Source organism: Pelmatolapia mariae, linkage group LG12, assembly GCF_036321145.2.
Source record: "Pelmatolapia mariae isolate MD_Pm_ZW linkage group LG12, Pm_UMD_F_2, whole genome shotgun sequence".
NCBI classification, from domain to species: Eukaryota; Metazoa; Chordata; class Actinopteri; order Cichliformes; family Cichlidae; genus Pelmatolapia; species Pelmatolapia mariae.
In genome coordinates, this window is record NC_086237.1 from 24,513,888 (window position 1) to 24,585,976 (window position 72,089).

Genomic DNA, 72,089 nt, shown 5'->3' on the forward strand with positions numbered 1-72,089 from the left:
GACAAACTCAGTAATGTGATCATCCTCTCCAGACCCGCCATCATTGAGCTCATCTGTCAGCTCGCCGAGGTATGGTCCTAAAGGGGGTACCCACTCCCCGGGATGAGAGGTGAAGATAACTGAATCTGTGTCACAGTAAAGAATGCGTTCCTGCAGCTTGTCTAACAAGTCATACAGAGTGAGCCTCGCATAGGCCCTAGTCATAGCACCGACAAAGACATTCACATCCTTCACCCGCGACCCTCTACCATCAGCATGACACCACTGAACCATTGCAACATCATCAGAGATGAAACAAAACTGGCGTACGTCATAATGGTCACTGAACATCAGCTGTGTGAATCTGGCAGGGTCTGTAATTAGCTCACAAGATGGCATATTTGTTCGCATGCAGAATCGCCCCCACAGAGAGTTCAGAAGCAGTTTATTGCAACTTCTGATTGCTTTGTTTACACAAATCTTATCAGGGTCTAGTCTGATGCCTTCTCTCTCATAATAGTCTTGAACAAACTTCTGCTGCTCCTCAGCTGTTTTGACATTTTTTGGGTAACCAGATGCCTGCTGCTTGAATTTCAAAAATGTTTTGACATACGGCTTAAACAGTGTGTCAGTCTTATTAGGGAAGTGCCAAACTTCAGTGATGCACACAATCTGATACCCTTTTTCAATAGCCTTTTCAAGCTCAAAGGAAACCCAAGTACCTGACAGATGCCTCTCACTCTCAGCATGCACACAATCACTGTGCTGGCGCTGCTCTTCAGCACATGTTCTACAGAGAGGAAACATCAGCTTATTGTGGCACTTGTAGGGCAGAACAGGATGAAATAGACCTCTTGGAGGAAGCACTGTGCACTTAACAAACCCGAAATAATTTTCAACTCTGTCAAAATTATTGTATATGATCTGAGGGTGACCTATTGGATAATTTTTTGTGCACTGAACAGTGGGGTAAAGACTTGTAAAATCATAGTATCTGATCTTTTCACCTCCACCATCGTCGACCTTGTGGTACAGTTTCATCGCATTAGTCCTCCCCCCAAACAACGCATCTCTAGGGTCCAGAGGCTCAGGCTTTTTGTATTTGCGCATAAAGTCCTTGATTGCCTGATCAGTCGACTTTAATGATGACCAATCACACCCCCACATGACCACAACATTAAGACCATAATGCATTCTTAGAGCATTCACCTTCTCACAACTCGCATGATACAACTCGCCATATGACAGTTTGGCTGCAGGGTTAACATCACTCTCCGGGTGGCAGCGGAGACACCCGTGATAGAAGCACCCAAAGAATTCATATGCAGTTCTGTTGGAAGCATCAAATCCATCCAAAAAATAAGGTCCTACTTTTTGTTCGCCGCCTCTGAGAGCATGCTTGATAACAATGTTTTGTCTGTGGGCTTCATATTGAAGCCATTCAAGAGACACATCTGAAAATGTCTTATTCTGATCAATATACGCGCCCTGATGAGTCTATGCCAGGGTGTCTTTTGGAAGAAACAAGGTTTTGAAAATCCCCATGCAGTATGATGCCAGTGTGGCGTGTGAAAATGGATCAATCTGTGTGCACCCCATCAAGGTCTCGCGGTATATTTTACAAGCCATTCTCAACACTTCGACATCATTAATGCAGTACTTACGCATTTCAGCCTGCAAATCAAATGGTTTCTCGCAGACAGAGTTGTACCATGTCATAAATTTCTCCTTTTCACATTCAGACATTTTATCATACCCGTAAAAAGACGGGGCAGGATAAGGACCTACATAGAATTTGTTAGCCCTTGTGTTAAATGTGTGTGGGAAGAAGCCTTTTTCAAGGTCCTCGAATCCTAAGGCAGACGGTGTTTTGGACAAACGCATGGGCAGAAAGCTAAATGAGCCTATCCATCTCTGATCATAGGATTTGTCATACATTAGAACGACGCGACTCCCTCTCATTGTTACACCCGGAGCAATACCCTGTTTAACGAGGTATTCCAAGAGAATATAGCTGTCAAAACCCGAAGAATTAAGGGCTATAAATGTATAGCCACGGAATTTAGGCCTTCTGTAGTGGGCAACAAATGCAGACACACAATTTAATGTGTTGAAACAGAATTTCTTCCCATGCATATCCATTGCGCACACAAAAACGGCCTCATGCTTTCCGTCATGATATCGGGTCTCAAAATCATATATTATGTATTTTTCATGAGGTTTTTTCATTTCAGCAGGTTGAGTAAAACACTCGTGATTCATGCTACTGTCTACCAAGCGTTCTCCACAGAGTGTACATGCACTTGGGGCACATTTGTGTTCTGTTTTGTCTGACTTCCTGTATACCTTACCGCATGTTTCACAGTATTTTACACTGTCGCATGGTATTAGTTTATGTTGCGGTTCTACTAGTTTATGTTGTTGGTAGCAATGTTGCGACTTACAGACACGTTTACAGTCTGCACATTTTACCGTCTGTGACGGGTAGTTTTGACACAGTGTAAAGCATACATTGCATCTGAATTTACACACGTGACGCAGTGGGGTCTGGAATGGGCTGTAACAATAATTACAAAAATAGCTAGCCCCAAAAAACCCTGTTGTGCTTTCAATGACATAATAATGACCGTCGTGTAAATACATATATATGGTTTGAGGGTGCGGTGTGTCATGTGTTTTGAAACACTGTAGCTGTTTTTGCCCTGCAGTGTGATGGAATATAACAATTTTAACATTTAGCTGTTTTTCAAAACTGCTGACATTGGTGAAAGAAACCTGTTGCCTGGGGTCGAGCCCTGCATCAATGTGTAGCTGCTTTGCACAGAGTAGTTTCTCATCCTCAGACACCTCAGCGTTGAGAACATGCGCCAAGCACAGACAAAAACACAGCTTGTTATTGCTATTTTGAGGATTATACAGATGTCTCCCTTTTTTTAGCAAGATGTCATCATAAGTCACTTTCCCTAATCTCAAACGAACACCACCGCTCCTGTTATGAGCAACTGTGGCGATAAATTCAAGTTCGTCTGATGCTATAGACTCGTCATTGCTTTGAAGCACTTGCATGATTTCCTCAAGGAATAAATCTGTATTATAATCATCATCTGATTGTAACACACACTGCACATCACTGGCTAGGGATGGTCCTCGTAACACAACATTCAACATGCTCCCTGATGGGGCATCTTTTAGGGCTTGGCCAATTAAATTACCTAAACTCTCTCGCACCCTGCCGGGAACCTGTTGCAGATTATCAAGACCGATCTCTCTAAAATCAACACACTGACGCAGTTCTCTGGAATTAAAATGAGGCATGTCCCTACTCCTAACCCCACGGTTAGCATCACCGCTGCCACCGCCAATCTGCACAGTGTCACTTTCATTCATATTATCTAATACATCAACAGCTACATCAAAATCATCGCTAGGAGAAGACGGATGCTCATGAGTGTCAAAATGGTCAACAGAGGACACAACATCAAGACTACCAATTGCATCAGAATGCGCAGTAGGCAGCGATAGGAGGTCATCAAATGTCAAAATTTCAATTTGGCCAACAGAAGCCAGAGCAATAAGACTTTCACATGCATCAGAATGCACTGACGCCAAATAGGTGATCTCTGTGTTTTATAATAATAATAATAATAATTTCATATTTAACTGATATGTCACGTTGCTCCTTTAGTTTTGACTATTTGTTAAATTAAAGTGTTTGTTTAAACAGTTCCAGCCAAAACATTTTACAAAGAGAACTCAATTCTTTACATTCTTTTTCTTTTCTAGGTTCACAGCTTTGAGCGACTACTGCGAGCTATCTATGCACCTCAAAATATTTATTGTGTCCATGTGGACAAAAAATCACGACCTCAGTCTATGCTGCCATCAAGGCCATTATTTCCTGTTTCCCAAATGTGTTCATGGTCAGTGAGGCTGTGAATGTGGTCTACGCTGGATGGACACGTGTACAGGCTGATCTTAACTGTATGGCTGATCTCTATAACACCAGTACGACATGGAAATACTTCATCAACCTCTGTGGTCAGTAGGGATGGGTATCGAAAACCAGTTCTTGTTGAGAACCGGTTCCCACAGTTTCAATTCCTTGTTTGCCATTTTTACAAACGATTCCCTTCCCAAATCCTATGATCAGTCGCCTTGAATGACGTCATCACGTTGCGTAGCGTCTTTTACCCAGTAGGAAACATGGCGCCTAAGTGGCACAAACGCTCAAAAGTTTGGTTACACTTTATGAGAAAGGATGACAACAGGGCAACGTGCAATACTTGCAAAGTAGAGATTTCATCAAAGGGAGGAAACACTACGAATATGCAAAAGCATTTGCTCAAAAAACACGCGATTGCTTTAAATGAATGTCGTGTTTTTGATCCGCTCCGGACTAGCGAAGCTCAACCCAGCAGCAGCGGTAGCGTACTTTGCACATCCTCTCCCGTTAATACTGCAGGTGACTAATCAACTAGCATTGCATAATATGTTAGTGCGATTTGCCTTATTACAAAACCTGCTATTACTGTGCGTTGCATTTAGATAACCATAACGAGAGAGACAGACAGAGTCTGTCTGGCTCAGATGCTGGCAGTTCTCGCTGCAGTCTACGGGTGGCTTCTCCTTTCACAGAGGCAGGGAAAAGTAAAATGACACAGGCCAGGATAGACGAATGTCACCGAGCAGTGACTAAGTTTGTTGTAAAAGGCTTGCATCCTTTTGCCACAGTAGATGCCCCCGAGTTTCAGTAAGTGAATGTTTAATTGTAGGCTAAGTCAGGGAATGTCAAAGTTGCATGTTCTCCTCTTACCAGATGTTTCATCCGTTTGCATTTCTATATCTTTTAGACTGTGAAGGTTCTCAGTCATCCAGGTCATCGTAGTCTAAGGAGCTTGGAAAGAAAAGCGTCTGGACTTCTTTAAGTTGCTTGAAGACGTTTCACCTCTCATCCGAGAAGCTTCTTCAGTTCTAAGGTCAAATGGCCGAGAGTCCCAGATTTAAACCCAGTGGGAGTATCCCCCAAAGAGGGACAAAGGACCCCCTGGTGATCCTCTAATCACATGCGCCAAGGTGTGAAAGCGGGTGTGGGACCTAATCAGCCAGGGTTTCGGGTGAGCTCATTGTTAAACCTGGCCCCACCCTATCATGTGAATTCCTGAGGTCAGATGGCCCAGAATGTGAGTGGGCGTTAAGGCGTCTGGGAAGGGATCTCAAAACTGGATTATAGATGGCAGACAATTGGTGTCGTAAACCACCGCCTCTGTTCAAAGATGGTCGCTCACAGTGGACATAGATGGCCTCTTTCACTCCTCTTTCAAACCATCTGTCCTCTCTGTCCAAAATGTGAACATTGGCATCCTCGAAGGAGTGACCTTTGTCCTTAAGATGCAGATGGACTGCTGAGTGCGTTGTTAAGTCTGTTGTTAAGTCACACAGACTTAACAACGTGGTGTATGCTGTACAGTGCAGCGAGGAATGCCCAGACCTCTACATTGGAGAGACCAAACAGCCACTTCACAAGCGCATGGCACAACATAGAAGAGCCACCTCCACAGGACAAGACTCAGCAGTCCATCTGCATCTTAAGGACAAAGGTCACTCCTTCGAGGATGCCAATGTTCACATTTTGGACAGAGAGGACAGATGGTTTGAAAGAGGAGTGAAAGAGGCCATCTATGTCCACTGTGAGCGACCATCTTTGAACAGAGGCGGTGGTTTACGACACCAATTGTCTGCCATCTATAATCCAGTTTTGAGATCCCTTCCCAGACGCCTTAACGCCCACTCACATTCTGGGCCATCTGACCTCAGGAATTCACATGATAGGGTGGGGCCAGGTTTAACAATGAGCTCACCCGAAACCCTGGCTGATTAGGTCCCACACCCGCTTTCACACCTTGGCGCATGTGATTAGAGGATCACCAGGGGGTCCTTTGTCCCTCTTTGGGGGATACTCCCACTGGGTTTAAATCTGGGACTCTCGGCCATTTGACCTTAGAACTGAAGAAGCTTCTCGGATGAGAGGTGAAACGTCTTCAAGCAACTTAAAGAAGTCCAGACGCTTTTCTTTCCAAGCTCCTTAGACTATATCTTTTAGAGAAATGATAAAGACTCTGAACCCTAAGTACAAAGCCCCAAACAGAGACAGTTTAACCAACCACTTGATCCCTGCTTGGTATGCAGTCGAAAAGACAAATCTGATTTCTCAGCTGAAACATGTGTTGAAGGCAGCCATCACTGCAGATGGATGGACAAGTTTTAGTCAAGATCATTACCTCACAGTAACGCTGCATTGTGTCAGGAATGGCCAAACTCATGAAAAAGTCCTCAAAACCAAACCAGTGTACCAGGCACAGACAGGGATAGCTGTAGCAGAGGAGATTGATGAGATCTTGGAGGAGTATGGTATCAAAGACAAGGTTGTGGCAGCCACTGTTGATAATGTGGCCAACATGGATGTAGCTGTCAAAAAGCTACAAATTCTCAAGTTCCCATGCTTTGCACACACCCTGAACCTTGGAGCTCAGAAGCTCTACAACTGTCCTGCCATTTCCAACTGGGCGGCAAGAATTCGCTCTGTGATTGTATGGATGAAGAGGTCCCACATGGCAAAAGTGGTCCTGAAGGAGAAGCAAGAGTTGCTCAGTAAGCATAGTAAATAGTTTTTTAAGATTGTGTATATTATAATCATTAGATCATGATCAAATTAAATTTATAAACTAAGATAAGGAATATTACATTAGCATTTAAGTTGTGAACGTGTTACCCCTCAGGGCTGCCCAAGCATATGCTGCTCCTAGATGTAAAGGCCAGATGGAACTCTTTGTATTTGATGATGGAGAGATTCTGCGAGCAGTTTCCTGCCATCCAGGCTGCAGCCATCGATCCACGGATAAGAAAGTCCATAGAAAAGGAAAGGTGAGTAGTATTGAAAAATAATGATAATATGGCTTAAATTGGACTCAGTTTTTATTTTTGTTTGTTTTATGCAACATATCTGTTTTATTTTTGTTTTGTTGATATTGCAGACTGGCTAAAATGGGCAATGATGACTTAAGAAAAGCAGAGGAGTTTGTGGTACTCATGCGGAAGCACTACACCTTCACACTAGCAGTGTCCAGTGACAAAAGTCCGACCTGTGGTGAGATTTTGCCCATCCTGCAAAAGCTACAGCAACACTACACCGTACAAGAAGATGACTCTGCCTTCACAAGGAGCATAAAGGAGAACATTTGGAAAGATCTTTCCAAACGATACCAGGTACAATTGATGATTTATTTATCATAAATAAAATAACAGTTATAAATACTGAAGGATAGTCATGATGTCACATTTTCCTCTGTCTTAAAAATTTAAGGACGCTGATATCAAGAGCTTCCTGGAGGAGGCCACCATCTTGGACCCCCGATTTAAATCCAAACTGAATAAGGATGAAGTCTGGCACAGGATCAGGGAAGCAGCAATTGCAGCAAAGACAGAGGCAGGAGCAGATGAGGTATTTCAATATGATGGTGTCTTTCACTGTAGCACATTTCCATTGTGAGAGTGAGACCTTTCATCTATGGATCTGTGGTACTTAGTTTGATTTGTTTGTTTATTTGCCACTTTCTACTCAAGCACCTGGAGCAAGGAGACACACAGGGAGAGTTGTTCGAAGATGAGGATGAAGAAGACTATGTAAGTTTAGTTCATTGTGATGATAATTTAAATGTCATGGATTGTTCATTTTTTTGCTTAATTTTTTATCATGTCCATTTAATTTCAGGCGCCACCAGTAAAGCAAAAAAAAAAAAAAAACGGCCTTGGAGGAACTCTTTGAAGAAGGGGACAACGAGCTGCAGTCATTCCAACAATGGCAGCCCATTCTTTCCCTGGCCCAGAGAGTGGATCAGGAGATCCAGCTGTATAGAAGCCTAACCCCCATCCCCTGCAAGGATAACGCCGCCCTATGGTGGTGGAGCAAGAGAGAGACTCTGCCCCTGCTGTCAGCACTGGCTGAAAGGTTTCTGTGTGTGCAGGCATCCTCCACCCAGTCTGAGAGGGTGTTCTCCACAGCTGGAGAGACCATAAGTCCAGAAAGATCACGTATCCTTCCTGAAAAAGCAGATATGCTTATATTTCTGCAAAAGAATTTTTAATTCTCCATAGTTGATGGATGCAGAATTGCACAGTGCACAGTTCCACTGGACTTGAGTTGATTGTATTTTTTGCTGGCTGATATAGTTTTATTTTTGAGTACCCAGCTCATATATACTTTTAAAAAGGAGAGTGTAAATGTTACTGGACATTCTTGTGTAATTGCCACTGAATAATTTATGTTATACTTTGTTATTGCTACAACAGAATATTTATATTATTATTATTTTACATTTACAACTTTTTTTTTTCTGGGGTCCTCGTGGCACCCCATCGAGGAGCAGTAGGCTGTGGATCTCTTAAGATCTCACTGTTGGGTTTGTAAGGTCATGCTACTCCTACATTTCTGTCTTGTTCAAAGATAAGATATAAAACAAAGTTCAAAGCTAATCGACCTGTGTGTTCTCCTCTTTTTAAAAATAAGAATCGATAAGAGAATCGATAAAGAATCGAATCGTTAAACAGAATCGAAAATGGAATCGGAATCGTGAAAATCTTATCAATACTCATCCCTAGTGGTCAGGCTTTCCCTCTAAAAACTATCTTGGAAATTGTGCAAGCTTTGCATTCACTAAAAGGAGGTAACAGTTTGGAGTCGGAGGAAATGCCTCAAGAAAAGAAGAAGAGAGTAACTAATGCTTACCAAGTAGTTGATGGAAAAGTCCAGGTACATATTTTGGATATTTTTTTATAATGTATCATCTAGCTATTATCAAGTCACTTTGCTATTGTAAAAAAAACAAAAAACTTTAAATCAAAAACTTTTCAATTGTCCCAGCCAATAGGAAAAACAAAGGATCCAACTCCCTTCAGTCTCCCTATACTATCAGGAAATGCCTACGTTGTTGTCAACCGAGGTTGCGTTCGCAGTGTGTTGGAAGACAAGCGAATACAGGTCCTCATTGAGTGGGCCAAAGACACCTACAGTCCTGATGAGTTTCTGTGGGCAACAATACAACGGATGCCTGGTGTTCCTGGCTCAACATGGCCCAACCGTAAATTTGACATAACAGACATCAATGCAATTGCACGGATTGTGAAGTGGCATTGGCACGAGGGGTCAGAGGGTTCTCTGCAATCAGTATACCCAGAATGTAAAGGCCATCATGTCAGATCAATATGTGTGTATGGTGCTGGAGACCTGCAGTGGTTGATTGAACAGCATCACCTTTTTGCTAATAAGTTTGATGCAGACAGAGATCCCATTGCTATCTACTGCTTGGAGAAATATCTGAGACACAAGGCACTGATAGAGTTAGTTTAGGTGGAGAGTTAATTAGCTATTATGAAAGATAATTCTAATAGAGACGAAAAATATAAACACATTCTTGGATAGGATTGGATCATAATTGTTATCTGGACATAGATGTGTTATATAAGTTGAGAATGTAGGTAAATGTTCAGATGAGTCACTGTTTGAATGGCTCATCTAATGCAAAGGCAAATTTTTGGTGTTTAAATTTATGTTGCACCTTAAGAATGAACAACTGGCATTATATTCCATACTAATAAAAAAAAAGTTTCTGAGTGCTTTTAGTTTACTTATGTTTAAAAAAAATTCATCCTAACTCTAAATTGCATTTGCCATGTGTAGCCCTAATGTTTGCATGTCTGACAAAACTTTGTAAAGTTGCATGGAGAACCCGGGTCTGAGCCACCCTGGGAACAGGAACACGGACAGGCAGAGGAGACGTCTCAGGAGTAGTCACAGGTAAAACAGTGGTCTCAGAACTGACTAGGAAGCAAAACAGTCCTTGGCAAGCACAGGTTCAGGTTTAGGGAACATTAACAGTTTTTGACATTGTCCTTTGTCCAGCGCAGCTAACAGTCTTTAGACCGATTGAGTCCTCAATACAGTGAGTGTGCTTAGTACTTGCTAACTCATGAACAGAAAATGCAACAAAACCTTCAAATTTGCAAAAGATTATTTGTGGAAGACACAACACCATTGTTTATGCTCCACTGAAAGCGACTCCATACAGAATAAACTGCGTAGCGTCTCAGAATAAAACAACCAACTGGAACAAACAGAAGCACGTTGTTCAGCTTCTTTGGAGCCCAGTCTGGGTTTAACAGAAACAGAAAAATCAGGGTCTTTTTTCCCCCCTTTTTCAGCCTTGTTTGATAAATTTAGTGAAGAAACAACAGGAAAGCAAGGGCAGAGAGATAAGGGGGAAGACATGCGGTAAAGGGCCGCGGGTCAGACTGGAACCCAGGCCGGCCACTATCAGCCATATGGGTGCCTGCTCAATGTGTTGAGCCAACCCGGTGTAACAACCCTTATTGTGTTATAGCACCACTGGGGGGGGGGGGGGGGGGGGGGGGGGGTTGCCCTACTATTGTAGTAGTTGGGGTTGCCCTACTATTGTAGTAGTTGGGGGAGTCTCCTGGTGGGTGTGTGAGTATAGCGGCAGTCATTACATGCAGCTCATGTTATGTTCTCAGGAGAAACCTTACCGTTGCAACGGGCTGGCGCCGGCGACTACCGATCCCCGCACATGTATGTACGGACAGAGTAGAGCCGTGGAGACCTGGCTTGTATGGTCTTATGTTGCTGACAACGAATAAAGGTCTGTTGTTTGATTTAACTGACTGGCTTCAAGTTATCCGGCTAACCTCCACACCACACGCTTGCTGGACCTAGTAGCCGCTCCTTCCTCGCCAGACTGCTGTTACACCGGCACCCAACTCAGGGTCTTAAGGTTTAGTATTAACATCAAAATCTTCAGACTTAGAACTAAGAAAAGCAGTCTTTAAATTTTCTAAGGTGAGGTTGTAAGTCTCAGCCTTATTTACTGTGGTTTCAGGAGGAGCATAAAAAAATTCACCCCAACCATTTGTGCCGAAAACCCAGCATTTGCCCCAAACAACGGAACTGCAGACTCCGGTGGTGGGGAGCACTAGTAATGACAGCGGCGCTTCCTCTTAGGAGAGGGCGCTGAGGAGGCCAGAGAAACTGAGGTGGGTGGTGTAGTGATTGGCCTCTCATCCTCGGACCACATCCCCAGCAGAAAGGAGGCTGGGGAGAGGTGGGCTGGCTGTGAAGGCTGAGAGAATGAGGAGGGGTTCACCCGCAGCTGCTGATGCTGTGACGGAGGCGACGTGGGCACAGAGGGCGTGATGACCTGACCCAGCTCCCAGCTTGAGTGCCTGTTTTGCCGTCATTCCACTGGAATTCAGCCATAACCCGGCGCGGACCATAACAACACGGAAGGTCACCTTTCGCGTTCCTCAGGAACGCCGCGGGACGTGACAAAACATGGGTATGCTACGAATCATAGTGAGAACGGGTTGTGTCTGGTCTCCCTTGATGGTCACTTCTCAACGCCATAAGCGGCTTCACTTCTTGCCTACCAGCGATTTAGCTTCACAATCGCTGCAGCACATGTTCAGCTAATTTGCTGGACATGCTCATAGGCAAGAAGTGAAGCAGCTCATGGCGATGAGAAGTATTGATGCGCGAATCATGAACGAATCGTTCAATACTCGAGAATCACTTTACTGACTCATGAATCATGATTCACAAGCCCAACTGACTCACTGACTCATCCCTGTTGCTGTTAGCAAACTAATTTCATTAGTAGAAATATATCTAGCTTATAATTAAAATTGTGGAGAAAAACACAACATCCAGTATCTTAACAAAAACATTTCTGCTCTGAACTGGAAGAAAAAACCCTGAGTAGAAAGCTCACATCAAGACAATAGCTCCACATTTCACAGTAGCGTCGCTCTGCTAACATGCTAACAGGACATTTGAGCTACTCACCCCCTTTCCTGCGCTGAATCGTAGCGTAAGTGAATCACTCAGGACTCGCTAACCCCCTCCCTCCTGTGCTGAATCATAGCACAAATGAATCACTCAGGACCAGTGTTGGGACTAACGCGTTATTAAGTAACGCGTTACAGTAACTACGTTATTATTGTGGTAACAAGCACGGTAACTAGTTATTATGCCAAAATCAGGAACGCGTTAGTCGTTACTGTGATTTAGATTGGGTCGTTACTCGTTACTTCGTGTGGTGGCTATCGCGGAGCTTCCACAGATTCAGTAACATTAGCAAGTGGTGGAGGCCAGCAGGTGGATGAGAGAAAGGGGACGCAGAAGGAAGAGAGACCCGAGGCGGCCGCCGGTCCGAGTGTGAACTGAACTTCAGGTAAGAAGTTATGACCTGCAGTCTATCTGGGTCAGATATAAACCAAGTTTAGGTGAAGTTTATTTTCGTTATTCTGACTTTTTCCGTACTGCGTACTAGCTAGCATGACAGAGTTTCTATACAGCTGGGTGGGTGCTATGATGTTAATGATGTTGAACTTTATTTTGTTCATAAGGTTAATTATTAGAGTTGCCAACCATCCCGTAAAAAACGGAGTCGTCTCGTATTCAGAGAAAATATCACGCGTTTCGTATTGAGATGAAAAGCTACAATGAAAAAGACATAAAGCTGGAGCTGCACAGCTGCCTCTTCTTCTCTCATTCTCTCCCCCTCACTCTCCTGTTTCTACTTCAATCATGAAAACTGATCAATGATCAGCTGATCGGCTTTTCTCTCTTGTTTGTTTATCGCCCACTTTGCACCAGAAAGAGGAAACCAGTGGATGTCGCGTTAAACAACAGCAGCACGTTTAAGCTTGATAAGCTGTTGTTAGAATTTATTTAATATTAATTTCTAGTATCAGCTGATGTTTGCTGGAGCCACAGCTGTAAAAGATGCTGGTCATGATATCAGTTTGGTTATCTGGTGAGAGGGAAACATGAAGATGAAACCAGGAGATGTCCTTACTGAATCATCAGAGCTGAACAGGTGATGGAGAAACAGGTTTACCTTTTACGTGACATGAATGAGTTGAAGGGAAGTTATGAACTGTTTCAGAGAGACAAATAACACCAGGATCCTTTTTTATGTAGCTGACAGCTGGTAACTGTGCAGGGGCAGATCTAGCAAAGTTTTGCCAGGGGGCCAGGTAGGGCATTAACAGGGAGAGGGGGGCACAAAGAAATACTTTTCTTTCTTATTCTCATTTAAAATATCTAGCTTTTAAAAAATAATTATCTGAATCTTACAACAAACGATTGATAGATTGATACATATATACCATCAAAACAGTGTACATCACTGTCACAACAGCGTTTGTTTTCATTCAAAGGCTTTATGATTTTTCCTATAATGGTGGGCCGGTCTCTAGTCAAAATGCCCGGGACGATTTTTTGTCCCAAACCAGCCCTGTATGCAGCTCATCTGCAGTTTGGTGTTGCCTACATCTTCCTATTCGGAAGGCAGAATTTCTGAGTACAATCGAAAGCACCACGACTGCAGTTTTTGTGTTGGATGTAAAAAGCTCACATGACGCTGTGACGTAGGCTAGAATCATGGCAGCAGTCAATGACGGTCCAGGCGTGGGATTTCTCTCGTGGAAATATGCACATTATTTTTTTCTTTCTATTGGTAGGTGGCACAGTGCACTTGTGGCAAGTAAGCAAGCTAGAAGACTGGCAAAGTTATGGAAGCAACACATTAACAAGAGAATTCTGAGTAAAACCAAAGTTACTTTCCCTAGTAACTAGTTACTTTGAAAGTAACGAGTAACTTGAAGTAACTGAGTTACTTTTGACAGAAGTAACTAGTAATGTAACTAAGTTACTAATTTAAAGTAACTTACCCAACACTGCTCAGGACTCGCTAACCCCCTCCCTCCTGTGCTGAATCATAGCATAAACTAATCACTCAGGACTCACTCACCCCCTCCCTTCCTGTGCTGAATCATAGCATAAACTAATTACTCACCCCCTCCCTCCTGGCTCACAGCTTCTTCTTCTTCTTCTTCTTGGTTGGCAACCAATGTTAAGGCGCATTACCGCCCCCTGGCTCACAGCTCAGTGGACATTTAGATGAGAAAATATATATTTGACACATTTAAGGGAAATACTAATAAAATAAAAATAAATGTTCCCTTTAGAATTTTATTTGCTCTATAAAATAGTTGTTTTCTTTTAGAATCACTCATCTTAGCAGTAGGATATACATGAAAAGAGAAACAATTTAAGTTTGAGTTAAAATGTACATTTTTTGCACTCTCTGGTCAACTGACTCAGTAACTCAAATGACTCAAAAAAACGGATTCACTTTGGTGAGTGACTCATTGAAACTCGATTCAGTAAAAAGAATCAAATTTACCATCACTAATGAGAAGTGAGGGGGAGAGCAGACACAATCTGACCACGACTGGCACACTTTTGCACCGGAGGTTTTCGTAAAGCTTTTATTTTGGTATTTCCGTTGATCCGTACAATACATTTGCATGTTAGCCTAAATATTTAGTTTCCTGTAACATTTAGATTTAACATTTAACATTTAGATTTAACATTTAGATTTAATATTTAAAATTTAACATTTAGATTTAATATTTAACATTTAGATTTAACATTTAAAATTGTGTTTTAATATGAAAATTTACAAATATTTTACTAAATGTTGTAAAAAATTACTCGAAAAAACATGTTTTTGTAAGGTCTTGAGCTAAATGTGGAAAAATGTTGCCTTTAATTTCAGCATGTTTCACTTTACAAACGGCGCCCCATACAGACGAGGGGAGAGTGAGATAAACTAACAAAACTAAACTGGGAAAAGCTAAACATAAAAACACAAGGTACATAACGAAAATACAAAAAATAAAATATTAAAACCTGGAACCAGGAACAAGAAACCTGAGACCTTAGACTGGGGAGATAGAAAGGAAACACAGAAAACAGACACAGGAGATAAATGAACATGAAGATGTGGTAGACTACACATGAAACATGGAACACAGGGGAGGCACAGTAAAAAACAAAACAACCTAAGACGAGAAAGTACAAATATAAAGAGCGAATAACTAAGAAGACTAGAAATACAAATGACTACACCACTAACACTAAATCAAAGATTATTCATAACCCAGAAACACATAAACACTGGGTCCCAAACCCAGGACCGTGCCTTGGAAAATCGGTACTTTCAGATAGACCTGGGCAGGTTTAGAAGCTAGCAGCATAGTTTGAGGATACACTATATCGGTCTTGTAAGATTAAGCAAGGACGCCTCACATTCCCACAATAGGTCTGGTTCAATAGGTCTGGTTCAGCTATTACAGATGAAATACTTCTCAAGAGTGTTGGCATCCTATTTGATTTGCACAAAACCTGCTGCATTTGCTGCTGTTTGTTTTTTAAATGTGGGGAAAGATGTCCTGGTATGAGATGGGTGTGTGGCATGTGGTCTATTACAGAAAGCCAAGCAGAGACGATGCCACACCCTGCTTCTTATCTACCTGCATGTCCAGTGATTTAGATGAAAACATTCCTTTTGTGGCTGCAGTCTCCACCACTCAATCGCTACAGCAATTGCAGAGTTTAGCATAACATGGTGGATGGGTGGATGTGGTAGCTAAACTAGCATTGCTAAGTTACTTAGCTGGCCATCAACATGCTTATACAGACAGCAGTTTTTTTTGTGCCGTCAACTGGCCAGACATTCCCATTTGAGTACAATTAGAGGATGCCAAAGGTCAATGAAACAAAATGTTTCTAGCTATTTTCTTTTAAGGTGGTAAAGAAGTTAGCTCGATTTGTACCACCACCTGCCTCTATGTCATCATCATCATCATCGTTTATTTATATAGCACTTTAAAAACACACCTGGTAGACCAAAGTGCTGAACAATACAACAATAAATACTAACACTATAGGAACTTAGCAAGACAACAAAATTAATAAAAATGTCAGTCACCCACAGAGTTAAAAGCCAGAGAATAAAAATAGGTCTTCAATCTGGACTTAAAAACCAGCACTGATGTAGCCTGTCTAATGTGAAGAGGAAGATTGTTCCAAAGCAACGGGGCCACAGCAGAGAACGTCCGGTCTCCTCTGAGTTTCAGCCGTGACTTAAGGACTGAAAGCAGGATTTGCTCAGCTGACCGGAGGGAATGAGTGGGAACATAAGGCTTCAACAAAACTGGCAAATAAACAGGTGCCAAACCATTTAAAGATTTAAAAACCAATAAAAGAACTTTAAAACGGATCCTAAATTCGATTGGAAGCCAATGTAGAGAGGCCAAAACCGGAGTGATGTGATCAATGTATATAATGACAGAAATACGCAAACCTTCACAGGTAATTGTTTTTTTTAATACTTTTTATTTAGAAACATTTTTATGCAGCAAAAAGAGAGAAAAAAGGTCTAAATCTACTGTCATGGGAGGTAGGTAAAAATTCAGGGTCGTATGCTGGCCACCTCAGAAGTTTTATCTCCTCCTGAAGTTGTGCCAGCTTAACCACTCCCCTCCATATTATTAATGTCAAATTAACCCATTGGCTGGTTGTCAAAATACTGTCCAACTCAGAAGCTCCGTGACCAAGCCTAGACTGGATCGGTGTGTCCGAGAGAGACATCTCAATTGCCTTCCAACTTGCACAATAAGATGGGTTACACCAACACACCAAAGATCTCAACTGAGCAGACAAGAAGTAATCCCTTAAAGAAGGTAGAGCCAAGCCCCCTTTTTCCCTCGGCAACTGCAAAGTATAAAGCTTTACCCTTGGTCTTTTGTCGAGCCAAATGAATCTCGAAGTCTGTTTATTTCATTCCCTGAGTTGCTTCTCAGGAATTGTTATAGGTAAAGCAAGAAAGAGATGGGGTGGCTGTAGCTCAGGTGGCAGAGCAGGTCAGCCACTAATCAGAAGGTCGGTGGTTCGATCCCAGGCTGCCTCCTGGCTGCATGCCAAATATCCTTGGGCAAGATACTAACCCCATGTTTGCCTACTGGTGGTGGTCAGAGGGCCCGGTGGCGCCAGTGTCCGGCAGCCTCGCCTCTGTCAGTGTGCCCCAGGGCAGCTGTGGCTACAACGTAGCTTGCCATTACCAGTGTGTGAATGTGTTGGTGAATGGGTGAATGACTGAATGTAGTGTAAAGCGCTTTGGGGTCCTTAGGGACTGAGTAAAGCGCTATACAAATGCAGGCTATTTACCATTTAGGTCCCGCCTCATAATATCTCTGTTGCTTCCTGGGGGTGCATAGACATTTAATAGTGTGACAACCTTTTGGTCTGTTTTGCCTTTTACTAGGATAAACCCACCTTCCTTATCGCTTATATTAGATATATATTCAAATTTTATTTTGTTTGAGATCAGGATAGCCACCCCTCGTTTTTTTTTGCCAACCCTATACGATGAATAAAATGTGTGTCTGAAACCCATTCTTTTTAATTTCCCTGGTTCTGTATTGCATAAATGGGTTTCTTGCCAATATGCTATATCTACCTTCTCCTTTTGCAGTTTGACAATTAGTTTGCTTCTTTTTATGGGACTATTCAGGCCATTTACATTTAGTGACAGCATTTGATAGAAATTATAAACCATCAATTAAACATGTGGAATACAACATAATCATCCCAGACCTCAAAACATTGCAACCAGATCTCACTGAACAGTGAACATACAAAACATTAACATGGGCTTCCAATATAAAGGATACGAGACTGTACTTTGATGTTAAGGGGACTGGCCACAAGGTGGGGTCCCTCATCATGACAAGAGGAAAATGAAAAAAATAAATAAAAGAAAAAAGCAGAACTAATTTCTTATCTCTACTAAAAGTAACTTGGTGGTTCTCTAACCATGTCCGTAGGCACCAACCTCAAGAAACATGAATTCCTAAAGGATACGAAAGTCATTGTTTACGTGGACGGATTATCCAAACTCTGCCATCAGCTGTCTCACCGCAGTACCGCCGCCGACTGCTCACTCATCTGCTGGTACTTTTTGATGTTCCTCCGGAATGCTTTAAGTTTTTCCTGGACGTACTGTTGGAAGTCGCCTCCGTGGTGTGTCTGCGTCTCCCATGGAAGTAACTATCTTATCGTGTCCTCGGTTATCCTGTTGGTTTGACCCCCACGGCTATTCCCCGCTTTCTTAGATCCTCAGCAGCTTGGGTTGTGGTGTTGTATAGGACACTGCCTGACGCATAAAACACCCTTGCTAAGTGGTGTCTGAAAGCGTATGTCTTTCAGAGCCTTCTTAACGGGGATATATTCCCGTCTCCTTTTCTGTACTTCCAGGGAGTAGTCATGGTCAAAATACACCCGTTTGTTTTGGATGTGTACCCCCTTGATCCATGCGGCACAGAGAATCTCTTCTTTAACAGAGAACTGGAGGAAGCGGACTATGATTGAGCATGGTGGGGCGTTTGGAGGTGGTTTTGGTCCTAGTGTGCGGTGGGCACGTTTGATGCCGAGGGCACGGTCCGGGCCGAAGTCTTCACCCAGCTGGTCCTTGATCAGATTTTCAATGAAAGCAGTCACAGACGAGCCCTCCGAGTTTTCCAGTACACCGTATATCCAGATCTTTTTGCGCTTAGCGCGGCCCTCCTTTTCTGTCACCTTTTCCTGAAGTGCCTGTTGATTTTCCAACAGCTGCACAAGTGTGCCCTTAACTCCAATCTCCCAGCGTTCTGAGTCAGCCATGTTGTCTTCAACTTGCTTTAACCGACCAGCCACCTCCTCTACCTGATCCACAGTCTCACGTAGTCTTTGGTTAATTTCTTTAGAGAGTTCGTCGATTTGCTTCTTAATATCCTCACGAAATTCTGTACAGAATTCTTTGAAGTCACCTTTCAGTTCGGCTCGCGGTGTAGCCATTTCAGCCATCAAAACACTACTCACAGCATCCTGAAGCCAGTCCAGGCCTGTGCATCGGTCGCCATCTTGTCCCGATGCGAGGCTTGCGTCATTAACCGTGGCTTCTTTCTCCATATCACAATCAGGGATATTTTGTAGTCCGTATCCTCCTTTCTTAGATTTATCCCCGCTCATTATTGTGTCGAAGTATAGCAGTTTAACCCTAATACAACTCGAGTCTGGGGAAATACATGGTCAGTGCCGGAGATCACTTTTTGTGCGGCCATACTGTGTTATTGTGCCACCAGGTCCACAGGTAATAGTTTTATATTGCAGTGCAGAGATATTATTGGACATCATTTATTGTCTAACAAGTGAATCTGTTCCTTTAATTATATTTTTCTTCATTAATATTGCCCTTTTACCAGTAAAGACAGTTTTTAGTACAGCCAAATACCTCTGTGTTATCAGTGATTTGGTGCAACTAGATTTGACTTTATATAGAACATTCCTTTTTTCCTCTGTTATGACTGCTGTCATAATGTTGTCTCATATGCAAATCTAAGTGTGCAGGTGCCTCTCCGTGATTGGTGGATCCAGGGGATGGACCATACGAATTGTCTAACCAGCTGGAGAAGACTTATATGATGACAACGCCATGGACGGCCAGTCATTCATCCTCGGCTCATCCCAACCAGCAGATCTTTTCTTACTTGTTCAGTGCTGTTTGCCTTATACAGGATTATTTAGGGGTGGACTGTCTTTTTGTTTGATTATCATTTTCTCATGTTTTTCTTAGTTAGGGAGGCAAGTTGCTGTCTTTTGGTTTAATTCTTTTAAGTAGGTAAGTTTGTTAAATCCTCGAGATAGGCTCCCCTTTTGTTTGTTGTTTGGTGTTAGGTCTACCCCGAAGTTATAATCCGCTCCTTCTTTTGTGTCAAATAACCTTACGAATCAACTCATTGTAAATAAATCATTATCAAACTTTGCCAGTTGTGTGATGTGGCTGCTTGGGGTCTGACGAGGATGGATCACCCACCTGTCAGGAGGAAATTTGCAAGTCCAGTTTGCCCTTGAAAAGACAAGGTACATCTGAAAAAATGGAAATGGAGAAAATGCTGAATGAAAAGTGTTATTAAGGTTGTAGGCTCAATGACCAGTTAAACTTTGTGACAGCAGTGAGTAAGAACATAATTCCTGGTTTTGTTTTTTGTTGTTTTTTCTTCTTTGTTTGTTTCACGAGGGCGTTAAGGTGTCAAACAGATCTGATTTCAGTGTTTGAGGTTTATCACAGGTGATCACAGCCAAGCATCAATATACTGTATGTCTAATTTTTACTGCAACCTTGTTTGAGTGGAATTGTGAAGATTTTTATTTCAGTATGGAAAATCTATTTGCAAAGTACAACAACCAAGAAATGGCCATAAATTAAACATTTAAAATAAAAAATTGAAGAGAAGAATACAAATTTCATGAAAGCAAAGAATGATCATACATCTTCAGGGCCACAGGAGCCTATTCCAGCTGTCTTAGGGTGAGAGGTGGGGTACACCCTGGACAAGGTGCCAGTCTATCACAGGACTAGCCCCACTAACCACATGTCTCTGGGTGGAATGAAACTGTGGACCTTCGTGCTGTGAGGCAACAGTGCTAACTACTGCTACCCCCCCCCCCCCCCCCCCCCCACACACACACACACCCCTTCTTCATATCCAACAAAAGTGTTTTCAATTGTTTGTGCTAGTTTGTGCTGCAATATTTTATGTTTATGCCACTATAATTTTAAAGATATTAATAAAGGTTTCTAGAGGTCATCCCTATTACCATCTCCATTAACAGCTATGGTAAGGAGGAGTTTTCTCACACAGGACAAGATCCCTGACTGGAGGTCAATGACCATTCCCATCTGGAAGGGTCATGAGGAGAACAAATCAGGGAGCGCAAAGTCAAAACCATGACTCTTCACCTGCGTCATTATTCAACTAATCAGATAGATGCACATTCTCGTATAAAACTTTGTGTAAAGCTAAGAAAGATTACTCTCTTTTTTGGGAAGTTGGCTGCAGCTAACTGCTTGCAGAGTGTGGCTGTCTAAACAGAAGAGATCCATGTAAATGCTCATTTTGGATCATCCAGTGCTTTAATAAATCCACCAAAAGATGAAGTGTTTCGACTGGTGATTTCTAAAGGTGGATAAATGATCATGCTAACACAAGCAAGGAGCTTTATGAGATCTCTCTGAGATAAAAGGAGAGAGATCGGTTTGTTTTGGTATGGCTGAGAAATTTGCAACCATGGTTGACATACTTGAAATGACAATCTGCACTGGTTGGTTTCGATATCTTGAAACAATGTTAGAAAAAAAAAGTCAAAATAAAGACAAATGATGCCAAGATATGCCTGTCAAACTGTGGAATCTGGCATTATTTTTAGGTTCAGCCAGAGAAATAGTAACAAATTATGTGTTTTCGCAAGAGTCTGTTACTTGGCACCCACATCCCTGCCAACTTCACCTGGACCCACAACACCATTGTTGTTTCTTTGTTATTTTTGGAAAGGACTTCAATTTTAAAGCTTTAGAATTCTTGCCAAATGAATCCTGCATTCTTGATCCTGCAAGAATGCTATATAACAAAAACAGGTTACTTATAAATTCACTTTCAATTTAATTTGGTTTCTTTTCAAAAAACAAACAAATAAATAAATGAAGTGCTGTGAGATGAATAAAAGCGAAGGCATCATGTTGGCTGGTTTTCTGGATTGGTTGGAAACATCCAACCAGTCCAACCAGTCTAGTGTTGCTTTGCATTTATTTTACATAAATGTAGATGTAGATGTAGACATGTAGATGTAGATTGAAAAATAGATATTCACACAAACATACATATGTTATAAATCAAGAGGAAAAACATCTGGCTGACCAAGTTAGCTTTCAAAATAAGAGCTTGTCACTCTTGGTATCAAGTCTGCAGGGAAAAAACACTGCACCTGCCAATTCTATGTTAAAGTTTTATAGTGTATAGTTCTGTTTGCTATAAGAACTTTTTGGTATCTGTTTATTTAAATACACTCTTTTAATGGCTACAGATCCGAAAGTGTGAAACAAAGTTGTTTGTTAAAAATGTATTAATCTGAAAAATGCTGAGAGGATGTTTTCAGATCTCATTTGCCTCACCGGTTTAACTGAAGGACTAAAAGGTTCCGTACAGGTTTGATGCACCAGAAAACTTACAAGGAATACCAGAGCAAACTATCATAACAAAATAAGGCTTTTCTGTGACGATGAAGATCCCAGGTAGGAAGAATTGACTTTTTCTTCTGATTAAGTCAGGGAAAGTTCAAAATGACTATCGTCAAGATCAAGAACAAGAAGTTTATGATTATATATACTGTGAAACACAGTGGTTATGCTGAGCAATCATGTCATGATTTACACCTGTTTGGAGTATAACAATTCTTTTTCCTCACAGAATGTTTTATTTAAAAACAGAGGCTTTTGTTTTATTTTCCGTAATGCAAATTCCTGTTATCTTATTGTTGCCTAAAACTATTGAATTTCAAAGTTTTATGTTGGTTCTTGTTCTAAACTTCAGATTTCTATATTTTGCTGCAGTGGCAACTCCTTGGTTTAAGAGGTTTCACAGGCTTATACTAAAAGAAAAAAAATATGGAAGAAGAAAAATGAATACTCTGGACACATTTCACTGCTGGTTGTACTCGTATGACTATGCATGTGAAAAATAAAGAATCTTGAATCTTGTATCTTGAATTGAAATTAATCCAGTCACTTTTACAATGTTAAAACTATGGAGATTCCCAAACATACAGAGTTGCTTGGCATTTCAGTCCAGCATGTGATTATTTTCTTCTAAAGTTAAAAAAATACACTTTCAGGTGAAATTTGGCAAAAACAAAAAAGAAAAATCTGACATTGAAGAAAGTTGGTGTTAATATGTGATATTAGAGAAACTCTTAACCATCTTTGATCTTAATTTGAAAAACAACACAAGCAACTTTAACTTTAAAGTTAAAGTATATCTATTTATGGCTTTATGTTTAATTGTACTATTGTTTAAAATGGGTAAAGATAGATAATTTTTAACTATTGACACTGCTTTCAAAAAATAACAGCAAGCAAACGTGGGGTCTGTGTATGTTTTTTTCCTACTATCTAATATCATCTCTTGGTTCCAGGTGCAGTAATGGATGGACTGATTTGCATACCTTCATGAAAGGAAGTTATCTGCATATCAGCAAACATTAATCATTATTTTTATTTTATGGTGCGAGAGGTGTCTGACAGACATTTTTAGCAGCTCTCACATGCTTTAATATTATTGTATTTCCGATTCTCCTCTTACTGTACATAATGCGATATTTAAAACGTGTCTGGAAGCTACGATTTTTGCAGTTCATTGCTGTACTGGGATTGCTATGGATGCTTTCCCTACTTAGTCAACTGAAAATAGGCAGAAGTGCTGCCTACATCCTCAGGTATAAATGGCTAGAGTATACCAATGATGATGAGAGCCCAGAGAAAGTTTGCAACTGCTCAGCAATCCTGCAGGGAGAGAAGGAGGCATTGCAGCAAGCCAAATTATTGACCATCAGCAAAGACTTTCAGAAGAGTATTCAGATTCCTGATGAGTATTACATCAATGCAACCCAAGACTGCAGGTTTGTACTTTAAATAGCAAGGTTTCAACAGGTTTTAACACTTAGTCATGATTTAAATATATGGCCTTTAAAAACAATATTACTTCCTCAAAACTGAATTTACAGGAAATTCCAAATAAACAGGAAATACATAACATTCCCGTTAAGCAAGGAAGTAGAGGAGTTTCCTCTGGCTTACTCTATGGTTGTCCATCACAAGGTACGCATTTTCTATTATCAAAATTTACTGAAAATTATGTCAGTGGATTTAAAGAATGCTTAAACTTCAGACTGATTTTTTAAAAAAATCTCTCTCTACATAGTTGTATGTAAAAGATTTCCTTTTTTGTATGGTTATCACACTTAAATGTTTGAGATTTATCCATCCATCCATTCTCTTCTGCTCATCCTGCTGTAGCCAATCCCAGCTACCACAGGGCAAGAGGCCAGATCATCAAACAAATTTAAATATTGGTCCAAAATAACTCAAGTTAACACAAAATGAAACAGCTTCAGTTTCTAAATGAAGTTTTTTATTATGAATGGGCTCATAGCGGAGGCAGACACCCCTCTTCCTCCCTTATCTTTCCTGCTTGGCTTCTATGTCCTTGTCTGGTCTCGTCTAACTCTAACCCTCAGATAGTATCTCAGTCTTGTTCTCTGAAACCTAAAGAATTATGGATTTGATCAAGTGGTCCCTTAACGAAATTGGCACCCTATCCTAGACAAGAAGCCTGGGCTCGGGAGAGCCCGAATGTCCTGCAGAGACGTTTGCTGTTGGATACGCGATGGTCGGTTGCGTCGTGTGCCTGGCGACACACTCTTGATGGAGGGCATTGAACGAGATGACAATGATAACAGAGTTCAGGCTGATCAGAGCTGGTTTGGACCTGGCTTATCGAAGAACAAAGAAAGCGGTTACAGCTGTTCAAAACCCCACAAGGCTGGCCAACATGATTGACGATGGGCAAGCCGTGAGTACTCAGACTGTGTTTATTGAACGCAATATGGATAAGATCTTGGAGAGGCTCATGGCTCTGGAATGGGAATTGAGAGACCTGACGACCAGTGACAGACATTAGACCAACTACGAAATTGGAATGCAGTTGTTCGTTCGAACCCAAACAACCGTCTCCTTCATGCAGCTACAAAAGGTTACCAAAGGCTGGCCGGGACAACAATTCTCCTTGACAATGGCACTGTGTTTTGACTATGTACTCCTATCCTTTAAGGTCACCTCCACAGGAGGACTGTTGACTTTTGCTTAACCAGGTGAAAGGACACTGTCTCTCAAGTTGAACACAGGATACACACACACACACACACACACACACACACACACACACACAAACGGTATCGCTACATATATCACTACGGCTGTCTTTCTCCCCTTGTCCACCACAACTATATCCGGTTGGTTAGCCATCAACATTTTGTCCATCTGTATCTGGAAGTCCCAGAGAATCTTTGCTCTGTCATTCTCGACCACCCCAGGGGGCATTTCCCTTTTTGACCTTGGGATTTCCAGGCCATACTCAGCACAGATGTCATCAGGTGTGAAGTCAGGGCAACGGGTCTGAAGTGGTTTGGCTCCTTGCGGTGCGTTCTCTTAGGGACTGGCACCAAGCAGGAGGTCTTCCACAGAATGGGGACCCTCTCCAGACTGAGATTAAGGTTAAAGATGTATGTGATAACCTCACAGAGTTGATCTGCACAGTCCCTCAAAAGTCTGGAGCTGATTCCATCCTGACCTGTGGCCTTCCTGGTTTTCATCTTCCTCGGCTGACTTACAGTTTTGAGGTTTATCCCTCAAAACTGTAAATACAAAAAAGTTGCACAAAATAGTTTCCCACCACAGGAAATTTATTTTGAGTGTCTTCATAGTTTTATTTTTGAGATTGTCAAAGAATCATTTCAGTAAGCAAAGAAAGACACAACTCAAACATGTATATACATGGGTGAACTCAGTGGAGACTCACACCCAACTGTAGTCCGCCTTCTTTATTTATACACTCGTTCACACAATACACCCTTTCATAACTCTTATAAGGGCAACGGCGTGCTTCCCCTTTAGACTAATTCTACTATACGTCTTCATCCTCGTGACTACAGCGTGATCTTCCAGTTTCAAATTCCTTAGGCGTTTCCTGTTTTTCTATAAAAGTGGTCACAAACAGTTATACAAGAGCAGTTATTTCCACATAGTTTCTGTGTTAAATGAAGTAAAACATAAGCTTTATAAAAAGGTATAATAAAACAATAAAATCTCTTAACAGAGATACACCAATTTTTAGATACTGCAGGAAAACAAAGAAAATAAATATTATAATGGAAATTTGCAAAAAAACCCAGCATTTGCATCAAAATAAACTATTTCCAGCAGTGCAATTTGAGTTCTAAGCATCCCAGAAACGATACGGAAAAGCATAAAGTCAAACATGACTTGTAAGGGGACAAGGATAGGCTTGTAAGGGCCTGAAAGTTTAAAAAACCTACATTTTCCGAGAAAATGACGTCACTTCCGGTTTCGGGCAGGTAATGGCAGACACGCGATAGTTCGCGCTGACGTCTAGGAAGTGTTATGAACAGCAGTTCCTATCGGCAAAGAGTTTTTCTGGAATATTGTTTTTGTTGCTGCAAATCCTTTTTACGAAATTTTTGCAAGGCCATATGTGGAAGGAAACTGTGACTTAGGACAAACTGATGGCATAAAATATAAGTACGTCTCCTCTGGTTTCATATGCAATAAAACTGTTGCGCTAGCTTATGTGGTTGCAGTTCTACAGAGATTTAAAAATAGTTACGCAAAACGGTGCGTGCCCACTCTGACCGGTCACTCCACATAAAATGTAAAAAATAAATTATAAAATACAAAAACCAACAATTTATGTTTCAACTTTCACCTTTTTCCTTTGAAACAAATTTAAAGTGAAACAACACAAAGCACTGCAAATCAAAACTTTGATCTTCCTTGACCAAATATAACCTATCCTTTAATTTATTTTAATTTATCCTTAAACAATGTATTTTAACCTTAATCTCTTAATTTAAATGTTAAATTTAAACCTTTTTATTTTCCTTTTATTACCGAACTTGTAATTCCAACTTTTATGCATTAAACATTTACCATATCATATAAACACTCTATCAATTTGGCTGAGAGAACTTCAACCGTTCACCGCTCACATTTAAATTTGGTTTATGTTCAATTTTGCAGGTTTCGGTAAAACACAGGCTCTGCTCAACTGTACTTTGAAGGCCTTCTGTGAGCGTGACGTGGAATCAGTTGTCTCCAGTCTGGCGATTGACAGCAACTTCTTCAGCCATCCTTTCCACTATTCCTTTTCTCCTTTCTTCCAACCCCCCAAATTACATTGGGATCAGCAATTTGTCGTGTTCAACTTCTTTGAAGGAAGTACAGGAGAAATATCTGTCGTTTAGAAAGACTTAATTGGCTTTGGCAGTTGGAATTACAGGTTTACAGGGCTGGACCTCTCTGTGAGAGCAGCCATCTGTCTTCACAGAAAAGATGTCTCTGAATCATGCCGTACAGTTTTATACCCCAGCAATAACATATTATTATTATGACTAAAAAGACATGCTGTGGAAGAGAGACAGAGATTAATAACAGGTACGATTCAATGCAGAGAGGTCTGTTAACACATAGTGAGTGAGAAAGGTGACTGGAAAGGAAAAACTCAATGCATCATGGGAATCCCCCGGCAGCCTACGTCTATTGCAGCATAACTAAGGGACGATTCAGGGTCACCTGGTCCAGCCCTAACTGTATGCTTTAGCAAAAAAGGAACGTTTTAAGCCTACTCTTAAAAGTAGAGATAGTGTAAACTGGAAGCTGGTTCCACAGAAGAGGGGCCTGAAAACTGAAGGCTCTCCCTCCCATTCTACTTTTAAATACTCTAGGAACAACAAGTAAGCCTGCAGTGTGAGAGCGAAGTGCTCTAATAGGGTGATATGGTACTACAAGGTCATTAAGATAAGATGGGGCCTGATTATTTAAGACCTTGTATGTGAGGAGCAGGATTTTGAATTCAATTCTGGATTTAACAGGAAGCCAATGAAGGGAAGCCAATACAGAAGAAATAAGCTCTTTCTTTCTAGTCCCTGTCAGTACTCTTGCTGCAGCATTTTGGATTATCTGAAGGCTTTTCAGGGAGTTTTTTGGACATCCTGATAATAATGAATTACAGTCGTCCAGCCTGGAAGTAATAAATGCATGGAAGTTTTTCAGCATCACTCTGAGACAGGATATTTCTAATTTTAGAGATGTTGCGCAAATGGAAGAAAGCAGTCTTACATGTTTGTTTAATATGTGCATTGAAGGACATATCTTGGTCAAAAATCACTCCAAGGTCGCACTCCCTTGCTGTCAGGACTGGGTCGCCACGTCACGCTGGCTGATCCGTCTCCAGATTAGGTGTTGCACCCCCATGATCAGGCAGCGGGTTCCTCTTTTCACCTAGCCTTCACACATTCCTCCCCATATCTGGGGCCTCTCTCCTCCCACTGCTCAGCTAGCCTGCTTTTAAAAGGTCTTTACACAGCTGATAGGCCACCTCTGGACACACCCATACCTCAGCAGGTGATCCCTATCAACTCATTTATCCCATGCCCAGTGAGTCCACAGTGGATTAAAAACAATGTCAAATAACACACTAAAAACATGCAATCCAAACAGAATAAAATCATGCAAATAAAAACTAAACTCATAAATAAACACAAAAAATCAGAATAAAACCAATATACAAAATAAATATAGATTTCCAGTGTGTGACATGCACTAGAGGGAGAGAGAGAGAAAAGGTGTTAGTAGGTGCATGAGTTGGGCCCAAGGTTATAGTGGATACTAAAATGGAGTGGCTTACTTGGGCAGGAGGAGGCTGAGGCTGGGAGGGGGAGACAGAGGTCAGGGTGGGTGGCAGAGGAGTGTTTAGAAAGTCTGACCTGAGTTTTCCAGGTGGTGATGGCAGGAGGGCAGGCAGGTAGTGTGGTTGGTGATACTACCAGGAGTGTGGCTGAAAATCCTGGGAGGGTTTGTGTCCATAATTCAAAAGGTGAATCTTAGTGGTGGTGTCATGGCCTAGCGGGCTGGCGAAGTTAGGTGGGTTGATGAACTGGCTGTGAGGCATCGGTGAAGCTGACCATAAATACCTTCCGTTGATTGCCAAAAAATAACTCCAGGTGCACTGTCCGGGTGAGAGGATGGTAGAACCGCCCTGAGGTGAGGACAGGAGGCAGGAATCCAGACAGGCCACACTCAGCTGCTCACACAGACCATGTACTACCAGATGCTCATGGAGTGCAGCTGGCCAAGGCTGTGAGTCTTTGCTTGGCAGTTTCCAAGGCCTCAGGTATTGACTGTACTTCTTAGGCACCTTCTTCATTACACCTTTCTGCAGCTCCGATAGTTGGCTAACCTCCCTCCGTGCTCCCACACACACACACACTCAAGCATCAGTATTGTATCATTCTGGGCATGAGTTGCTTTTGTTACCATATAAAGGAAATCTCCAGTGTTTTACAACATGTTGTGAAATTGAGGGGGGGAGGGCAAACCCTCAAGGACGAGATAAAAGTATATAACTATATGACTGGGGGATTGCCCCTCAGATCTGCTTTGGTGTTGCATGATCTACCACTGTGCAGTGGTTCAATAAAGAAACCTCACAAGTGTGTACTGAGTGAAGAGTTTTATTTCAGCTGAGAAGCAAAAGGATTGAAGAGATCGGGTGAGGATCTCGACAATTGCACTTTTGGCTTGTTACCCAATCTCGGGTGGGGGTGATGATATCACCCCCCCCCCCCCGACCTGTTGTACTGGCTCCCCTTGCCATAGCATTTGTGTTGTACCTCATCAATCTCTAGCCATGAGAGCAGTTCCTTCTTCAGAATATTGGAACACTAAGCTACTAGTTGTTTTGATGTCAGTTTCGATGCCAGGTATCGAAGATTCCAAAGGGTAACCCCCTCCCATGGGGTAGCTTGTCTTATTCCAGTTGCCTACTTGTCATCATTGTGTCCTGGTGGGGACTTTGTAAATCTGGGTGACGTCCGAGCCAGTATGGCTTCAGTTTTTTGTCTCTAGCTATAGTGGGGAAAAGCAGAAGAGGAGGTTTGTGCATCTACACTGTGGTGGGGCATGGTCTGGGATGCCGTGCGGACGCACCTGCACGGCATCTGCAGATCACGCCCACAGTGTTAAATCACAGGGAAGCAGGGTAGAGAGGGTGGTTGTGGTGGTGTGATGTAAATGAGCCATTTCCCTCGGGATGAATAAAGTATAATCAATCAATCAATCAATCAAATAAAGATGGCTCAAAACACGGATCTGTGGTCCCGTCGTGCCTTAATTCCACCACACTGGTGCCGAAACCCAGGAGGCGGCACGACGGGCCCACAACAGAGCCAGGGAAGGGAGGAGCTGTCCCAGATGATGACTGACATGGCGGCTATCCAGTGGGAGCAGGCGGCAGAGGTGCGTCGCCAACAGGAAGAGCTGCGGGACCAGACCGAGCGCCACCTGAAAAGGATTGGGGATCTGGCGGCACTGCTCTGGGCCTGGGCGCCACCCCCACAGGGGTGGCCCGACGGAGGTGAAGCAGTGGAGGAGCCGCGTGAGGCACTTCAGCAGCTGGAGGTGGTAGATGAGGGGCGCAGCGGTCCGCGCCGGCCAGAGGAGGGAGAGCAGCCGGGTGAAGGGCTGCTCCTGCCGGGAGTGGTGGAGGAGCCGCTCCAGTTGGAGGCAGCTGACGAGGCACGCGAGGGTCTACACCTGCCGGAGGTAGAGGAGCCGCTGCGGGAAGGGCTGCTTCAGCCGGGAGCGGTGAAGGAGGTGCTCCAGCTGGAGGTGGACGCGGTGCGAGGGGGTCCGTGCCTGCTGGGTGAGGAGCTGCTGCATAGAGCGGTAGAGGAGCCGCTCCAGCCAGAGAGGGAGGAGGTGCACGAGGGTCCTGTCCAGCCGGGAGCAGTGGAGCAGCTGCTCCAGCCGGAGACGATAGAGGAGCCACGCGGGGAGATGGAGGTCCCGGTGTCAGGGGGACCTGCGCGACCTGGGGCCGAGAGCGAGACGCGGGCTGTCCCGGGACAACGGACGCCAGGCCAGCCTGCAGTGAGCAGGGGCTCACGGCTGTGCCTGCACGGATGTGCCGGTTCGCCAGGTGGCTGACCCCCGAACCAGTGTCGCCGCTATAGGCCGGGGGGGGGGGGGGAGTACGTTTGGCTGGATGGCTCCCTGGATGGCCGGATGGCTCCCTGGCCTCAGACGGGCGATGGTGTGTGGTGGGGCGTGGTCTGGGATGCCATGCAGACGCACCTGCACGGCATCTGCAGATCACGGGGAAGCAGGGTTGAGAGGGTTGTTGTGGTGGTGTGATGTAAATGTTAAATAAAGATGGCTCAAAACACGGATCTGTTGTCCCGTCGTGCCTTAATTCCACCACATACACAAACTCCAGTTCTTGTTATTGAACCCGGAGGGAGTGGACGCTGGAGCGTTTTGGCTGCCACTGCTCTCTCTACATACCAATAATTCACCAATAATTGCCCTCATCCTGTGATATAGTCAGTTGTTCTATCTGCATTTTTTGTCCTACTCATCTGTCATCTTCTCTATGTGCTGAGTCCTCTCATATACAACATCTACACCAGTGACTGCACCCCCACGTATCCCTGCAACATCATCATCAAATTTGCAGATGACACCACTCTGATGGGGCTCATCACCATCACCACCATCAGGATCGCAAGTTCGATTCCCGCCCGGGGTGTCTGTATACAGTAAGGGTCCTAAGGCTAGACAGCCCATGCTAAGCGGGCCTACCGCAGACATGAGTGAGACAGATAAATATGAAGGCATGCCGGCTCGGACCTATGGAATCTTCGATACCCAACATCCACAATGACGGCAAAACAACTAGTAGCTCAGTGTTCCAACATTCAAAAGAAGGGACTGTTCTCACAGCGAGAGATTGACAAGGTACATCACAAATGCTACGGCAAGAGGTAGCCAGGACGTCAGGTCAGGGGGGTGATATCATCACCCCCACCCGAGATTGGGTACCAAGTCCCAAGTGTGATAAAAGAAGGATCATGGCCAAGCTTGAAACCTGGATCCCCCATAGCCGATTACCAATACTATGTGAAGTACCCTCAGAAGGTCTGCTAGATGATGTTAATGCAGCACGACGGACAATACCTACAGCCACCATTACCGAGACTAACAAACTGATCTACACCACGGCAACAGTGATCAGTGAGATGCTTGGCTACAAGTTGAACAGCCACAAGGAGCAGTACCCTCCATGGAGAAGGAGGCTAGAGGCTAAGATCAAGATAGCAAGGAGGGAGGTTAGCCAACTATTGGAGCTGCAGAAAGGTTCGATGAAGAAGGTGCCTAAGAAGTACAGCAAATTGTCTATGCCTGAGGCCTTGGAAACTGCCAAGCAATGACTCACAGCCTTGGCCAGCTGCTTGAAGAGGTACACTAGAGAGATCGAAGGCAGGAGAATAGACCAGTTGTTCTCCACAGAACCAGCCAAGGTCTACTCTCAGTGGCAGGGGAACAATATGAGAACAGCACCACCAAGGCTGGAGACGGAGCAATACTGGAAGAGCATATGGGAGAAGGACGCAACCCATAACAGCAATGCTCAGTGGCTAGTGGATCTGAGGGCAGACCACAGCAACCTCTCTGAACATGGTCCAGTAACCATCACAGTGGCAGACATCCAAGAAAGGGTCTCCAGTTTGAAGAGTTGGACAGCACCAGGCCCCGACATGGTTCACGCCTACTGGCTGAAGAAGCTGACTGCACTCAACGAACGCCTGGCAGCACAAATGAACAAGCTGCTAGTTGATGAGAGACACCCAGAATGGCTACTCAAAGGCCGGACAGTCCTGATCCTCAAGGACCACCAGAAAGGACCGATCCCCTCTAACTACCAACCAATAACCTGCCTCAGCACCACATGGAAGCTCCTGTCAGGCATCATAGCGGCTAAGATGAACAGGCACATGGTGGGTTGGGTAAGAATACCAGAGGCGCAAAAAACCCGCTACTAGTAGACCGAGCAGTCAGCCGAGACTGCAAGACTAAGCTGACCAACCTGTGCACTGCTGGATTGATTACAAGAAGGCCTACGACTCAATGCCCCACACCTGGATCCTTGAATGCCTAGAACTATACAAGATTAACAGGATCCTAAGAGCCTTCATGAGGAACTCAATGGGGATGCGGTGGACAACACTAGAGGCCAACTTCAAGCCCATAGCACAAGTCAACATCAAGTGAGGGATCTACCAAGGTGATGCTCTGTCCCCACTGCTGTTCTGCATCTGCCTGAATCCCCTCAGTGAGATCATTGACAAGACTGGCTACGGATACCGACTATGGAATGGAGCAGTTGTCAGCCACCTCCTGTACATGGATGAAATCAAGCTGTATGCCAGGCGTGAACGAGACATCGATTCATTGATCCACACCACCACGATATACAGCAATGACATCGGAATGTCATTTGGACTGGAGAAGTGTAGTCGGATAATCACAAAGAGAAGGAAGGTAGTCAGAACTGAGGGGATCGAACTACCAGAAGGCAAGAACAGCAAACCCTCATCCCTGAATGATTACCGGCCAGTTGCACTGACCTCGGTAGTAATGAAGGTGTTCGAGAGGCTGCTGAAGAACATCATCTCCTCCTCCATCCCAGACACCACAGATTCGCTCCAGTTCGCCTACCGACCCAACAGATCCAACAGAGGGCGCCATCGCCCACGTCCTGCACACCATCCTCAGCCACGTGGACAAGATACAGGGTAACTATGTGAGAATGCTGTTTGTTGATTACAGTTCAGCTTTTAACACAATAGTGCCCAGCAAACTGTTCACAAAGCTGAGGGATCTGGGACTCAACAGCCATCTGTGCATGGGTGTTGGACTTCCTCACTGGCAGAACTCAGGTGGTGAGGGTGGGTAGATGCGTCTCTAACAGCATCACCATCAACACAGGAGGACCACAGGGATGTGTTCCCTTGCCACTGCTCTACTCCCTCTACACTTCAGACTGTGTGGCCAGCCACGGCTCCAACACCATTGTGAAGTTTGCTGACGACACAGTGGTGATGGGTGCCATCTCCAACAACAATGAGACGGCCTACATGGATGAAGCGAAGAATCTGGCATCATGGTGCCAGGATAACCATCTCCAGCTGAACGTTGGCAAAAGCAAGGAGCTGGTGGTGGACTTCAGAAGCAGTCAGCACAGAGACTAAAAGCCCATTATCATCAATGGAGCTCCAGTGGAGAGGGTGCAGTCCTTCAAGTATCTCGGTGTCCACATCTCCTCAGACCTGACGTGGTCTGCTCACATTCAGGTCCAGACCAAAAAGGCTAGGCAGCGCCTGTACCACCTACGACAACTGAGGAAGTTCAGGGTCTCTCCAGAGATCCTCAGGATTTTCTATACAGGCGCTGTGGAGAGCATCTCACACAGAACATCACATCCTGGTTTGGGAACGGCTGTGTTAAGGACCAAAAAGCTCTTCAGAGAGTGATCCGTACAGCAGAATGCTGCTGCAGCATTGCTCTCCCCCCGCTTCAGGACACCTACACCAGGAGATGCCAGACTAGAGCAGCGCAGATACTGAAGGACCCATCCCATCCTGGCAGCAAACTGTTCCATATTCTGCAATCCGGCAGAAGGTTCTGCATCATCCGGGCAAGGACAGAGAGACTCAAGAGGAGCTTCTATCCCCAAGCCATCCGTTGCCCTAACCTTCTAGACACTCTAAACCCACCGGCACAATGTACATTTCAAATTCCTTTAATTTTAAATATGTTCAAATTGTCTATTTTGTAAAATGTTCAGATTGTCTATTCTTATTTAATTCACTTAATGTACAGAATTCACCTGCTTGCTGCATACAATGCTACTACTGGACATTCACCTAGTGTATATAATATATAATGTTCTTCCTCTCTCCCCCCCCTTTTGCATAAGTCAAGGAACGTGTCAGGTTACATTTCACTGTGCGTTATACTTGTATAACTATGCATGTGATGAATAAAGAACCTTGAACTTTGAACAAAGCTGGACTGAAAGACAGCACAGAGGCACTAATCATGGGAGCACAGGAACAAGCTCTGAGCACAAGATCCATAGAGGCTATCACACCAGGCAAGACCCCAGGCACAGGTTGTGTAAAGATGCCCCTGAGACAATCCAGCACATAACAGCAGGGTGCAAGATGCTAGCAGGCAAGGCATACATGGAACGCCATAACCAAGTGGCTGGCATAGTATACAGGAACATCTGTGCCAAGTATAATCTGGAAGTCCCAAGGTCAAAATGGGAGATGCCCAGAAGGGTGGTGGAGAATGACCGAGCTAAGATCCTGTGGGACTTCCAGATACAGACGGACAAAATGGTGGTGGCTAACCAACCGGACATAGTGGTGGTAGACAAACAGAAGAAGACGGCCGTAGTGATAGATGTAGCGGTTCTGAATGACAGCAATATCAGAAAGAAGGAACACGAGAAGCTCGAGAAATACCAAGGGCTCACAGAAGAGCTTGAGAAAATGTGGAGGGTGAAGGTAACATTGGTCCCAGTGGTAATTGGAGCACTAGGTGCGGTCACTCCCAAGCTAGGCGAGTGGCTCCAGTAGATCCCAGGAACAACATCGGAGATCTCTGTCCAGAAGAGCGCAGTCCTAGGAACAGCTAAAATACTGCGCAAGACCCTCAAGCTCCCAGAGGACCCGAGCTTGAAGGATAGACTGCCCATATATATATTGTAACGTCCCTCTGACAGAAGACAGAGACGATCTGTATTCCGGTTACTGGTGTTTATTAAGGATAATAACACAGGCTACTGTGGGCCGTAATCAATGCTAAAACAACAGGCAAAAAACGCGCTCTCTAGAATCAAAACAAACCCCTAACTAGTGCTCCCTTTTCTCCGCACACACCCACAATAACATTCTCTAACACCTGCCCCCCAAACACTCTCAGCCAACCACACACATGCTGTCCTCCAGAGTCTCTGTCAGTGGTAGCTGATCTGATTGACAGGCCAAACGGCCTCTAGACTACTACACATTTAAGGTCACTCAGTAAATCACCATGTACGGGGTGGAGTCCAGGTCTGTCCATGGCCCACCCTGCTGTCCCAGTGAAGTGGCCGCACCCCGATAGGGTCGTCTGTGCAGGGCGACCCTCCGTCCCCTTGGGGGTAGTTGTACCCTGCACACTACTTCCTCCTGTCCATCCACAGCTCCGCAGGGGTGCTGTGCACCCCCCATGGTCCCTGAGCTGGGTTGTTCCTCCAGGATCAGAAGGTTGGGACACAGTCCCAGGGTCCTGCATCGTCCTGGTTATGCGTCCCATGTCGTTTCCCTGATCCCTGTGGGCGTGGGGACAGTCTCGGGCAGGGTGGCCTGGCCGTCCACATCCCCAGCAGACCCTCAGCCCCCATCTTGGCCTTTGTTTCCCACGCAGCGTGACAGCTCTCACCAATTGGGTCAAACCCTCTGCCCATGCGGGTTCAGCGGCAGCCGTTGCATTCCCACCTGTAGCCCCCGTCTGCAGTGGCCCAGTCTTCTCAGTCAGGGGTTTAGCAGCCCCAGCACACAGTAACTCTCTCTCTGTAGCCAGCTCAAGGGCCTCCTGAAGGGACTTAGGATGAGCTAACAGTGTCTGGATCCGCAGCTCGTCTGGAAGCAGGGACTGGAGGAAGTGGTCTCAAGCTAATTCACCCCGGATGGTGAGGGGCATGTGGGCATAGGGGCGGTGGACCAGCCCCTCAATGTCATTAGCCAGGTCCCTAATGGACTCCCCCAGTCGTCGTCGGCGGATGCACAGTTCGGAGCGCAGCAGGCTCGGAGCAAAGCAAGAACCAAATCGCCTCTTCAGAGCATCATAATCCCCCCTGCCCTCTGGGCTCAAAAGCAGTAAGCCAGACAGGGCATCGCCAGTAAGGCATATAGCTAGCTGCAGGGATATCTCTTCAGCAGACCACGCACCAGCCCTGGCCAACAGTTCAAATTGTGCATGAAAAGCATATATATATATTGTCATTGCTATAATTTTCCATTGCACACAAGAAAACACAAGTTCCTGTTTTTCAGGACTGCTTACTTCTGCTTTTGTACATGTTGGGGCGTTAAATGGTCATGCCTAAATGTAGTGAACTGAGATGTTGTTGAAGGGTCACGCCATATGGTGTCAGGTAGTGTCTAAAACACACACCCACACACATGCATATACACACAGACAAGCTTACACATGCTTGCCTTAAAACTGTCACGTGGTTAACTGAACTGTGTGTAACCGCTGTCAATAAAAAGAGGCAAGTTGTTGCTTGGATGGGCGAGTGGCAACACTACTCACCTCGACCCTTCCCTTGCCGACAAGTAAACCGAAAGAGCTCTTTGGTATATATATATATGTAGATATATATATATATATGTATATATATATATATATATATATAGTACAAGATCCATAGAGGCTGGGGTCTATCACACCAGGCAAGACCCCAGGTGCAGGTTGTGCAAAGATGCCCCTGAGACAATCCAGCACATAACAGCAGGGTGCAAGATGCTAGCAGGCAGGGCATACATGGAACGCCATAACCAAGTGGCCGGCATAGTATACAGAAACATCTGTGCCGAATATGGTCTGGAAGTTCCGAGGTCAAAATGGGAGACGCCCCCAAGGGTGGTGGAGAATGACCGAGCTAAGATCCTGTGGGACTTCCAGATACAGACGGACAAAATGGTGGTGGCTAACCAACCGGACATAGTGGTGGTAGACAAACAGAAGAAGACGGCCGTAGTGATCGATGTAGCGGTTCCGAATGACAGCAACATCAGAAAGAAGGAACATGAGAAGCTCGAGAAATACCAAGGGCTCAGAGAAGCGCTCGAGAGGATGTGGAGGGTGAAGGTAACAGTGGTCCCCGTGGTAATCGGAGCACTAGGTGCGGTGACTCCCAAGCTAGGCGAGTGGCTCCAGCAGATCCCGGGAACAACATCGGAGATCTCTGTCCAGAAGAGCGCAGTCCTGGGAACAGCTAAGATACTGCGCAGGACCCTCAAGCTCCCAGGCCTCTGATAGAGGACCCGAGCTTGAAGGATAAACCGCCCGCAGAGGCGTGCTGGGTGTTTTTTTTATATACAATATACATTACACCCCAATTTTTCCAATCATTTATTGCAATTGAAGTCATTCAAGTCCAATGACTTGAAAAAAGGTAACTGTGAACTGCCCCCACTCTGTTTGCATAAAAGCAGGGGTTGAGCATACTGTGGTACCACACCCTTGTGAGCATAATTTACAATAAAAAAAACTGGAAAAATTGGGGTGTTCTAAATATGTCATTTATGTCGATAATGTTATTATCTAAAGTACTACTTTTGAAGAGTATCAGCAAAAACAATTTACAAAGTGAATTAAATCTTTTTTATCTTTAGGTGCAGAACTTTGAGCGACTACTGCGAGCTATCTACGCACCTCAAAATATTTATTGTATCCATGTGGACAAAAAAGCACCGTCCTCAGTCTTTGCTGCCATCAAGGCCATTACTTCCTGTTTCCCAAATGTGTTGGCATGAGGGGTCAGAGGGTTCCTTGCAAGCAGTGTACCCAGAGTGTAAAGGTCACCACGTCAGATCAACAGTGTTGGGGAGTAACGGAATACATGTACCGCCGTTACGTATTTAGAATACAAAATATGAGTAACTGTATTCCGTTACAGTTACCGTTTAAAAAGGTGGTATTCAGAATACAGTTACTTTGTTGAAATAAATGGATTACACGGCGGTACTTTCCTGTTTCATATTGTCGCGGGTCAGGACTGTTTGGGTTTGTTTGACAGCTACGTTCTGTTGTTCCAGGCGGCAGCGTTACGGTTGCCATGGTTACAGGGTGACGCTCTCTCTCTCTGCGTGTTTCCTGGGTGAGAGAGCGCTTTTTTGTTGTTGTTGTTGTGCTAAGCTAAAAGGCAGAATGCTACAGGCATGGCCCTAAAGAATGTAGCCTCATGGGCAGTGTAGTCCGTGCTGCAGCTAGAATGGACTGCCATACACGTTATGTGTCTGTGAGCGAGGGAGGGAGAGAAAGGAAAAGTCCGAGCTGTCACGGGGCAAAAACGGGAGCTGGAAGCATGTAAATATAATAATAACCACTGCAGCCAAGAAGAGTGCCTGACGAGCCCAGCTGTAAGTAAGCTATTAAGACTCGATTGTACGCTGTGTTCGTGTTTTCCTCCGGAAAAAATAAGTTCCGTTGGAGCAGCCTTTCAACGCCTCTCTCTGTCTCTCGCTAGCAAAGTTGACCCAGACAACAAAGTAAAGCTAGTTTTCAGCTACCAGCCCGACACGGAACCCACCGTATTAGCCAGATGTCCCTTTACTATGGTTCGGAGCCGCGGACCTTCAGTAACAGTAATAAATCACAGCAATAGTACATTCACGTAGTTTTAAACAGCATGATAATATATTAAGTAATCCAAAGTATTCAGAATACGTTACCCTCATTGAGTAACGTAACGGAATACGTTACAGAATACATTTTGGGGCATGTATTCGGTATTCTGTAATGGAATACATTTTAAAAGTAACCTTCCCAACACTGCAGATCAATATGTGTGTATGGTGCTGGAGACCTGCAGTGGTTGATTGAACAGCATCACCTTTTTGCCAATAAGTTTGATGCAGACAGAGATCCCATTGCTATCTACTGCTTGGAGAAATATCTGAGACACAAGGCATTGAGTGAGTGAGTTTAGGTGTTTATTATCTATTATAAAAGAATATTAAAAAACTATAAACCTAACCTAACTATAAACAGATTCTTTCAATGTTCATTTTAAATTAAAATGCCATTAGGTATATTTATATATAAGCAGACTATCATTGCCATTTTACCATGGGATGTGAAAGGTTCATAACCCAAATCCCCAAAAACTAATTTAAGCATTCCACCTGAGAAAATATTTTAATCCATTTAGTTTATTAGTGCTATTCAAAATTATTTGGGTTTTGGCTGTGATTATAGTTAAGGGAAAAACACAAAGAAAACTCGCAAGAAAGTTGATTGCAGTCTATGTAGAAAAAAAGGCTGGGTGAATTATTTAAATCCAGAAAAACTACAGCCCTAAACATAAGCCTAACTCACCTCAGTACATGTGACCAAAAATACTCTGTACTATGTGCCTGTGTAGCTTGCATAGATACAAACAGGAAATATGTACAGTATCGAGATATTCTGTTCAATTACATTCAGTTTTATTTACATAGCATTACCACAACAGTTGCAAAATTTGTAAGACAACCCTCTATAAGCAAGCACTGGCAACACCAGGAAGGAAAAACTCCTTTTCAACAGGAAGAAATAGAAACAGGCTTAGGGAGGCCCAGCCATCTCCTGTGTCCTGTCCTATTCTTTTGTTTGTGTGTGTGTGTGTCACAGTTATTTCAAAGTAAAAGCATGAAACATTTTAGAATTCATTTTAAAATCTTTGTACTGACTTTTAAAGCTCTGAATCGTGACGCTCCTGCCTACATTTCTGATCTTTTAGAACAGCAGCTTAAGACTCATTTATTTAGACTGGCTTTTAACTACATTTGTGCTGTATGTTCAGTTGTGCTGTGTTATGTATATCTGTTTTATATTATTGTCAAGCATTTTGTGGTTTTTATCCTTTGAAGATTGCTATATAAATCAATAAAGCAATGAAACAACTTCTGCTACAGATGAACTCTGCTACTTAATTCTCACAGTGAAACAAAGGGTGACAGCCTTGTAAAAACTTGATATAAAGATTGACTGAGGTGCTAAATGAGATAGTGACATAATGTCAATCCTTGTTGTAAAAGGAGCAACCACATTGACCTTTGAAAACTATTTCAGAACCAGGTTGGCTGTTCTATTGTCTGTTCTAGTGGTCAAAGTTTTTTTTGTATATGTGAACGGTATACAGGATTTAATACATGTTGAAGCACTAATGGAAATAACATGCTGAATTCAAGTTTCGACTCATTTTAGGACTACATGTATTAAGACAAATACTTGATGTATACTCAATGTTGTTTACCTACTGCGACATAATTTCATTTGAAAATACTTCAATAAATGTCTTTAAACTAGATCCTCCTGTGAGGTTGCTGTGGCCTCTTGGCTGTCTTACAACAGTGCTAGTATGGAAAAAATCACATCCTAGAACATAAAAAAACACCTTAATTTGATTTTGTGTGGTTCATTACATCCTCTAATCTGTTTTTGAATAAAGTGTGGATAAAGGTAATTAAGGTATATCAATATAAAACAAACAAACAACAAAATTATTTCAGTCAGTGATTAATTAAATCTAATTGGATATGAGATGTTTATTTTAAAACGGTTGGAATGTTTTTTAAAGATGGGGCAGTGGTTGTGCTTATGAACACTGGGCTGATGGTGACTTTTAATTCTTCTTTGAATTCAACGAATTCAAGTTCAGTTCAATCAATTTGAAACATTTATTAAAGTACTTATTTATAAATTTATTTCCAATTCTAATTAATTAGTGTCACATCTAACTAATTACTTAACCTCCTAGGACCTGGCGTCTACATATGTGGACATCACATTTTGGGTTATTTAGACCAAAATACTCAATTTTGCTCTACAAGAGCCTGATATCCACTTACGAGGACATTATACTGCTATTGTTCTATCAAAATTTTAAACGAATATCCTCATATGTGGCTCTCATTTTTCTTAAAAACAAAAATAAGGTAAAAAAATCTGGTAATTCTTTGTTTTTACATTCATCAGGCCCCAATATGCCCAAATTATGAAATTAAAAATGCATGCCGTGGAAGAGTTCGGGTCTTAATGATGTTAATGATGTATTTTAGTTCAATCATTTTGAGCGGAGTCATCATATGCACCTATGCCTAAATGATAGCCATGGATCAGGTGTTGTTGTACCCATTTATTTGACAAACAACAAACACTTCACCATGTAATGAAAAAAAGAAAAAAGAAAAAAAAAACCCACCCGTCTTGTGGGTATTATGTGCAATACTGTATTGGGAAGGATCAACTCAAAGTGTCCTTTGCCATCCTCATTTATTTCTCTGCCACTCCTGAGTTCCCCCTGCAGTACCACAGTTCCTCTCTTGACACCATATGCTTTCTTTCGATCAACACAGACACAGTGCCATTCCTTCTAACCTACTATGTACTTCACCACAACACTCTCAGAGCAAACATCACGTCTGTACTGTTCTTTCTCAGCATGGAGCCATACTGTCGCTCACTGATGGTCACCTCTCTTCTTAACCTAGTTTCAAAAACCTTTTCCCACAGCTTCATGGTATGACACATCAACTTTTTCCCTCTGTATTTACTACAGCTGTTCAGATGATCATGGTTCTTGAAAATCACTGCCAGTATACTTTCTCTCTATTTCTCAGGCATCTTCTGATATTCTGGTTAAAAAGTCCACTGTCCTCTCGGCAAGGTTATTAAAGTTAAATGACGTTTAATTCAATTTTAGCGGAAGGATTTAAATAGGATTTATGCGGATTTATGGTTACAAAAGACTGGACTGGAAACCGATGGTTTGCTGGACCTGTGCATTAGTTTAAGCAGGAAAAGCCTGCTCTGTAATTAGGAGATGACCACGTGGAAGAAATTACTCAAGACCTGGACATGAAGAGCTTGAGACTTGTATTCCCAGGATTTGGAGTGAAAACTCACTTCCTAATAACACAAGGTGTATCAAGGTGGGTGCAAAGCCTTTCTTGGGAAGATGCAAGACTAATATGTGATTGACTGCTTGTTCTTCTGAGTGACCGCCTTTTCTTTTTTGTAACAAGGCCAATAAATCTGATTGTGGTGGCCTTGGGCCCTGGATTGCAGGCCAGAACTACGACTTCAGCCCACCAGTCTGCTTCAAAAGAAAAATAAATTCTGTGTATCCTACTTTCACTGAGTGTGGTGGTTTTCTACTGGTCACTATTAGGACTCATTTCTTACTTGTACTGAGGCCATTTTGTTGCCCACTTCTAAACATTACCTGTGCTGATTTCCAAAGTCTTGCCTCTGACATGTTCCCTTCATACAATAATAATAAAAACAAACAAACGCTGAAACTAATAAACTAACCATAGCAAGAAAATTGACTCCAGAAACCAACTGATAATGATGGTCCATTTGAAGCTGAAGAGTCACGTGATCAGTGACTATCGAAGCTTCATTTGGTATGTCGCTAATTCAGTGGTTTAAAAGGAAGTGAATCATAGGTGGGATTTATGCTAATTTATGGGGAACCAGTGTTCAAAATAATGGAAGACATGGAGCCAGCAAGAAAGAGAAGATGTTCTGGCTGTTCCTAAATAAGCAGTCCATAAGCAATTCTACCCCCAGATCTAAAACACACATTAAAAATACACTATAGATATTATAATGAGTTATAATATGGTAATATATATAGTAGTAATATATTGCTATATAATAATATAATAATATATTATAACACTAACTGTTCCCCCATCCATCCTCCCCTGTCTCTTCCAGCTCCTCAGTGTCTTTCCCAAGCACATTATTTATTAAATCACCAAACATTAGCTACTGTTATTTTCGGTTTGTATTGACACCTTTTACTTGTCTCATTTCTTGAGTACTTTCCCTCTGACAATATTCATATGTGCACAGCCACAATGTTAGTTGTTTTAAAATTCAAACCAATCACTTTAGAGGTCTGGGAGTTTCGTCACCATCCTTTGCTGAATGAAACAAACCACAAGAGGGTGACTCAGGACCTGTCCTTTAACAAACCAGGGCCCTTGTAGAACAGTTTTGTAATCTGCAATTTAAAATGTAAACAGTATGATGTCTGGTATTTATTATAAAATAATATATATATATTTTTAAATTTAGATTCAACATTTTAATATGAAAATACATTTAAATTGCAAAATACACACAATGTATAGATCATAGAAAAAGATATATTAAGGATCTACAATTTCACCCCCCAGCAATAGTAATGACAATATTAGTAGTACTCTGTAAACTTTGCATAAAGTGGAAAACTTAGTAACATAACATAATGTTTGGCTGTTGTTAACTGATTTTGTATGCACCGATATGAAAAAAACCAGTTCAGCCAGTTTTACATTGTTAAGAGATTCCCCTTATCTACTGTATAGTGCTGCTTTACATGCACATTACATAAATTCAAATTGATATTATTTTTAGTAACAGGAAGGTAACATGGTCTTTGATGGACTCATCTACCTCCTCTATAACAGATAAGCTCCCCTCCTGTTGTGACTCCAAGCTGAATAAGCGGTTAAAAATGAAGTGGATGGATTGGTGGATGGATTAAAAATAAAGGTATAAAATATTTAGGTTTATAATAGAAACAGGTTAGAGTCATACAATTCTTTTGTCCTGTTTTCAGATGTATTTACTGTGTGATGACAGTGGCATTTCTTTATGCATGGAGAGAGGAACCATCTGGTGCTAAAGCTTATCTTTTCAGAATAAAAGCATGCCATTTCAATTAATAGTTGTATACTTATTCCTGCATGATAGATAAGTTTCCTCCTCAGTATGTGGTTATTTAACACACTTTTTTGATGGCTACAGATCCTGAAGTGTGGAAAAGATTTGTCTGTTTAAAACATTTTTACTCTGAAACAGGCTGACAGGAAGTCTTCAGTTGACAGGTGTCTCACCTGTGGGCTCCTTTTAGACCTGAAGAACCAAAAGGTGCCAGGCACGCTTGACACATGGGAAAACTTAGAAGGAGTGCTAGAGCAAACTATGATAACATAAAAAGGATTGTCTGTGACAAGAAAAATCCCAGGTAGGAAGTATTCCCCATTTTCCTTTTCCTTTTGTATGTTGCCTAAAACTATTGAATTTAAAGTTTAATGTTGGTTGTTGTTCTAAATCCATGATTTTTCAGTTTTGCTGCAGATTAAATTAAATACACTTTTATCAAACTTTTAAAATGGAAATGTTGAATATCAGCTCACAGATTTAGTTTTGAAAATTAACTAAAAGAAGAATTTAGATTTAAGTCAAGTCAAGGTTAACTTATAGGACATGTTAAACAACTTTAAACAGCCTTAGTTAAACGAAGTGCTGTACAGGATGTACAAAAATAAACTATACATAACAGTAACTAAATCTTCTGCTTTGCAAACCTAAGTGCTCTGACAGGAGTCCAGAGTTTTTGATACTCTTTAAAACAAGTAAAAACATTTTCTAATGTAATCACACCATTTCTTTCAAGAGGAGAGCTGCTGCCGATGGCTGATTAGTTCAGATTTAGACAGTTTACCTCTAATTATGATTGTATATCTCTAAGAAAGTTCACCAGTGCCTGAATAGAAGCATAGGTGTTGGTTTGCATAGGGAAATATATCAGTAGTCATCTGCACAGCAATGAAAGCAGATATTATGCCTTTCAGAAACGGACCCCAAGGGAAGCATACAAAAAGAAGAGAATGGGGGAAAAGCTTAGTTTTACAGGCCTATACTAGAAGAAGAAAGAAGAGAAAAGAAAGAAGAAATGATGAACACTTTTATCTACAAATAGTCATTTCTGGTTGCAGAAATGTTAGTAAAATAGTGAATAGAATGTAGTTGCACAACAAAGTTTAGCATTTTTGCTATATTGTGTTACGAAATTCAAAAAGGATATGTTAGGTGAAAATAAAACATACAGTTCTATTTAATACTTCACAAATGCTCGAAACAGGCAAAGAAGGCTGCTCACTGACTTTCTGTAGGAAAAACATCTTAGAGCTCATATTTTGCTCCCACACAAAACACAAGCAACTTTTAAAAAGCTAAAATACATTTTTTTATTGTTGTAAGTTGAATTGTAGTTCATATGGATGCTATCTACCTTAATATCATCTCTTGGTTCCAGGTTGTCATAATGGATGGACTGATCTACCCCTTATCATAAATTCATGAAAGGAACTTATCTACATATTAGCAAACATTAATCACATTAATATTTATTTTATGATTTCAGAGGTGTCTGTCAGACATTTTTAGCAGCTCTCACACGCTTTAATATTATTGTATTTCAGATTCTCCTCTTATTGTAAATAATGTGGTTTCTAAAACGAGGCTGGCGGCTACAGTTATTACAGTTCATCGCTGTACTGGGATCACTATGGATGCTTTCCCTACTTATTCCACTGAAAACAGGTAGACGTCCTGCCTACATCCTCAGGTATCAATGGCTAGAGTACACCAATAATGATGAGAGCCCAGAGAAAGTTTGCAACTGCTCAGCGATCCTGCAGGGAGAGAAGGAGGCATTGCTGAAAGCAAAATTACTGACCATCACCAAAGACTTCCAGAAGATTATTCAGATCCCTGATGAGTATTATATTAATGCAACCCAAAACTGCAGGTTTGTTGCTCTAAATTGGAGCTTTCAGTAACTCTTTAACTCTTAGTCATGATTTAAATACATGGCCTTCCAAAACAACATTACTTCTTCAAAACTGTAAATTTACAGGAAATTCCAAACAAGCAGGAAATACATAACATTCCCGTTAAGCAAGGAAGAAGAGGAGTTTCCTCTGGCTTACTCAATGGTTGTACATCACAAGGTATGTATTGTCTCTAATTTTGCAGTGGTCAAATTGGGAATTGATAAAATTCACAATGCTTAACATCTTAATTAGATTTTATATATATCTATATCTATATCTATCTATCTATCTATCTATCTATCTATCTATCTATCTATCTATCTATATATACATACATACATACATACATATATGTATGCATACATACATACATACATACATACATATATGTATGCATATATATATATGCAACTTGAATAACAGATTCACCCAATCGGATTAAACTGTTTACTTGCTACATTTGTCACATTGGTGATCATATTATAATGGATATGTCACATTTCTGCTGTAGTTTTGATCATTCATTAAATAACCATTAAAGTGTTCAGTAAACCAACCAGGCAAAAACATTTCTCAAAGAGAACTAAAGTGTTTTATCTGTAGGTGCAGAACTTTGAGCGACTACTGCGAGCTATCTACGCACCTCAAAATATTTATTGTGTCCATGTGGACAAAAAAGCACAGGCCTCAGTCTATGCTGCCATCAAGGCCATTACTTCCTGTTTCCCAAATGTGTTCATGGTCAGCAAGACTGTGAATGTGGTCTACGCTGGCTGGACACGTGTACAGGCTGATCTTAACTGCATGGCTGATCTCTATAACACCAGTACGACATGGAAATACTTCATCAACCTCTGTGGTCAGGATTTCCCTCTAAAAACTAACTTGGAAATTGTGCAAGCTTTGCGTTCACTAAAAGGAGGTAACAGTTTGGAGTCTGAGGAAATGCCTCAAGGAAAGAAGAAGAGGGTGATGAATGCTTACCAAGTAGTTGATGGAAATGTCCAGGTACATATTTTTGATATTTTTTATAATGTATCATGTAGTTATTATCAATTCACTTTGCTATTCTAAAAACCTTCAACTCAGACTGACTCCCCATCATGTTAACTTTACAATTGTCCCAGCGAACAGGAAAAACAAAGGATCCAGCTCCCTTCAATCTGCCCATACTATCAGGAAATGCCTACATTGTGGTCAACCGAGGTTACGTTCGCAGTGTGTTGGAAGACAAGCGAATACAGGCCCTCATTGAGTGGGCCAAAGACACCTACAGTCCTGATGAGTTTCTGTGGGCAACAATACAACGAATACCTGGTGTTCCTGGCTCAAAATGGCCCAACCGTAAATTTGACATGACAGACATCAATGCCATTGCACGGATGGTGAAGTGGCATTGGCACGAGGGGTCAGAGGATTCTCTGCAAGCAGCATACCCAGAATGTAAAGGTCATCATGTCAGATCAATATGTGTGTATGGTGCTGGAGACCTGCAGTGGTTGATTGAACAGCATCACCTTTTTGCCAATAAGTTTGATGCAGACAGAGATCCCATTGCTATCTACTGCTTGGAGAAATATCTGAGACACAAGGCACTGATAGAGTTAGTTTAGGTGGAGAGTTAATTATCTATTATAAAAGACAATTCTATTAGATACTAAAACTAGAAACACATTCTTGGATAGCATTGGATCATGATTGTCATGTGGAGATAGATGTGTTATGAAAGTTGAGGATGTACATAAAATATTAATTTCATTGTAGGTTTTTTTTTTCAAACTCAGCACGTCTTTTAATGTTTATTAAAAATTAAATTACTATTACCTTTATTTACATTTCAGCAGACAAATGTTGCTAATCTAGCATGGCATGTGAAAGTTTCATAACCCAATGGAAAAACTCCTTGTGGCTTGCATAGATACAAAAAACGAAATATTATTAGTTTCGAAATATTCTGTTCAATTAAATTCAATTTTATTTACATGGCCTTAAATCACAGTAACGGTTGCCAATATTACAGAAACAACCCCAACAATCAGACGACAGCCTAAGAGCAATCACATGGCAACATTTTTAACGGGAAGAAATAGAAACAGCCTTAGGGAGGGGTGGCCAACAGCTACATCTGGTTAGGGTGTGAAAGGAAGGAGACAGAGATAGAGAATGAGTACCATGCAAGCCACAAAGAAAGATGTACAAATAAATAAAAGTGATATGATCTAACCTAACTCTCAAAATAATAGACACAGTATTTCATCATGAGTACCCAAGAATAACTGTCTTGCAAACATGCGCGCGCGCACACACACACACACACACACACACAACCACACACACACGCACGCACACACACACACACACACACACACACACACACACACACACACACACACACACACACACACACACACACACAAATATTCAGTACTAGCACACTTCTGTGATTTTGGGTGTGTGTGTCAGAGTAATTTCAAACTAAAAGCATTACAAACAACTTCTGTTACAGAACAATACAGCTCTGCTACTTTATTCTCACAGTGACATAAGGGGTGACAACACTGTAAGCACTTTATATAAATATTGACTGAGGGTTAGGGATTGCAACATAATGTGAAACATTGCTGTATAATGAGTGACCCACACCTTCATAATTTCAGCTGGTGTCGTCAAAGTATTTGGATGTTCAAACACAAATATAAGACAGCACACAAGATTTAACATAACAAAAAAACATCACCAAATAACATACTGAATTTATTTTGTTTATTAATTTCTGTATTACATGTATAAAGACAAATACTTCATCTATATTGACTTTTGATTAGTAAGTGGCATCAGGCAGATCGCTGACATAATTCAATTTAAAAATACTTCAATAAATTTCTTTAAACTAAATTACATCTCCTGTAAACTTACTGTGCCTTCTGCTCATTTTTGTTGTTTTTTAGATGGGATGGTGGTACTACTCAAGAGCATCACTGTGGCTTTAGAAAATGCGCTATTATAATAACCCAGAGTTAATTATCAATACATATTTGTTGTTAACACATGTTTGGTACAAGCCAATAACAAGACAATCTGAGCTGCATGGTTGAAATAAAAGATGAAGTAAAAGAAAACAGAAGGGGAAAATAATCAAGTGCTGAGAGTACTGTATTATAGTATAAAGCGTTTCCCTTCAGCACACCACAGTCTCTGCACCACAACCACAGTATTACTGTATATTCAACACGTTCAGATCTGAATTGGATTTTTCTAATTTTTTCCCCTTGTTGACTCTGAGAGGGGAAATAAGAAGGAAAAGAAATGAGTGAGACTTATCCACATTACAGTAAAACATTGTTGGATGGGTGACTTATTTACAGACTGTTTGACTTAAACTGATTTTCACCATGTCAAAGAAATATTTGGTGAATGAGATGTCAAATTCAAAACTTTGCAAAAAAGTAGGTTTTATATAGCAGGTCAGCAATAAACATGACATTTAATCAAAATACAGAAGGCTAATCTGTTGTGTTTGGATGTTCTACCACAATATCAGTCTGGCAAGGTTATGTAAAGCTGTTTAACATTACCACTAAATATCTTGGGTTCTACTATTACAGATGAACTACTTCTCATGTTGGAATCCTGTTTGACTGGAACAAACACATTTTCTTTTTCTTCTTCTTCTTCTTCTTTTTTTTTTAATGTGGACAAACATTTCCTGGTTTGAAATGGGAGCAGCTTTACTCTGTTAAATGGGAGCAGTGGAATACTTACATATCACTTACTTTGGTGCTGTTTCCTGCAATTCTGTGTCCAGTCTGGTTTAGCTTTACGTTGGAAGGCAGAGAGCCAATGTAAGTGAGGGACTATACTGTCAGTAGATGTGGAAAAAAATGGGGATTAATTGACAAAAAGAAAAACAACCAGTGGTGCTCTAAGGTGAGAATTCAAGATCAAAGCAAGGTACTGCAGTGCATGGGGTGTAACAGTTTTTCTAAAATGAGTCAATATTTGACACTTAAGCATGAGAATAGATAAGAAGTGCTGGTGTGCGGTCTTTTACAGAAAGGCAAGCAGAGACGACAATATGCACACTAACAAAAACTCCTTCATCCTCCATTTCTCTGTTTAACAAGATAACATTTTTAAAACAAGCCATTGTTGCTGTCTGTCTGTACTCTACATGGACGTCTTTACTTTTCTGCACTCCTTCCTGCATAAAGAATGCTACAATAATATTACTACACCTCACCACACATAAAATTGTCAATTTAATTGCACATAAAATTTAGTGGCTGTCCTGTGAGGACCACATATCTATTGAAAAATCGTTGTTCATTAGCTCAGAAACACAGGCCTACATCTTGATTTTCAAAGAACATTAAAATATATGAAACCTTTTTTAAATGAGCTAAATCATCAAGTCCATTTGTTCACTTTATTAGTTTGGTTTGCAGTTATTTCATTAATATAATTCAATAATCATTTTATTTAAACCTAACACTGATATTATGTAATCACATAATAGCACACATAATAGCATTGTGTGGTTTTTCTAAAAATGTTTTCTGTTATATTAATTATGTTTCTCTTTCTCTGAGTTACCTGGTTTAGGGCGGTGGCTGTTTCCTGTCTGGGCAAAAGGCGTGACTGAGGATGAGAACAAAACGCCTGCTCAGCAGGACCAACCATGTTCTATCACAAACAGGGGTGTTTTAGGTTTACTTATGTTCTGTGCTTAGTTAGTATTAGTGTGTGTTTTTGTTTTCCCCTTTTGTGTGTAACTGGTTTGGCCAAACCACTATAAAAGCTACCCTCCTGTGTCTTTGTAATTAGTTTAGTTTGTGAGTTAAGTTGTGTCCACTTTGTTTGTTTAAGTTTCTGGAAGTTACTTTTTGTTAGAGTTGACCTCTTTTATGGGCCTGCTAATTATGTTTTTGAATTTTGCCTTTTGAACTTTTTTAAGGGTTAAAATAAGGAAAACCAACTTTGAAGACATTTTTTCCTGTACCCTCTATGCCTTGGCTGCTTGGACCCTCACAGTGACATGTTATAAAAATATTAATGAGAACAAATGTGGAGTTTGGCAAAACAATTAATTTAACTTCTTATGTTCAGATATCCTTTTAGATGTTAATCCTAAAGTGCTCCTGAGCCTGCACCTCTTCAACTTGCCTGTTTTATTAGACTGGGCATATTCACAGCTGACGTCCTCTCTCCATCATTGTCAATGTTTGTCGTGCTGATAACTAAAGAAGTTATTGACAACTTTTTCAGACTACATCTTCTTTGCATGATATTGGCCAAATATCAATAGCATCGATACAACACTATTATCAGTATCTAACTGACACTAACGTAATTGGATTGATACTTTGCTTCTGTTCTCAAATTCTAGTATGTATCCAATTGAACTGTGTTAAATACATTTTATTATCATTTTTATTTAAAAAATACACCTCAAATTTGCACATTGAAAATTTTCTGAACCTTTTTCTGTTGACTGTCACGTTGATTCATTATAACCTATAGCACTTTTAAATGGTAAATGGAAGGTTCTTATATAGCGCTTTTCTACTCTATCTGAGCACTCAAAGCACTTTATACAACTAATTCTTTCACCCAATCACACCTATTCACACATGCACTTTTTCTAAACTGTTAAGTGCTCCCTATCTAACATTCATACACATTCACACTCCGATGGAGGCATCGGAGAGCAACATGGGGTTAGTATTCTTCCCAAGGATATTTGGAATGCAGACTGTAGCAGACTGGGATCGAACCTTCCAGTTAGTAGCTGACCTGCTCTACCAACTGAGCTACAGCCACCCCTAAACCTTTTAAACAACAGATGTTGACCCAAAGTCCTTTAAAGACAAGCATATTTACATTCCAGGTTGCCCAAAAAAACCCCTACAGTATCAATACATAGGAAACGCAGAAAGATTTTTTTTTACTGTGTTAACTAATTATTGTACAATATAATCACAACACTGTCTTTTGGTGGTCATTAAAATGTGTTCAGAATTTGGCAAATGTAAGATGATTCAGCTCACAAATCACATTGCTCTGCCCAAAATAAGATCCATTATAGGTTAAAAGCATCAGTACATATTATTTTACTTGGTGTTAAAGCCCTGTTGGTTTTTTTTTTTTTTTTTTTTTTACAATACAATTGCAACTTGTCAGCACAAGCATGACTACTACCGCTTGCAGCTGTCTCCACACCCATTCAATCCAGGTTCAGTGGTGCTCGGGTGTGATAAGATGGGACATTTTTTGACCGTGTATCGCAAAGCTCTACTGTCCTCCACTCTACCGTCAGACCTGTGGTTTTTCCACAATGCGCATGCGAAAACCACCAGAGAAAAGCTGCTGGCCTCTCAGCTGCCCAGCTCCAGTCACTGTTAAAAGGGAGATGGACACACCCTCAAAACATAAAGAAATAAACTCAGTTTTCAGCGACATCCAACTATGACCACAAGATGGCAGCAATGTAAAGGATGGATCCACATGTTAATTGACGGGAGGAGATTTATGACAGCGCTGTCTGAGAAGAAAGGAAAGAGATCGCTTTACAGTGAAAGGTTAAAAAGCATAAGAAAATTAATGAAGGCTTTTCAGAGAATTTAGACAAAACCAAAGAGTATTTTCAATATCTAAGGAGAATGAGTGTACAATTTTCAGATACTATTCATCTGTAGACATTTTTATACCTTTTTTAAAGACTCATCATGCCAAGATATGCCTGTCAAATGGTGGGATTGTTGGGATTTTTTTAAGGTTCAGCTAGAGAAACTGGAGCAAATTATGTGTCACTGTTGAGTCATTGGTAACTGGTTTTCTGTGCATTCACACGAAAGATCTAAACTAGTCCAACCAGTCTAGTGTTACATTATATTTACATTACATTTCGATGTACTGTGCTCTCTCACACACACATACACGGATAATGATCATTGCTGTCATTGTTGAGTTATGGTTAACTGGTTTTCTGTGCATTCACACGAAAGATCTAAACTACTCCAACTACATTATATTCACGTTAAATTTTGATGTACTGTGTTCACACACACACACACACACACACACGCACACACACACACACACACACACGGATAATTATCATTGCTGTTACTGTTGAGTCGTCGTTAACTGGTTTTCTGTGCATTCATACGAGAAATCTAAACTAGTCCAACGACCCACATTCATTAATTGGATCATTGTGGATCATTGAATTGTGTTTAATATTGCTTTCATACTTGAATACCTCTAGAATGCAACAACTGGTACATGTGTATTATTACCTGTGTTCTTTTTAATCCAGCTGGTGAGGGATCCACTGCCTTCAGCAGCCTCACACAGCACCTTTTGTCACTGTTTCCTTCTCATGTTCTTACAGGGCATGTCTGGACAATGTTATATCATAAATAATAATTTAAAAAAAAATCTATACACATAAAACATGCACAAACACATACACACATACAGTGACATTTTATACGTTCTCCAGAATACTGTATATACTATGGCCACAAGTTTTCATCATGGTGCTGATCCAGACTCCTTTCCTTATTATTTTTTCCTAGTGCTATAAAAAGTAATAAGAATTTCAAAATAAACTAATAAATACAAAATAATGTATTTATGATGATTCAATTTGTTTGACTATCCACTCTGTGCAAGGCAGAATGCTTACTGAATTTTTAAATTGTAGAGATACAATCATGTTGCTGCTGTAAAATCAAGATTTTTGTCATATTTGAAATATAAATCCATTACAATCTGTTTCTTAATTTATAAATACAGTGTTTTCATAATACAGTTTTTTCATAATTCATAATTTTTCACAATTTCATACTAATGACCAGCACTACTTGTGGTGTTAATAAAAGGACAGGTAATGTTTGTCATGCTGTTGCACAGACAGCACGCTCATATGTTTCAATTTGTCAGTTGCTACAAGACAGTTTACCAATGTGTACATAATAAGCTAATACTCCTGTGTGCTTTAGACTACAGTGTACGCTGTACACCCTACTTACTGGTTTTTCTTGCATCAGTCTGCGTCCCCCCACCCCCCAACCACCCACCCCCCGCACATGCCTGCACACACACACACACACACACGCACACACCTTTGTATGTGTTTTGTGTGACATACCTATATGTGTGTCTGTGGCGAGGAGATTTATGACAACACTTTACTTTGACATGTTTTAATTGATGTCTACTTTTAGATTTCTGCCAGGACAAGCTAATTCAGTTTTCTGTGCATTCACATGATAAATCTAAACTGGTCCAACCAATCTAGTGTTACGTTAGATTTATATTACATTTGATGTGTTTACACTGTCTTCACACCTATATGTGTGTGCGCGTGTGTGTGTGTGTGTGTGTGTGAAGGCAGTAGCATTATTGAGAACAATCTGTTCGAATAACAAATATTGTTCAAGTTGTGACTTAAACTTGGATAATCAGTTAAAAAGAGTTGATTTACTCATAGAAAGTCATAGAAAAAAATCCAAGCACTCCATGTAGTCTAATGTTGCTTTACATTTACATTACATAACCTAAAATTAAGATTTTATTTTGAACAACAGGATAGTATTATGCTCTTTGATGGACTATCCTTCTTCCCATTGGATAACAGAGAAGCTTCAAGTCTTATGTGTCTCAAGCTTGAATAAACAGTTAAAAACTGAATGATGGATTACGTGTGTGTGTGTGTGTGTGTGTGTGTGTGTGTGTGTGTGTATGTGTGTGTGTGTGTGTGTGTGTGTGTGTGTGTGTGTGTGTGTGTGTGTGTGTGTGTGTGTGTGTGTGTGAAGAAAGTGGCATGGAGAAGAGAACCATGTGATTGAGCAACGTATCTTTTAAAGTAAGAGCATGTTATTTCTGTCAGGTGCAGTATACTTATTCCTGCTATGCCGACTAGATAAGTTTTACTCTTGGTGTTAAGGCTGCGGGGAAATAACACTGTAATTGCCTGAGTACGTTAAATGCATTTCTGTTTGCTATAAGATCTCTGTGGTATATATTTGTTTAACACATTCTTGTGATGACTACAAATCCTGAAGTACGAAACAAATATGTCTTTTAAAAGAGATACCATCGCTTACCAGTTTAACTGAAGGACTAAAAAGTTGTCCTGCAGGTTTGATGCATCAGATAACTTAAAAGAAATGCCAGTGCACAAAACATCCCAGATAAGAGATGATCACTTTTTCTTTCATTTAAGCCAGTAAAAGGTGGTTCCTGTTTTAGATTCCAGATTTTCATATTTTGCTGTAGTAGCAGCTACCAAATTTATAGATAAAAAACACAGAGATCTTAAACATTTGTTCACAGGTTTACATAAAAAACAACAACCCCCCCTCCCCCCCCAAAAAGGTTTCACAGACTGCTTTTAAGGCACGATCTGATATCGTCGTGTTGGTGTTGTTCCCAGATCATCATACTAAATGTTGTTCCAGAATCAACATTGCAAGTGACCGATCAGAATGTTGTGACGTCATACTTTTGCGACTTCGGGAAAAACCGCCGTAAAACAAAAAACTGTACTTAAGCTGCGAGAAACCGCCTCTGTCCGCCGATCAACGGACCCTGACCCCAACCCTAACCCTAACCTTAACCCTTTAATAAATGGTAAGCATAATTGATATTGTCCCTGCAACACTGGAATTTCATAAATGCACGAATGGCTTGGCGCACAAAATAATAACGTCACAATATTCTGATTGGTGACTTGCAATGTTGAACCTGGAACAACATTTTCATGATGATCTGGGAACAACACCAACACAACGATATCAGATCATCCGCTTTTAAGTGTTGTGCTTGTTCTTTGGTGAGATGAAGTTGACTGACCTCCTACCTGTAAGTGGGAAACCATGGACATTTTGTGATCCCAAATTAAAAATTTAGTTAGCCTTTTTTACTTTCATTTGTGATGATGATGGTGAATATTAATATTATCATGATTATTATTATTATGTCTCATGTTATCATTTATATTTATTAAGTGTTTATCAACTTATGACATACAATGTTAAATAATATCTAGGACCAAGGTCAAACCAAACCTTTGGGATTGTTTTAAAGTTCTTCTTCTCTTTTGTTTCATTTGATCGTTAACTAGTAGTTTTCTTGCTTTTTAGCTTGTATTTAAATGGTTATTTGAAATTAAATGAACTACATTAATATATAAGCAGACTACCATTGCTAATCCAGCATAACATGGTGATAGTTTCATAACCCAAAGGTAAAAAACTGCAAAAGTTTAGTTTTACAGAGAAATTGATTGTGGAAACAGCAGGCAGGGAAAATGATTCAATTTCCAGCAACTCTATGGCCCCAAACATAAAGCTTAACCTACCTTATTACATTAACTTAACCAAATGTTTTCTGAACTCTTTCCTCCTGTGGCTTGCATAGATATAAACAGGAAATGTGTACAGTTTAAAGATATTCTGTTCAACTCAGTTAAATGTTATTTATGTATTTACTGTATATAGCACCAAGCACTTGGCTATGGAGGACCACAAGAGTCACACGCATTGAAATACAGAATTGTGTGCTTAAATAATGAATTGAAAGGTAAAATATGCATTTTAAATTCATTTATGAATTCATTTTTGAATTATCATATCATTATTCAAACATTATTAAAGTAAATTATTATTTAATAATTTAATTTAAATAAAAACACTACTTTAAAATTAATATTTCAAAATGAATGATTAATCCATTAATAAATACTTGTGAATTGAAAATGAATTATTATCCCTTAATAAATAATCAAAAATGAATTTCACAAAAAAAGAATGAAACTGTCAATAAAAATTTCACAAACATTTTTGAATTCCAAACTAAAAATCTGATTTTATAAATCTTTTTTAATACACGATTTAAAAAAAAGAGAAATAAGTAAATAGATTCAAAAATCAAAGATTTATTTTTGACATTGTTAGGAATAAAATTATGAAACAAAGCTGTTTTTTAAATGATTTTTTGCATACACATTGCTATGTGCTAATTAAAGAGTTGGCACTCCATGTAATAGGGGTCAAAAGCTTCAATTCAGCACTATGACTGAATTGAATTATCGTGATTGACATGTAGAAGTGCAGAGGGTTTTGTAAACATGCTAACATATAATAACTGATTAAAGTCAGGATGTTATTTTCTGAGCCGAGCGAGTCCAAACAGAATGTCCCGAACTTGGAATATAAGTAGAAAATAACAGGCTTAGAATTGCTAGATAATATTAATAATCAAGGCTAGGTGAGGGAGGTGTTTTTTCCTGGAGGAGACGATCAACAGTGTCACGGTTCTGTGTCTGTTGGACCCAGTATTTTGAGTTATGGTTTGGTTTAATTTTGAATGATGGATTGTTTTCTTATTCTCTTGTGATGGTGATGATTATTAGAGTTTCATGTTTCTGTTATCCATGTTTTAGGAATTGTGGTTTCATGTATAGTTCAGTTCCATGTGTCATGTTCTGTCTGTCTCTCTGTGTTGAGTCCGTGTCTTTGAGTAGTGTTTCATGTTTCCTGTTTTATTGTGAAAGTCTTTGTCTTATGTTAGTGTATGCTGCTTTGTTTCCCCTGTCTTGTTAGTCCTGATCTCTCCCAGCTGTGTCTCCCTCCTGTTGCCCATTCCCTCATTACTACCCTGTGTATATAAGCCCTGTGTTTTCCCATGCTCGGTGTCGCGTCGTACCCTCAGAATTATGCCTGTGTGTTTCAGTTGTCAGTATCATTGTTCAGTTCATGTTTTTGTGTATCACCAGCAATAAAGCTGAGGTTTTGAGTTTCAAGTTAGTGTTTGAGTCCTGCACTTGGATCCACATCTCCACCTGCCCGCACACAGAGCCCTGACAAACAGGGAGACGCCAGGACGTCACGTCGCTTCTCAGAAGAAAGATAGTCATAATAATACTTGTTTTTGTCGTAGTCTGTATCACTCACTCTGAGAGTCATCCTTTTTGCGAAGCAGACTGCTGATTTCACATCGAGGTCCAGCGCTTTAACTTGTAATTTCAACTGCTGAAGTGAATTAAATCTTTTAAACAACAGATGTTCTCTGTAGCATCCCCGGTTGAAAAGATGGTCTCTCAAACTGATGGTTCACAATCCTTTTATTAAACAGCCGTGTATGTGAACACACCGTAAGAGCTACAACATACAGAATAAAAGACTATTAGTAAATCAAACAGTGTATTACCTTTAACCTTTTGACTTATTCATTAATCACAAAGTAATTATCTTTACCTTACATAACAAATAACACTAAAACTTGTAAATTATTGCATACAGGGTTCGTACACCTTTTTCAGGGTCAAATTCAAGCACTCTTTAAGCACTTTCAAGGCCCATTTTCAACTTTTTCCAGCGCATTTTACCCCCCCCCCCCCCCCCCCCCAAATTCACATCACCACAGTAAGACCATGTGAAAATTAAAACAAATCATCCTAGGTGAACTTAAACACCTTTGTTCCCCTTTTGTTATAACATAGAAAAACGGACCACAGAAAAATACTGCAAAAGGAAAAGGTTGTCTTAGATACATATAGTAAACTCCAAAAACATATTTCACTTAAAAAATTAAGATGTGCAAATGTGAACAAATCAACTTGTTAGAGATATTCATCTTCTGTTGAAAAAATTATTAAGTCTTCTCATCAGATATTGATGCTTCTTTCCTGTATGACACAAAAAATAGGAGACAGATGTTTGTTTGTTTTTTAAGTTAATTCCCAATAAAACTAACTGTAAGATGTTTAACTACATTGCTGTCTGTATTATTGCTGAAGTCCTAAATGATCACCTTTAAAGTGTTTGTGCTAATAACATCATGTACAGTAAGACAGGCATGAAGAACAGCACTGACTGGGAGAGGCTTTGAACAGATAACATACTCAGTTGAGTTTAATATATACGACTTAAAGAATGCACAAGCATTTACCTAAAATCTACTTATTTAATCTATCATCAGTGATATTATTAGGTACAATTATAATGTATTGTTCATCTCCCTTAAATGAACAGGCAGCCTTAATGTATGAAATATCCATATACAAAAAGACATATTTGTCTACTGCCTCAGTGGCTGATGCTGCCCCACAGGCCTCAGTGTGAGCTTGAAGCCATTTATAATGTTTAAGTAGTCTAATGTGTCGGTGCTCACAATAAACACATTTTGAATGAAAGCCGGGGAACTTGGTAGCACAAAAACAAGTGACTATTCTTTGTGACCATATGGATCGGTCCCTCATATTACCATTATTTCACCCAGCACAGGGATAAACCCTGCAGGTATGACAACAGCAGGTGTATCACTCCTAACGTTTTCCACCTGGAGACAGCATTTACACTGAAATCTGCCTTTGGTGGCTTTTTGCAGCAACTGTGACATTCACTAGTAGAACTGACACACAAAACAAAACAACGACTACACTACACACTAACTACACAAGACAACACACTAACTTGAGACTCCAAACACGCTAAACGTCACAAGTCTCTCACCTGTGAAAACTCACTTTCTCCCTTTCTTTTGCACGCTCACTCCTAAAACTTCCCCCTCTTCCTAAACAACCAAATCTCACGTTTCCATATATATTTTTGATTGTTTGACACAAATAGGGAAGGGTGTTTTTTTTCCTTTTTTGCTCACAAGCGGAGAGTGTTTGCTAGCGCTGTCCTTAGAAAACGCCGTTTTTACCGTCTCTTCCTGTAGTAAACGCCTCTGTTTTATTTAGGAAAAAAACATCAAGTGTACTTTTGATCATAACTCTGGTTTTACGTGGCCTATCAACACAGTTTAAAAACTGGTATATAGTTTGAAGTCAGTACTTTTGACAAAAGTTGAAATGGAGCATCTGGGTCTGTTGAAAGCCTTAAGTTGGCTAGCTATGTATCAGGCTAATGTTTAAAGCTTTCACTTGAGTAAAGTAACTCATATTACTGCTACTGCTAAGCAATGTTAGCTAAGTTCACAGCATGCTCCATAAATCTCCCTGCCATAACTAACTGCTATAATACCGCTGCCGTATTGCATCACACTCAGTGCATTTCAATCATCACCCGCGGGTTTGATAGCTAGCGAAATAATAATCATAATTTTAAAAAATAGCATGTGTAACGTACATGTACTGGAAAATTATTTACTAGCACTCACCTATCATGCATAACTCCGCCATTGTCGTTTTCTGTCAAACACTCATTAAAACAGCAACCTCCAGGTATGTTAGCGCACTTATCCCCGACTGTCCGGGGGAGGGGCGGGTTCACACATTAAAACAGACAGCGGTGCAAGGCAGCCCAGGCGGAGAAATTTTGCTTTTACATTTTGCAACTCATTTTATTTCTCTATCTGACAAGAAAACTATTCAGTCAGATAGTTATTTGTGGTGAATGAAATACAGTTACACTTAAGCACCACATCTGAAATTCAAGCACTTTTCAAACCTTGAAAAGACAATATTAAAATTCAAGCATTTTCAAGGATTTCAAGCACCCGTACGAACCCTGTGCATATAACAGTGAAATCGTTGCATCGCTGCCTAAACATGACGAGGTATGTTAGCACCCTCTAGTGGGTGAAAACTTAGCCTTTATCCTTAGTAGCGGTCAGCAGCTATATGCTCCGTAAAACAACAAAGTACATATCCACAGGACAAACTTTGTTACAAACCTTGTTCCCTCATCAACCAGGTGCTAAGGAACTGCTTACAACTCAGGATTGCACCTTAATAGCCATTCTTTTTCCCATTCCCGTCCGTTAACCATAGAGCACACCTTCTCTCTGTGCATTAAAACTGGCGCTTCTGCTATATAGTTTACACCACTTAATTTACGGCACCTTGTCGCTCTGTGACTTTCAAAATAAGAGCATCCGCTCCAACAATATAATAGCCACTCGTAAGTTTACAAACTACTTTACAAAATATTAATGAGGTCATTTACATTCTCCTGTACTTCCTTGAGAAAAAAAATCAATACAACAAAGTGGTGACTGTGAAAATGGCAATTCAACTCCTCATATGAAAATCCATTTCCCTTTCCTGTTAGCTCACAGATTAGCTATTATATTAACAAATTGATTAGTTTTGGGATTAACTGGGATAGCTAACACATTAACTATTGGATTAGCTATCTCATTTCCAAAATCCCAAAGCAATGCAAATTAGCCATGCGGCGCAATTTAAGGATTGGTTGGACAGACACAGGCTGGCTGCCTGGATTTTCATATATTGCTGTTTGTGCTCATAGCTTTGCACTGCTAGGAAGTGTGTGTGCTTGCCCAAAGGCCATTCAGCCTCAGGATTTACACGCTGCTCGACATGGATATGTGAAGAATGAAGGGACTCTGCAGTGAAATAGAGCTGAACCTCTGAGTGTGCACCGGTGGACTCAGCCTGACCACCTCTTAACAGGTAACCTAAGGAGCTTGGAAAGAAAAGCATCTGGACTTCTTTAAGTTTTATGAAGACCTCTCATCCAAGACGGTTCTTCAGTTCTGAGAGCATTTGGTGGAGAGTCACAGATTTTTAAGACCTGTTAGGAGTGTGAAGAGGGTCACTCCTAACAGTTTTATTCCCACAGTACAAGGAGAAAAAACGTCAAGTGACACAAGGTTAAAGGTCGCCTACAAGTTCTGCAAAGATGAAAGGCATCAGTTGTCAAAGCTCCCAAGCTTCTCAGAAAAGTCACTAGACCACAAATGAACATTTGTGAAGGACAACAAGCTGTGCTACAGGTGCTTAAAGGTGGGCCACAATGCCTTTGAAGTCAGTGTCTCAGGTTATTGTATCAGGTTTTGCTTCCCCTGTCTCGTTAGCCCTGATTGACCCCAGCTGTGTTTCCCTTCTGTCTCTCATTCACTGATTGCTCCCTCTAGCTGTGTCCCAAAATGTAGGCTGCATCCTCCTGAGGCTGCATTTGTAGACCTATTATGTCACAGCGACGCGACGCAACGAAGGCAATTCATTGACTCCTCTAAATCCGTCCGACAAATTCGTCCTCCTTTTCCCCAGATTTGAAGGATGGGTCAGGTGTATCCTTCGTGGCCCAGCCAATTCCAGTTTTCAACAATGGGGGCCACTACTAAGTTTTAATATTACTCTTATTAATCTTTCTGGGTCAAAAAATAAACTTTTAACATATTTTCAGGCGAGAAAGTAGCTGTGTAAACTTCAAATATCTGCTTGGTTTATCAAGACATCGCATATTTGCAAAAGTGCTCCGACGTTTTAGAATATAGATAGCAAGGAGCAGACGGTTGAGCTTATTAAACTCCACCGAGACAGCGCAAATCTGAAGCCTAGACTGTCCCATTTCACAGCCTCACACTTCCGGCCTTCTCGGTCGAAGGACCCGGCCCACATAGACCGCGAAGGCGGGTCCTCTGAAGGATGCGGCCTGGGTTTTGGGACACAACATCTGTGTATTTAAGCCCTGTGTTTTTCTTTGTCTGTGTCGTGTTTTACCATCATCCCATGCTGTGTGTTCTGCCCGCCCGCCCAGTTTAGCCAGGTTTCTGTTTTTGTCATTCAGTAATAAATCTTTGTTTTAAGTCTGCGCTTTTGGGTCCATCATTCCTTCTATCCTGCCTGCACACAGCCTACACATGACAGCAAAGGACGACACCCCACTTGTTTGAACAATGAGAATCACATGGCAAATTAAAGACCTCAGAGCTCCACTCTAATCGCAGAAAATCATACTATAGCAGCCGCAGCTCTGAATATCACAAAGGTGGGTCAGTCAGGTAGTACATCCATGATTGTTCCTGTGTGGCTATCTACTGCCCAGAGTCCATCTAAAGAGCAGCTCGTGTACACTTTATTAGACACACAAAGTGACAACACATTTGTAAGTGAAGAGGTAATTAGTAAGAGGTAAAAGAAAAAAAGAAAAAAAAAAGAGGTAAAAAGACGTGTGGCACGCAGAACGTCCCACACGTCTTTCTCATGATGTAAAGATATTTACATCATGATAAAGACATGATAAAGACTCACGATAAAGACATTTATTGAACAGTGGCTAACGCAACACTCTGCCTGACTCACATCTACATGATGCCACTTACTAATCAACATTCAGTATACATACAAGTATACAAGTATTTGTCTTTATACATGTAGTCCTAAAATGAGTAAAAATGTCATGATCCTGGGTCCTTTTGACCCAGCGTTTTGTGTTTTCTATTATTGTACTATTGATTCTGTTCCTCCTCGGTTAGTGTTCATTCTTTTCTGCCCGTTTATTCCTGTGGTTAGTCTGCGTTTTGAGTCTATGTCATTACATGTATGTAGTTCCTGTTTTATTGTGAAGGTCTGTGTCTTATGTCAGTGTGTTCTATTTACGTTTCCCCTGCCTCGTCAGCTGTGATGTCTTCCAGGTGTGTTCCCCTCCTGTTTCCCTTCCCCCTGATTCCTGGCGTGTGTATTTATAGTGTGTTTTACCTCGTCCTCGTTGCTGGTTCGTCTGTGTTGTTTCCCCTCGGTCTCCCTGCGTCTCTCCGTGTGTATTTCCCCGGACCTCCCTGCATCTTCGTTTCTGGTTTGTTTTGTTAGTTTTACCCAGTTTAGGTTTTCCAGTTCCATGTTCACCCACCATTGCTGTTTGTGCCCACTCCTGTCAATAAATACTCACCTGCACCAGAGCTGCCGCATTTTGGGTCCTTTCTACAAACCCCACACGTCTGCCACACCGGACGTGACAGTACGAACCAGCCACCATGGACCCAGCAGCAGTAAACCCGTCCGAGGAGCTCCAGGACGACATTATCTACAATGTGGAGATTCTCCTCGGGGTGTGGTTAGAAAGCCCTCCGGAAGAGCTTCGCCGCGCCGTTGAAAGCCGGCTACAACGGCTCTTTTCCGGCCTGCCATGGCTATTGGAGTCGCTTCCCCCGACCATGCAGGCCTTCCTCCACAACACACCACACCTTCTCCAAGCCACAACTGCCTCGCTGCCCGACCCGCCGGATGTGGTTTTGCCCGGCCCATCGGAGCCGTCTGCGGGGAGAAAATGACGATCGCGCCGCCGGCGTGCCACCCCACAGCCGGACGTTCGGACTGCTAAATCGCCGGCTGTGGTGAGTGAGGACTCTGCTTCCTTTTCGGACTTTGTGACTGTTCATTCAGGGGCTGTGTTTTGTGTGGCGGATAGCAATACAAGCTGCTTATCGCCTGTTCAGCTACCTTCAGCTCAGTTAGCTGCCCAGCAGCCACTCTCAGCTCAGTTAGCTGCCCAGCAGCCACTCTCAGCTCAGTTAGCTGCCCAGCAGCCACTCTCAGCTCAGTTAGCTGCCCAGCAGCCACTCTCAGCTCAGTTAGCTGCCCAGCAGCCACTCTCAGCTCAGTTAGCTGCCCAGCAGCCACTCTCAGCTCAGTTAGCTGCCCAGCAGCCACTCTCAGCTCAGTTTGCTGCCCAGCAGCCACTCTCAGCTCAGTTTGCTGCCCAGCAGCCACTCTCAGCTCAGTTTGCTGCCCAGCAGCCACTCTCAGCTCAGTTTGCTGCCCAGCAGCCACTCTCAGCTCAGTTTGCTGCCCAGCAGCTCTGGCTCCACTATCACCAGTCTCACACGCTCACTCTATGCAGGGGGAAAGTCTAAGTTCCAGTCAGGGAGTTTCTCGCGCTTTAGCTGCTTCAGGCACCGTTATGCACTCCAGGGCCTCCCCAGAAGCTAGGTTTCAGTCCCCAGCTGTTTCTGGGCCCCTGAAGATTAAGCAGCCCTCAGAGAACAACTCCGTGTCAGCGCTGTCTGAGCAGAGCCAGTGCTCAGCACAGCACCCGTTGCCTTTGTGTCAGCTAGTGGCCTCCATGACTGCTGGCTTAGTGATGGCTTCTGCTGGAGGGTCCGAGGGACCGCTCCGGCCTTCGTCCCTAGTCTCCGCTGGAGGGTCCGAGGGACCGCTCCGGCCTTCGTCCCTAGTCTCCGCTGGAGGGTCCGAGGGACCGCTCCGGCCTTCGTCTCTAGTCTCCGCTGGAGGGTCCGAGGGACCGCTCTGGCCTTCGTCTTCAGTCCTCGCTGGAGGATCCGAGGGATCCGTCCAGCCTGCAGCGCCTCCGTCTCCGGCTTCCACGCCGTCGCCTGCAGCGCCTCCGTCTCCGGCTTCCACGCCAGCTGCAGCTTCTGCTTCTGCATCGCCTGCAGCTTCATCATCCACGCCAGCTGCAGCTTCTGCTTCTGCATCGCCTGCAGCTTCATCATCCACGCCAGCTGCAGCCTCCGAGCCTTCATCCTCGCCAGCTGCAGCCTCCGAGCCTTCATCCTCGCCAGCTGCAGCCTCCGAGCCTTCATCCTCGCCAGCTGCAGCCTCCGAGCCTTCATCCTCGCCAGCTGCAGCCTCCGAGCCTTCATCCTCGCCAGCTGCAGCCCCCGAGCGCTCATCCTCGCCAGGTCCAGCCCCCGAGCGCTCATCCTCGCCAGGTCCAGCCCCCGAGCGCTCATCCTCGCCAGGTCCAGCCCCCGAGCGCTCATCCTCGCCAGGTCCAGCCCCCGAGCGCTCATCCTCGTCTGGTCCAGCCCCCGAGCGCTCATCCTCGTCTGGTCCAGCCCCCGAGCGCTCATCCTCGTCTGGTCCAGCCCCCGAGCGCTCATCCTCGTCTGGTCCAGCCCCCGAGCGCTCATCCTCGTCTGGTCCAGCCCCCGAGCGCTCATCCTCGTCTGGTCCAGCCCCCGAGCCCTCATCCTCGTCTGGTCCAGCCCCCGAGCCCTCATCCTCGTCTGGTCCAGCCCCCGAGCCCTCATCCTCGTCTGGTCCAGCCCCCGAGCCCTCATCCTCGTCTGGTCCAGCCCCCGAGCCCTCATCCTCGTCTGGTCCAGCCCCCGAGCCCTCATCCTCGTCTGGTCCAGCCCCCGAGCCCTCATCCTCGTCTGGTCCAGCCCCCGAGCCCTCATCCTCGTCTGGTCCAGCCCCCGAGCCCTCATCCTCGTCTGGTCCAGCCCCCGAGCCCTCATCCTCGTCTGGTCCAGCCCCCGAGCCCTCATCCTCGTCTGGTCCAGCCCCCGAGCCCTCATCCTCGTCTGGTCCAGCCCCCGAGCCCTCATGATCCTCTGCTTGTGCCTCTGCATCGCCTGGTCCTGCCTCGTCTGGATCTGCAGTTAACCGGCCACTTTCCAGGCGTTTGGTCGGGCGCCATCGCCGTCGTGGGCGGCCCCCAGACCCCCTTCGCCTGAGTCGCCGCCGTCGCTTTCCGCACGGCCGGCCCCCTGAACTGTTTCTACGTCGTCGCCGCCGTCGCTTTCCGCACAGCCGGCCTCCAGACCAGCTCTGTCACCTGTGCCACCCGCCTGGTCGGCCCCCCGACCATTTGCCTTATGAACTTTTGTGCCGGCGACCTCACGGCCGGCCCCCTGAACTGTTTCCACGTCGCCGCCGTTGCCGTCCCCACGGCCGGCCTCCTGAACTGTGTCCACGTCGCCGCCGTTGCCGTCCCCACGGCCGGCCTCCTGAACTGTGTCCACGTTGCCGCCGTTGCCGTCCCCACGGCCGGCCTCCTGAACTGTGTCCACGTTGCCGCCGTTGCCGTCCCCACGGCCGGCCTCCTGAACTGTGTCCACGTTGCCGCCGTTGTCGGCCTCCTGAAGTGTTCTGTTTTGGACTTTGTTTTCTTGAGCTCTGGTGTGTTTCTTTTTTGTCTTCCTTTGGTTTTGGACTCATGTTCTGTTTTGTGGCCTTCTGGTGCTCCTGTTTTGTTTTGCTTCGGGCCCTCCTTCCTGGACCCCCGCCGCCCGCCCTGGTGGGGTTTTTCTGTTTTTGGTTGGTTTTTGTTTTCTTGTGTTGGGCTGTCTGGGGCCAGCCCTTGACGGGGGGGGTACTGTCATGATCCTGGGTCCTTTTGACCCAGCGTTTTGTGTTTTCTATTATTGTACTATTGATTCTGTTCCTCCTCGGTTAGTGTTCATTCTTTTCTGCCCGTTTATTCCTGTGGTTAGTCTGCGTTTTGAGTCTGTGTCATTACATGTATGTAGTTCCTGTTTTATTGTGAAGGTCTGTGTCTTATGTCAGTGTGTTCTATTTACGTTTCCCCTGCCTCGTCAGCTGTGATGTCTTCCAGGTGTGTTCCCCTCCTGTTTCCCTTCCCCCTGATTCCTGGCGTGTGTATTTATAGTGTGTTTTACCTCGTCCTCGTTGCTGGTTCGTCTGTGTTGTTTCCCCTCGGTCTCCCTGCGTCTCTCCGTGTGTATTTCCCCGGACCTCCCTGCATCTTCGTTTCTGGTTTGTTTTGTTAGTTTTACCCAGTTTAGGTTTTCCAGTTCCATGTTCACCCACCATTGCTGTTTGTGCCCACTCCTGTCAATAAATACTCACCTGCACCAGAGCTGCCGCATTTTGGGTCCTTTCTACAAACCCCACACGTCTGCCACACCGGACGTGACAAAAAACATGAATTCATCATGTTATTTCATTGTTTCAGCATGTATTAAAACCTGTTTGTCTTTGAAAACTTTGCCCACAAGGATTTTAGCACCTCAGTCAATCTTTCTTTAGTGTTTACAAGGTTGTCTCTTTGTGTCACTGTGAGAATAAAGGAGCAGAGTTGTTTTGTGTTGCATGCTTTCAGTTTGAAATTACTCTGACACACACGCCCAAAAGTCGACCACTGTGCAAGTATTGTAGTATTGTCTAACTTGCACTGTACAAGTTAGACAGTATCACTTTTATTTATTTGTACATCATTGTTAGTGGCTTGCATGGTACTAATGCCTTTTTCATTGCATCTTTCTGCAGCTACGATAGTTGGTTAACCTCCCTCTGTGCTGCCTTGATCTTGGCCTCTAGTCTCCTTCTAGGCTGTTCAGCTTGTAACATATTGAACTTGTAGCTAAGCATCTCTGATCACTACGCTGGTTAGTCTTGGTAATGGTTGCAGTAGGTGTCGTCAGTAGTACTGCATACATATCTCCCCCTGACCTATTTTGTTTGTTGCCTAAAACTATTAAATTTAAAGTTTTATGTTGGTTCTTGTTCCGTAATTCCAGATTTTAGTTAGTACACAGATTTACATGTGAAAGTACTTTTTTTTAAATTTAGGTTTTAGAAGGTTTGCAGTTGTATAATTTTTTTTTTTTTTTTAAAGGCATATATATGTAATTGTGTGCTTTTTCTCTACTATCCTCATATCATCTCTTGGTTCCAGGTGCAGTAACAGATGTACTGCATACAGTATGTCTGTATCAGCATACCTCCATGAAAGGAACTATATCATCAAACATGAATCAATGTTATTGTATGGTGCCAGAGGTTACCATAAAATAAATATAGGTAGGAAAATATAGGTTTTTAATCATGATTTATATACATGGATTTTAAAACCAACATTGCGTCTTCAAAACTGTATTCAAGTATTAGTTTTAGAATAGCATTAGATATGTCCTCAGTATTTGATTGGCAAAGTGCCTCCTCTAATGTTGATAATGCAGACTGAATTAGGGACAGACGATTTAATCTAGTCCAATCCAGAGAGTCGAGTCAGAGACCTCACTGTTGTCATTGTGTTTTAAGAAATCTGAAATGTCAGTAGAAACATAAGCGGAGAACGTTTTTTTCTGACAGAAGGGTAAAATTGAATTTCCAATTGAAAGTTCGAGGCTGTAAATTAAAATCTATTTTCATAGTAAGGGGGGCATGGTCAGAAATCAAGATTTGATAATAAGCAGAGCTGATGGGTAATAGTCTAGAATCTGTAACAAATCACTTCTGGTAAAGCTGCCATGTACAGGTGAAAAAAAAGAATACTGCCTATCATTTGGATGCTGAAGCCTCCAAATATCTACCATGTTTTGTAATTTTACCAGGTCATTCAGAACTTCCATGGATCTAGTAGTATGAGCTATTTTTGTAGATGATCTATCCAGAACAGGATCAGAATAGCAGTTGAAATCACCACCAATTATTATATTAGAGTTGTTATAATCAGAAATTAGGTCAAATATTTTAGAAAAAAAAGTCAGGACAGTCAAAATTAGGGGCATAATTTTGAAACTAGCAGACTGATTTTGAAACTAGCAGACTAGTTTGACGATATGCGATACTAGTCTGGTAAGGTTATGCAGTTTGCAAGAGTGTTTAACAATACGCCTGCATAGGCATGCTATTTTCACTGTTATAGGTGTACTATCCAACCACCTGGATCAAATGTTTGTTAAGACCCAGTATTTTTAGTGTTTGTGGCGTCATGATTTGTGGGTTTTGTGAGGGGATTATGTTCTAGTTCTGTATAGTTTTTGATCTTGTGTTTATCATGCAATTTTTACAGTGTGGAGTCTTTGTTATTTGTGCCTTTTTTCTTTGCTTAGGATAGTTATAGGTTTGTTAGTTCCCTTTCATGATTCCATTCTGTTCTTCCAGTTCTGTCGCAGTGGTTGTCTTTCCATGTCAAGTTGTGTGAGTCTGTCTTCTCTTTATTTACTTTTTGTCTTACTTTGTTGTTTTGTTGTCTCTTGGGCTTTCTATACAGTTAAATGTCCCTTGGCTTGTTATCCCAGATTTGCACACAGTGTCTCTCACTTGTTTCCTCTACCCTCATTATCTGGTGTGTATTTGTTATTTGAATCCCCTCATCCTTTGCCGTGTCCTGCCTCACTGTTACGTGATTCTTTGTTCTACGTTTTCCCTTTGAATCCTAGTTTTCTTATATTCCTTACTCCATTGAGTTCAAGTCCTGTCTCCCAAGTTCTACATTCTTGGTCCTGCTATACTATGTTACATGACAAAAACAACTCAATTTCAATATAATTTTAGTTAACTAGTCAATTAGGTAACTGTTGCTACCACTCGGTATAGCTACTTCTATTACTACAGCCGTCTTCCTCTGCTTATCTACCACTACTACTCCTGTTGGTTCGTCTGTATCTGTAAGTCCCACAGGATCTTGGCTCAGTCAATTCGACCACCCTAGGAAGCGTCTCCCATGTTGAACTTGGCACAGATGTGTCTGTATATTATGCCTGCCATTTGGTTATGTCGTTCCATGTATGCCCTGCCTGCTAGCACCTTGCACCCTGCTGTTATGTGCTGGACTGTCTCAGGGGCATCTTTACACATCTTTACTTGATGTCTTGCAGAAGAAGATGGCGCCAGTGTCTGTGCCTCGCCGTCTCTCTCTGCCCCTGTTGTGTTTGTGCTATTTTTTAGTGCTAGAGTCTCTCTAGTTTAGTGTACAAGTGTATATGTCTCTTTTAGTGTACAATCGCCAAACTCTGCTGGACCTTCAACTCTTTGCCAGTGATCTTATCAATGCAACTTATACTGGACATAAGACGTTGCCTCCACTCCTATCTGGGATACCAGCTCACCCTTGTCGAACCCTGGCCCCAGTCTCGCGGCGAAAGCGCTTCAGGCACCAGGGCAAACACGGCGGTCTGCTTGTAAAACTTAAGGCTTATTTGGTGCACTCTTCTCCAGTTCCTTGGAACGAACATGGATCTGTGCCTCATCACGTCTTTTCTCCGCGCTCTCTGGATCCCATTGATGCCTGGCTGGTGCCTGTTGTTTGCTCGGATCAGATGTCCCAGCTGGGTAGGATCTTCACTCATCTTGGGACTAGGAACTTGCCTCACCCTCTGCAGGTATTTGGAGGCTGTGGCTTACAGAATGTCATCAGTTTGGTCTTCCGTAACCAGTTTAGCTCAAGGAATAAAACGTGCCCTGCAGGTTTGGTGTATCAGAAACCTTAAAAGGAATGCCACAGATAACTATGAGAATAGAAAAAAGGATTTGCTCTGCCAATGAAAGATCCCAGGTAGGAAATAATCTCTTTTTCTGTTGATTAAGTTAGGAAAGGTTTAAAATGACTATCACCAATATCAAGATGAAGAACCTTATTATCATACATACTACAAAACACAGTGGTTGTGCAAAGCAGTTATTACGCAATTTATGCCTGTAGTATAATTAAGTTACATGATTTTTACCTAACAGAATGTTTCATTTAAAAACAACGGCTTTTGCTTTATTTGGCCTAAAACTATTCAATTTAAAGTTTTATGTTGGTTCTTGTTCTGAACTTTAGACTTAAGAAGTTTCACAGGCTTATACTTAAATTTCTTTTGAAATATTCCATATATATGTAATCATGTTTTTTCACTACTATCCTCATGTCATCTCTTGGTTCCAGGTTCAGTAACAGATGTACTGATCACCATAACTCCATTAAAGGAAACTGTCTACATATCATAAAACATTAATCATTACTATTTTATAGTGCCAGAGGTTACCATAAAATAAATATAGAGCATTTTTAGCAGCTCTCACACACTTTAATATTATTGTACTTGAGATTCTCCCATTACTGTAAAAAAAAAAAATGCAGTTTCCAAAACAAGGCTGGCAGCTATGGTTATCATATTTCATTGCTGTACTGGGATTGCTATGGATGCTTTCACAACTTAGTCAACTGAAAACAGGCAAAAGTGCTGCCTACATCGTCAGGTATCAATGGCTAGAGTATGCCAATGATGATGAGAGCCCAGAGAAAGTTTGCAACTGCTCAGCAATCCTGCAGGGAGAGAAGGAAGAATTGCAGAAAGCCAAATTACTGACCATCAGCAAAGACTTTCAGAAGAGTACTCAGGTCCCTGATGAGTATTATATCAATGCAACCCAAGACTGCAGGATTGTAGTTTTAAATCACAGGTTTTAGTAATTACTCAACTCTTGATCATGATTTACAGATATGGACTTTAAAACCAACATTGCGTCTTCAAAACTGTGAATTTACAGGAAATTCAAAATAACCAGGAAATACATAACATTCCCGTTAAGCAAGGAAGAAGAGGAGTTTCCTCTGGCTTACTCTATGGTTGTCCATCACAAGGTATGTATGTTCTATAATTTATTGCAACGTTTAGCAGTAGGTCTAAATATGTAAAGTTCTAATTGATTAAATGTACAGTGCATGGTGTACAGTACAGGGTGCATGGTGTGAGCTTGATCTTTTGAAATTTCTTATCACAAAATTAGTGTTATAGGTATGATGGATGTCTCACATTGGTACTTTAGTTTTGACCGTTTGTTAAATAACCATGAAAGTGCTCAATTTAACATCTTTACCAAAAACATTTTAGGAAGCCAATTAAATTGTTCTTATCTATAGGTGCAAAATTTTGAGCGACTACTGCGAGCTATCTACACACCTCAAAATATTTATTGTGTCCATGTGGACAAAAAATCACC

General features: G+C 42.0%; 3 protein-coding genes across 3 annotated transcripts in view; all 3 read left to right on the forward strand.

The window, feature by feature from the left end:
* The first annotated feature begins 23,138 nt into the window (after positions 1 to 23,138).
* On the forward strand, positions 23,139 to 38,056 carry LOC134638286 (beta-1,3-galactosyl-O-glycosyl-glycoprotein beta-1,6-N-acetylglucosaminyltransferase 3-like). The gene is made up of 3 exons (XM_063488803.1): positions 23,139 to 23,446; positions 23,552 to 23,645; positions 37,916 to 38,056. Exons 1-3 carry the CDS (start codon positions 23,139 to 23,141, stop codon positions 38,054 to 38,056), a joined length of 543 nt encoding a protein of 180 aa, XP_063344873.1.
* A 7,512-nt stretch (positions 38,057 to 45,568) lies between these two features.
* LOC134638287 (beta-1,3-galactosyl-O-glycosyl-glycoprotein beta-1,6-N-acetylglucosaminyltransferase-like) lies at positions 45,569 to 47,514 on the forward strand. Its single transcript, XM_063488804.1, has 4 exons — positions 45,569 to 45,876; positions 45,985 to 46,078; positions 46,505 to 46,909; positions 47,029 to 47,514. Exons 1-4 carry the CDS (start codon positions 45,569 to 45,571, stop codon positions 47,512 to 47,514), a joined length of 1,293 nt encoding a protein of 430 aa, XP_063344874.1.
* Positions 47,515 to 71,403: 23,889 nt separating this feature from the next.
* LOC134638288 (beta-1,3-galactosyl-O-glycosyl-glycoprotein beta-1,6-N-acetylglucosaminyltransferase-like) overlaps positions 71,404 to 72,089 on the forward strand; it is a 1,618-nt gene continuing 932 nt past the window's right edge. Inside the window, exons 1-3 of the mRNA XM_063488805.1 lie at positions 71,404 to 71,549; positions 71,655 to 71,730; positions 72,010 to 72,089. The exon at positions 72,010 to 72,089 is cut by the window's right edge and continues 325 nt beyond it. Coding sequence (XP_063344875.1) covers positions 71,713 to 71,730; positions 72,010 to 72,089 — 98 coding nt within the window. The 5' untranslated portion in view covers positions 71,404 to 71,549; positions 71,655 to 71,712. The remainder of the gene's footprint in view (positions 71,550 to 71,654; positions 71,731 to 72,009) is intronic.

Coding starts and splice junctions, on each gene's coding strand:
- LOC134638286 (XM_063488803.1), top strand. CDS start 23,139: ATGCGATATTTAAAACGTGTCTGGAAGCTACGATTTTTGCAGTTCATT. Junction 23,447..23,551: donor AATGCAACCCAAGACTGCAG/GTTTGTACTTTA, acceptor CTGAATTTACAG/GAAATTCCAAATAAACAGGA. Junction 23,646..37,915: donor CTATGGTTGTCCATCACAAG/GTACGCATTTTC, acceptor TTTTATCTTTAG/GTGCAGAACTTTGAGCGACT.
- LOC134638287 (XM_063488804.1), top strand. CDS start 45,569: ATGTGGTTTCTAAAACGAGGCTGGCGGCTACAGTTATTACAGTTCATC. Junction 45,877..45,984: donor AATGCAACCCAAAACTGCAG/GTTTGTTGCTCT, acceptor GTAAATTTACAG/GAAATTCCAAACAAGCAGGA. Junction 46,079..46,504: donor CAATGGTTGTACATCACAAG/GTATGTATTGTC, acceptor TTTTATCTGTAG/GTGCAGAACTTTGAGCGACT.